This window comes from Malania oleifera, chromosome 9 (assembly GCF_029873635.1).
Source record: "Malania oleifera isolate guangnan ecotype guangnan chromosome 9, ASM2987363v1, whole genome shotgun sequence".
Classification (NCBI taxonomy): domain Eukaryota; kingdom Viridiplantae; phylum Streptophyta; class Magnoliopsida; order Santalales; family Ximeniaceae; genus Malania; species Malania oleifera.
This window is the reverse complement of record NC_080425.1, coordinates 8,337,605-8,401,648: the sequence shown is the minus strand read 5'-3', so window position 1 is coordinate 8,401,648 and position 64,044 is coordinate 8,337,605. Positions and strand designations below refer to the sequence as shown.

General features: G+C 36.9%; 1 protein-coding gene across 2 annotated transcripts; it reads right to left on the bottom strand.

Annotated features, from left to right (window-relative positions):
- Window positions 1–4,878: 4,878 nt before the first annotated feature.
- On the bottom strand, window positions 4,879–61,107 carry LOC131164977 (eyes absent homolog). 2 transcript variants are annotated; one of them, XM_058122553.1, is made up of 6 exons: window positions 60,889–61,107; window positions 48,406–48,681; window positions 48,101–48,268; window positions 25,681–25,774; window positions 12,635–12,829; window positions 4,879–5,724 (listed from the first exon to the last, which is right to left on the bottom strand). In XM_058122553.1, exons 2-6 carry the CDS (start codon window positions 48,661–48,663, stop codon window positions 5,465–5,467), a joined length of 975 nt encoding a protein of 324 aa, XP_057978536.1. In that variant the 5' UTR covers window positions 48,664–48,681; window positions 60,889–61,107; the 3' UTR covers window positions 4,879–5,464. The 2 variants fall into 2 exon arrangements, with proteins under 2 accessions (XP_057978536.1, XP_057978537.1); XM_058122554.1 differs by having other exon boundaries at window positions 12,635–12,802; window positions 60,889–61,080.
- Window positions 61,108–64,044: the final 2,937 nt, after the last annotated feature.

Here is a 64,044-nt window from a genome sequence, read left to right as displayed (position 1 = left end):
TTTTGTCATAACATAAATAATCACGGCCTTACGCCAGATAACATACATAACTGCGGCCTTGTGCCGACTATCAATCACGGTCTTGCGCCAAATATATCATAGATACTCAATTGAGCATATGTATTGTTTATCATATATTCTGAAGCCATAATTTCCTGTATTATCCATGTTATTCCTGAAAATAATAGTAAACATACCTTTTCTGTAAATCTGACTTAGCATAATACAATATACGTGAAATAATATTCATGCCACACAAATTGAATAAAATCATGAATTCTGTTCTGAAATCCAATTTCCTGACATTTTTACACTCAAAACATATTCCTCTGTAACGACAATATTTTCCCAAATATATTTTCCCAACTATACTCACACATAATACATGTTTTCTGAAAATTAATCTGCTATTAAATAATAATAATAATAATAATAATAATAATAATAATAATAATTTTCATGAAAAATTATTGCTTTAGTTTATTCCCTTACTTGACTACTGGAAAGCCCCTAAAATGACTAGTCTTGCACCTGCAAGGTTCCCCACTCAACACCCTGAAAACAACATTGCCTCAAATAAAACTTCAATATTTCTCCAAATGCTACCTTTTCTACAATTGTAGAAATGTCAAATACTCAATAAAAAGTCTTACCCTGAACCTGGGATGGAGTCCAAGTTAGCTCCACCAACAATTTACTTCAGCAAACTTGAAGAGAACTTCCCCAGGAATAGCGTGGCGGCTTCAGATCATTGATCTGGCAAAGAACTGACCCAAAATCTTAGAGAGAAGGAAGGAGAACCGAATAGGAGGGAGGGAGGGAGAGAGAGAGAGAGAGAGAGAGAGAGAAGTTCTTCGCTTGAATTCTGTAGTAAAAACCAAGTTCAAGCTATTTACACACCTGCACTCGTCAACGAGACACATCACCTCATCAACGAGGCCATGAAGGGAGTTCGTCGATGAACACTTATTCCTCGTCGATGAAATTCAGAACTGAAAATAATCTCTTGGTAACTTCTCATCGATGAGATGCGTGTCCATGTCGACAATCCCATCAAGCATGTTCGTCGACAAGACCTTGTTGAATTCCAAATTTACAATTTCCTTTTCTCTCCTCCTCCTATTATTTAATTAATATAATTCACTGGGTCTCTAGAGAGGGAGGGAGCAAAGAAGCAATAGAGAGATCTAAAGTGTTCAAATGAGGGGAGAAAGAAAAAGAAAAGAAAAGAAAAAGGAAAGAAAGAATTTATATATATGTATGTATACACTATTTTTTTTTTTTTAAATGAAGTAGGATACGTGTCACTATATGGATGGTGACACATGGCACCACCTTGTTCGCATAGTTAGGGGCAACGTCGTGTAATCTGGACTGTCCTTTTTTGTGTTTTCTTTAGACGGCTGGATTGCTACCTGTCAACAATTAGCCCCCTCCATTTTTAGGCAATCCTCTTCCACCATATGGCAGTGACATCGTGCTAACATCACCCTACCATGTGTGCCCTTTCTGAATTTCAAAAAAAAAATAAAATAAAATTGAGCCACCCTGTGTAGCCACATGTCAGCCACGAGGGTGTTTTTTTGCCTTCTTCCCCCTTGAATTGAGTCAATCTGGTTTGACTCAAGTCAACTAGAGCCTAATTTGTTGACTTGGTCAAATTGGTTGAATTAGTTTGACCGGATTCACCCTCCCTAAACCACCCCATTTTTTAATTAATAAAATTTTTAAATTTTCATTTTTAAATCACTTTTAATTTAAAAAAAATTTGGAAATGATAGTAAAAAAAATCAAGAAAAATCAGGAAAAATTAAATTTTTTTTAAAAAAAATGTCTAATCCATTTTTAACGCAAGGATCCAAAAAGTAATATTTTGAAAATCCAAAAAATAAAGAAAAATGGAGAAAATCCTTTAAAAATCTTGAAAAAATGCAGAAAATTTCTTAAAAAATAGAAAAAAAATTAGGAAAAAAAATTTTGAGACCATTTTTACTCAGTCTTGATCAATTTCTCATGGTTTCCCTTACGTAGTTTGTTATGATGTGCCCTATTTGCCGCATGAATGCATGTTTCGTCATTGTTTCTATGTGTGCATGTGTCTGCATGATTGAGTGTGTGTGCACACCCCTATGAGGAGGAACGTGATGAATTATGATTATGTAATCTCGATTATAACCTAAGGAGTAAGAAGTATAGTAGAATCCCTTTGAACTTGCACAATTTAAATTTTGTTAGACCCCTCGATTTTACGTACATTACATGTCATGTGGTTTACATGTTTGGAATAAACAATGTTTATGCTTTATTGACTGCACATGTTTTTTAAATTGAAATTTCATAATAAATCTTCCTCTAAACTTGGGGGCTATGTTTTCGCATGCCCTCGAGCAATCGGAGGCGGGTGGCTTTTGTCTTTTGCAAGGCCTCTCAATATTTAAAGGTCGGGTAAAGGAAATGTCTAACTTTGAATAAGTTTAGTGAACAATTAATCCTCATAGGAATCGTTGGGGATTTTCTCTTCACTCGCCTTTGAGGATCTCAAGGTGAGGGTAGTTGCTGTCTTTTGCAAGGCTACCCAATATATTATAGATTGGTAATTGAAATAAAAATGAAGAATCTAAAGTATTGATCGGTTAATTTCAAAGGTGATCCAAGGCTAATCGTGTACCGTCCTTTGGACAGCTGTAAAGGGGTGCTAATACCTTCCTTTTACATAATTGTACTCCTGATTCAACTTGGTAATGCAAACTATAGACTATCGGTTTCTTAGACTTAGGATCCACTTAAGAACCAATGAACTAGTAGCATATTAAATAGGTGTTCTAACCTCACCTAAAACTAAATAGATTAGTGGTGACTCCCTTGCACCATATTTAGACTCATTTCTCATGACATGCATAACCCACTCATATAAATCTCGAGCTCGACATTCGATCGAGGCGATGCTGGAGTTTCATCCCCTCGTATTTCAGAGTTGACCCCTCCGAGACATTGTGACAATTCGAATTTAAGACTTCCAACATGAAAATATTAATCTTTAATTAACCAAGTACTATAGGTTTTTGCTAATCATCAATGTAAAGAAATTGATGGTGTAATTTTAGGTTATACAGAAAATTAGATTTCTAATAACAAGCCTCTAAACTTAACACGCAAAATTTGCAACCATAGTAAAATCGTTTATGATGATTCCTTCTTGGAACCATAAGATATTATTGCTTCCCTCACCAAGCATGCAAATCCATCCACTACTAGATGTGTGATCTTCTTAATTAGTAATCTAACTATAACTTTCTAGAACCATTTGATACCCCTTACACAACATATGCCATATTATATTATTAGTTTTCTTTAAACATGTATGACTTCTATACATTGTTTGCCATATGGATTACAAGGAAATCCTTTATAATTAAGTGTGCATAATTAAGCGAGGAAAGATTAGAGAACATCTTTTTATGTTTTAAATTTTTTGATTTTTTAAATATAATTTTTTAAAAAAAAATTTATTTTCAATAATTATTTGGAAATCTACAATTCAAAAGAAAAATTTTTTTCAACAACCAAACAAATCCTTTATTCTTTACCTTTACTACAAATTTTGAAAAACTAAAAAATAAGAATCTATACAACTCTTTGGAAATTAAAAATAAAGAAAGTTTTTTTTTGCAACTAATCGAATCCTGAAAAGCTCTTATCCTGTAATTGGTAGCTTGAGGTTTACACCTTAATTTAGATTGTTTAGACAAAGTACATTACAAAATTATATTTAAATTTTCTCTAAATTTATGAAACTTGAAATTCATATTTTGAAATTGATGCTGTCAAACCCATGTTATAGAGTCAATCGCGCATCCCTTTGAAGAGAGAGAGAGAGAGAGAGAGAGAGAGCCTTGAACTTGGGGCTTTGAAAATAAAACAACATTGGCAAAGTAAATTGTGCCCATGCATACCAAAAATAAATAAATCATTTTATGCATATCCCATGAAACAACCTTTTCTCTTCTTCTTTTTTTCTTTTTTTTGTGGGTAGGATCGCCCCGACAATGAAGGCTAGTCAGTGCTACATATGAATTCTAGCTTTGGAACTTTACAAGAAGCAAAAATTTTGCATACAGTCAACAAAAATTTTTGCAAAGTATTTTATGAAATAATAGAAGTAGAGAAATGGTGCAGGGAAGTAGAATAAGTGTGTTTTTTGGCTTGGTGTTTATAAAAATCAAACACCTTTTCTCATAGGCTTACAGTATTCTATATCAAAATATTGCTTTAAATTAGCATACTTCTTCTTTTGTAGAGGTAATGTATGAATTTAAATTAATAGTTAGATTTCAAAATTTACTTGTACTGGCTATATAAAATCCTTAAACACCCGTACTGCAATGGATAATCCAGATTAATAAAAAGAAACGCAGCCCAAAATGATGGACTAAGCTCAATGTTGTACAATATAAAATACTAAGCACTCCACCAGTTATATATTCAGTATATGGGAATGAAATTCAATTAGATAAAATCAAATTTCAAGTTTAAGTATTCATTCAACTATATTCCCAAGCTCATTTCAAAGCATGACATAAAGTGATTCAATGCACCCCACAAACCACTACCATGCTGCCACCACCTTAATTATGATGCTCCAATGGGCTATCCACTTCTTTTTCCTAACCTTATCATGTATGACAATCTTTCCATGCCTCTCCTTAATTAGATGATTTTGGAAACCTTGAACTACAGAAGTCCATCCAACTTTAAAAATTTTCAATAGAACACTCTTCTCATTATCATAATTCTCTCTCCCTCTCTCCCATATGATAAGGTGAATGCGTACAAATAAATATTTAAAAGCTTTATCTACCTGCTAAACATCACACTTACTTTTCATCTAATAGTTTGTGTAAATTATATTATAAAGTGTTTATAGTATAATTATACAAAGCAATGAATAAAAGTGAGGTGCTTACAGTTGTCTATCAGCATGGTCAACACCTTACCATTCTCTAGACTTGCACCAACTACAATTACAAATGTGCAGAGGGTGTAGAGATAAAATTCATTTGGCACGTAGGATACAAGTCTATTTGGCAAGTTAGATACAAAATCTTTCTTAAAGAACAAAACAAAAATTAAAAACAAAGAAAGGCAAATAAGAAAAATCTTCATCCATGTACTCTGTACAACTGTAGATGAAATTTATGGCAGTATGATTTCTTCCATGAAAATCAGTTTGAAACTTTGATTGGAGAATTAAAACAATCAGACAAGTTGCATCCAAAGGTGCAAAACCTTCCATCTTGTTGCTTCGCCTCGAGGACCTGACCCATTAATATGTCCAGCTCATTTGAGTAACCTGATTCATGCAACTTGGCGACATACAGGACTGTAGTAGATGCTCCTCTCTGATCATATGTACAAAAGATTTCCAGGGATTTGGCAGCTTACATGTTGTGGCTGGTGTGATGAGTTATCCCTCCTCGACTTCATCATCAGGATTTCCATAAACAACGGAGAAATAGTAACCTAGTGTTCTCACTGTGAGGCCTGGAAACCTGTGACCACCACCTGGTCGTGGATCTATTTTAACAAATGGCCATTTCATGGCTTGTGCAGCTTCGCATTCTTCCCATCCATCCCCGATTACACAAAACTGGGTGTTTGGGCTGTTGAAACGATCCTGGATCTGTAAGAAACACTGGAGCTTCCCCACCTCCCATGAGCTATAGACTGAACAAATGGCAGAAATCATTAATATATATGCATCACAGAAACAATCAATATCTGATGACTGTCTGGCAGCAAAAGCACCAAAAATAAAATTATTCAGGTCTGTTATTCTCATTAAAAAGTTGAATTTTCAGCCTATCTGGGTTTGACCCCAACACAAACAATTGGGATCATCATAGTCCCCAAAACTTGGTTGGCCGATGAGGAAAATGATGTATACATAACATGTTTTATAGTTTTATGTACAGCAAGTAGTTCAAATTTATTTTAAGACAATTGGCTGGCAGGCTGATCATTGTTGCTCCCCGATGAATGAGATAGCTTCAAAGTTGGAGCTCAAACCCACCGGAAAAGATGTCACAACTCACGACCAAGATGGGAGCCCAACCAAAATTTTTTACCTCCAACTCCAACCTGGCACGCGGCCAGTTGTAATGTAGTGGTATAAAAAGAAGGGCAATGCTGTGGTAAATATACAACTAGAAAGAATTCTACTAAAATAGGAGTACAATTAACAGAGGGGCGTGGGGGTGTTACTATAATGTTATTGGCATGCTTATGGGCTCAATGAACATAGACTAGAGATACCATCTGACAAAGGGGTTAAAAAAAAATAAAAAAATAAAAAGGAAAGAGAGGCACTGTTGGGTGAACTATGAATGTATACATACAGCAGCCCAGTCCAATGTCAGTAGCTCAACTTTTGTTAGCAGCTTAGCCTAGAAATGGCCAGGGCATAAACCAGCACCTAAGAAAGCAGGCACCAACTGATATGGGCGACCTCATGGCTAGAGCATGGAAATGCATAAACATACAAGAAACCAAGGCAGCTCGCTGGGAGCAGAACAGACCAAAAAGAGAAGTTGGAGGGAACCTCAAGGAGAATACTAAGAAGAAAATAGGATACATCAGGTCAGCACAATCACGACATGCTCGCCCTCATCCATAGAAGTAGCATTACACTCCACTAAACATGTCAAGCAGCTAAGTTCTTATACAGATCAAGGATAAAGACTACATTTGCTGGCTGGCTCACTTGAGATCATCTTTTCAGGTGAGTGACAGTTCTATCACCTCCACAGAGATCATGGGCATATACAAATGAGTGTGTACTCTTAATGAGACAGAAACTTTAGAGGAGCATCTAGCAGGAGTGAACGCAATTCAGCCAGGCAGAGATGCACAGCAGAAAATCTTGCCACCCAAAAGGAGCAAACAAGATATGCACAAGCAGCTCAACTTCATGGATGCATTCTGGAATACAATCAAATCCAGACGCAACCCACAGGACAAGGTCAACACAGCTTTTGTGACAGAAAGAGGGCATTATTCCTACCAGGCACATGCCCTTTGGCTTTAACGATGTTGGGGCCACCTACTAAAGGCTAGTAAAATTCGATCGAGGGATCAACTTGGCAAAATGATTGATTTGATGATCACAAGGCAATTTTAAAATGAACATTGGAGGTACTTAAAAAGTATCAGCTAAAAATATCAATCCAAGCAAGTGTGCCTTTGGTGTCTCCTCATGTATACTCCTTGTGTTCACGGTGACTAATAGGGATATAGAAGCCAATCCAGAGAAGATTCAAATTCTATTGACAATGAAACCCCAGTCAAAAAAAAAGAGTTTTCAGAGCTCAACAGGATGAGTGGCAGCACTGAAACAATTTGCTGCCAGATCAGCATAAAAGTGTTCAGTATTCTTCAGGGTTCTACAAGGCCCGAAGGAGTTCAGCTAAAGAGGAGGATAAGACGAGAAAGCATTCCAGGAACTAAAGGAGTACCCTTGGCCAACACCACTCTTAACAATGCATCAGCTCATGGTGCCAGGTTTCAGGAACTAGCAGTTCACGCACACACACACAAAATAGGTGGCCTTGCTCACCACTTAATCGAATCCACCAAAGAGATACAGAAGCAAGAAAACCCATCACTCTAAAGATACAGATAATTCACCACTTCAGAGATAGAGTTTAAAAGATAAAGTTTACCACTCACAAAGGAGATACAGAACTGTAGAGAAACAAGGCAAGACCAAAGTCTCCAATTTTCATTCAAAATCACTCTCAACTAATACATGCCTCAGATGTTTCAATGGACTTGGAACGAACCTCCAAGCTTAGGAAAATGATACTCCATGTGTTTCTAGAAAAATATAATTGACTTTGACAAAACAAAGACTCAAAAGAAGAGCTTAACGCGTTTTCTACTTAAGGAATACCAACAGAAACATAAAAAGCTTAGAGGGCAGACTGCACACTAAAATTCAAACTATCGTAACTTCTAGTAGACAACTCCAATTAATGTCTTATTTTTAGTCCATTAAATAGAGCACTTCTTCAACTTTAATTCCATATATGATGTGCATATTTTCAAACCCTAGAACCTTTCCAAAAATGGGCTCCAAACTGGGCCAAAACCTGCTGGTCCACCACTTCAAGAACAGACTTCGTTTGCATGATAAAGTCACCTTTTGAACTTGTTAAGTACACTCCTGAGTCAGCTCATAGAAGACTGATTCATTTACTTGGCCGTATTAGTTTTGAGCTGATGTAGGAAGAAGCTTATGTTCACCCCCGACAGGAAAAGGTGGTGAAGACTAAGAATTGGGGACGAGCTGACCAAGAACAACCCTATAATATTTGAGGACCTTGGAATAAAATGGGTCCATGGGAAAACAAATCATCCCCAAATAAACCATAGAAATAGAGCGTGTGAAGCTGGTGATGAAAAACAAGTAGATTGGGACTTGGGAGCAAGGAGCCTGCCAACAGTCAGAAGCAAAGAAGCCAAATGTGAAACAGCCTTTAAAAGAGAGAGCAGGATAGGCCAGAAAGGGAAGAGAGTAACAGTGCCTAACCAGGGCCATAAGAAAAGAAGGGGGAGAAGAAGATATTTAAGATGGCTGAAAATGGATGAATGCCTAGCTGTGATGTCAAAAAGGAGCCGCGTGCTTTGTGGAAGCGCTTATGGGAAAGGCACTAGACACAGAAGAAGGAAAGAAATGGAGCAAGGGAGAGGCTCTTACATATATAGAGCAACCCAACAGACCCAATTTATTCAAGATCAATGGTGGAGCTGAATCTTGGTAAAACCACCAATCATGGTGTGATACATGTTCTATTACCAAGATTGAAATGAAGTGCTTCAAGAAGCAAAAAGGCACCTTAAAAGAAAACAAATCATTTGTCTGTCACCCTTCCTGAAACTCCTGGATTTCACATAAAAAACTTCCTAAGCCATCCAGATCTCAGCCATGCTGACCTGCCCAGGAAAAAGGGAAAAAGGGAAAAAGGGAAAAAGGGAGGCCTCAAAGTCGAATCGACCTGAGCTAATCAGGTTGGGTAGGCTAAAATGGGCAAGTCGTGAAGGAAATTCACCAACCTATCCAACTAGAGCAAGCTACATTTTTAAGTGGACTGACCAAATTCAGAATGGATAAGCTCCACTGAGCAGACTTAATAGAAGAAAGGCATGACAACTTTGCTAACAGATGTGCCAGAGAGAGAGAGAGAGAGAGAGGTCCAGCAGAGTTGGCCCAGTCTGGGGTACCGGCAGATTTGAGCACTGTAAACTTAGCAATGAATAACCTGGCTTAGTCATACAGACTTAACCTGTGGGATGCACATCATGTTGGGCTTTTGTGGAGCCTAGTTGTGTCTTAATTTGGATGACGACCCGACCTCTGTTTAATTAGAGATTTCTATCCTAAGGCTTAGTCCATGGAGCGAAGGCTTGGGCCGTGATTAGGGTGCAACATTCGGAACGGAACCCTAGGCGCAACATATAAAAAGGGTGCTTTCAAGTGATTAGGGTTTGTGTGGTTGTATCCGCGAGAGAGAGAGAGAGCGAGAGAATTGTATCACCGCACTCTCTGTGCTTTCTTCCTGATAATATTGAAATCCCTGCAACTCCGTGGACGTAGGCAAAATTGCCGAACCACATAAATATTGTCTTGTGCGTGTGATTGAATTTTTCTTTGGCGTTATTCTTTCTCTATTTGTTTCTCACAGGTTTCGGGAATTTGTTCGTATATTCCTAACACATCATACTTGCCCAGTGCTATCCATAGCAGACCCAACCAGCTGGGTATGCAGCAGGGCTGGCCTGGCAAGAAAGCCAAGCCAAGTGCATCAACTTCACGTGGTCTGAGCCCAAGTGGAGACAAGCAGATTTAGGGTAAGAGACGAGCCACTTTGGTTAGCCCTAGGATGAGGAGGGCATTTGTCTTGGCCAACTCAATACTCCAGCAAACAACACCCTTCACCATAGATGTTTCCACCTTAGCTTTGGGAGTGGAGAGTATCTGTTGGGGGGTACTACAAAATTGAGCCTGTATCCAGCAGTCTAGTAGTATGTCAGCAGCTCTACTTTTTTCAGCGGCTTAGCCCAATAATGGCTGGGCAAGCGTGCAACCTGCACAACCCAAATGACAGGGATCCACCCTTGTTCAAGCAACCTGAGCCTACCTTCACCCAGAACCAGAAAAAAACCCATTTCTTGGGCTGCTAGAAACCCTTATGGCATCTTCTTGACATAACCCACTTGCGTCATGAGAGAATCACAATGTAACCAGGTCAACACTGAACCAGCCTCCCTGGGTGCCCTTATCCCCTCAGAAAGAGGTTAAGGTCACACTCTTTCCCTACGACTTCTTCCCAGCACCTTTCTTCCCTGCACCTTGCATCACTGTCATAACCTTAAGCATTTGAAAGGTCACCTAGAGGCAACTCAGAGCCTTCCAAGTCATGTTTTCTTCATGACTTTGTGCAGAAACTGCTTGTTGGTGCCATGATCAAAGTCATACAGCAACAGGTGATATATTCATATGAAATTTTTGTATAATTACATAAATATAAAGATATATAAATCTAGCACATCAACCAAATTTGAAAATAAGTTAGCAAAACAATGATAACAATAAAATCAACCTTCAACATGAAGATTATATAAGTGCAAGCACAAAAACAACTTAAAACACCATAAATTTCCTAGATGAGATGAGCAGCTTCATAAGGAATCCTTCCTAGAGAGTGAACAAGCCCCCTGTACCATTCTCTGAGAGAATGGATAAGGACACCTAGAGAAGCCCTCCCCTTTTAATCTTTTAAGTTTAACAACTCTTTTAGTTAAACTAATATTTTATCATTTTGACAAGAAATAAAAAAGGACAAAAGACACTAATCTCCCTTGAGGTTTGGCAAAAAGACAATGACCTCCCTGGAGGTTTCAAAAATTCCATATTTTGAAACTTCAAGAGAGGTCTGTGGTATTTTTGAAACCTCAAAGGAGGTCTCTGTCTTTTTGCCAAACCTCAAGGGAAGTCTGTGCCATTTTTGAAACCTTAGGGAGGTTTCTATCTTTTTTTCCAAACCCAGGGGAGGTGAGTGTTTTTTGCCCTTAAAAAAGAAAAACAACTGTTTATTTGAAGTTTTGAACAATTTACAAAGTTGCCTCATTAATCTCAAAGTCACATTCCACCAGTTTTCATATCAGGTGTATGTTTCAGCACATACAGACACATGTTATATTGTGCCGAAGGCATTTCCATGTTGCACACAACAGATCACTGAAATAACCTACTGCTCCACAGCTTATGACTGATCCCTCTGGTCTTATAACACGGATCAGTTTAATAGCAACCAGGAGCATGGCTGAACTGGGTCAAGAAAGAAACAGAAAAATGAACCAAGGTCAATCTAGCCAACTTAGAGTGACTTGGCTTGAATTAGCTTCATCAGGCAGGTTAAGTCTCTTTAACCTGGTCAACATAAAAGACAAATATTTTGCGAATAGGAAGACAACTTTTGTTTTTGTAGCTAAGAAGACTTGAACCTTAAACCTCCTCTTGGAATGTTAGTATTGAATAGCTTGACATATATAGTGAGTGGCCCACCTCCTGAGAGCTTAAAGCTTCTCCATGCAGTGGTAACCCGGCAATGCATCAAAGCAAAGGTTGTCAAAGGTCCTGAGTTTAATTATTGTTGCACACATTTATTGTCTATTCGTTAAAAAATTATTATTCCCATTATAAGTGTTATTCACTATTTGTTTACCCATCCACGTGCAAAGTGTCATGGCTTGATATACATTGTTAGCCCACAATCTTTTAGGTTGGATATTTAAGAATAACCATCCCACATTCATATTGACAAACAAGACAATTGGATATTTTCGTACATAGTTATTAAAATTTAATGCATTATGGCAAAACTAACTGAAAAAAATTAAAATTTAAAAAATTTAAAAAAAAAACCAAAAAATATAAAAATAAAAATAAAAAAATTATTAACATGCTTATGCTGATTTTTGAAAATTAAAATTAAACTAACTTTTTTTTTTTAATCAATATTTTTAAATCATATTATTAATTTGAATAAATATCTGTTTTTCATCATTTTATGTAAAATGTTTGTACTTGTAGACATCATATAGTTCTGCCACAGAGCATATGAGGAATTTATACATGTATTCATAAAATATGTATGACATCACTTAAGATTTATAAATATAATAAAATATTGCCTTGCAAGCCCAACCATCGGGTCACTGGGTCAATAGGTAACATGCTCTCCTGACTGGGTTAGGGCTGGTCTGGGTTTTATAAAACATTGGTGATGCAATGTATGTTTTCTTCATAAAGCTCAACAACTTTGGTTATATACTTATATGTTAGAAATGTTCTCTTTTTGCAATCTAACAGTCATGGAAACAAAAGTGCATCGAGCAAACTAATTTAGAAGGTCTCGATTTTTATCCAAATGGATAATAAAGCATGGCATGCATAGACATGAATTGTACACAAGTCGCAAGAGAGTAAATACCCGAGGATCAGAACATTTTCTGAATGTGCAGAAAACAAAAGCACTCTAAACTTAAAATTAAGGAGAAAAAAGGTTGGACAGACCATTTCCATGCGTTATCAAAACATCCAGCCGAAAAAGTAAGCATTTGACAAGGCTAGGTATCAATGATCCAGAAGTCACTAAAACATTAACGTGCTGCACTGTTGCAGCAACATTTTCAGTTGCACCATCAGCAGAGGTAACACAATTATTCGAAACTCTGATCCCACCTGAAATCTCCTCCAAGAAAGTCCGTGCTACATTAAAAAAGGACTAGGATGAATTTCTATGCAAAGCATGAAGTTAAAAAATAATTAGGGACGTGAAGAAAGCTAAAACTACAACTTCATTTCTCACACCATAGTAGAAGTCAAAGTTAATCTTTAGAATAACATGCTGATGCCAAGTGACATATTGAAAGCAAAATGGACTGTTGCTGAAACTATAATGATGAAAGCCAAGGATTTGTCAATGAATAATGATGGTTTGCAACATGTGTATTGCTGTAGAGAAGCAATGTCGTGTTTTAGTACAATATGTTGGGACATGCACCAATATTTTAAATGGATGAAAGAATTCATGAATGGCAACGTTTGATTCCTAACTTACAGAAAGTTCTGGAAGAGCATCGTTCCCCATAAACAAAAAAAAATCAAAATTGTGCAAGAAAATCTCGGGGTCATTCAGTTAAAAACAAATAAAATAACTGTGATCAAAAGTCGTGAAAGTAACAAGGAGCTGAAACTAAACAGCCATGAAGTGAAAGATGAAATTGAACTAACACACCATGAGTCCCATAAGACCCACCAGCATTCTATAGCTATGAAATTATATACACAAGGAGAGAAGATAGAGGGAGGAGAAAGCATGTTCAATAGGTAAAATCAACACATAGCAAAGAATACATCCATGTTATCCAAATGTTCAAGTACCCAACAAAAATATGTATATGAGGAAGATTTATGAGTAGCTCATGTTAGTATGAGTTTTCTTTGACAATTCTTTACTTTAGTAATTCGGTAAGCACAATGATAGGTCTCTCCCTCCATTTGTAATATAAGCCAAGTAAACAACAATGACCACATTACCTTACCAAATCACGCACTAACTCATGCATACTAAAACAGCAATAATACTAATTAACTAAAGTAACTAACTAGTAACGGTCTCCTTTCCGCTCCATAAAACTATTTGGAAGGCCTTGTTTAGCTAGTTGTCCTTAATAGAGTTCACACCAACAATCTGAGGCAGAGTAGCAGACCTTCAAAGGCACTTTCTCCTTATGTGTGTTATTTATGTTTGATAATTCAGAAGCAGCTTCTCATATGTTTTTGCATTACACTTTTGCTTGGAGTATTTGGAATAAGCTTCTTCCTCTTGTAGGAGAAAGTTGGGTTTGTCCAGATTCAATGGAGGATTTGTTGGTCATCTCCCTAGTTTGGGTTAGAAGAAAGGAAGCAAATGCTTTGTGGAGTTGTGCGGTTCTCGCACAGGTTTATGGGTGGAACAAAATGCTCAAATATCTACAGTGAAAAGCTAAATTCTTCTTTTGTTATAGGAGAAGACTCATTACTTAGCCTCGCTTCGGTGTTCTGCATCTGGTTGTTTCACAGGAATGAGGTTTTCTTATATTCATCTGGTTGTTTAGGAGGATTTCTTATTCTCCTTTTTGTATATTCTTTCTATTCTAATGAATTCATCTTCTTTTGTTATTTAACCCAAAAAAGAGGGAAATAAAGTCTTTGAATAATCAATACCATACGTTTTGGTGTATTGTGTACCCCTTCGCAACCAATTAATCTTTAAGCCTTAGGAAGATATTTGATGCTGAAAACCTAACAACCCCTAACCAACTCCTAACCATTAAGGAAGATCCACCAAGTCACATGTTCCTCAATGGTCAAGGCATACACTTCTACAAGGCATCCACTTCTACATCCATTGCATACTTCCACCCAGGTTAGCAAACACTTAAACATGTGATGAAAGGATAAAAAACAGAGGAAAAGGACAAAGCAAAATAAAGCATTCTAATAACAAGGTGAAGAATTGAAACATAATGATAATAAAAAATTACAGACTGCTGCTTAGAACGAGTTTGGGGACCTTTCCGTCATTCATAAACCCTCAATCGTTTTTCTTAGCCAGTAACCAATGAATTGAAGTTGAGGTTTTCTGTAAATGAATAAGGGTGGGAATAAGAGAATAAACACACAAAAGGGGGACCAGAATACTGCTGCCTAGCAATCAAAGCTTGTACAGCTAAGGGTATACAACACAAACCCAACTCCCAAATGCCATGCACCAGTTGAGAGTGTGTTGCCACCGATTTGTGTGCTACAGCAACACTCAAATGGGCATGCAACACCCCATGAGATAGTTTTGCATAGTCATCTTTTTCACAATAAGTTTTTTGCAAGCATTGGGAGATTTTCTATGATTTAATCCCTAAATTACCCTCAAACATTACTAGGCCCATTTTTCAAGATTTTCCTCTCGAGGCATCTGTTGGCCTTACAAGGCATAAAATCTTATTTTGATGATAACAAATCAGAGGAACTTAACATATTTGGTTAAGTGATGATATTTTAGGACTCCAGCATGTGAATACAAGGTCAAGTGCACACAAGGATTATTGAAAGTTCATACTCCAAAGAAAGAAGATCTCATAAAGCTTATATTATTAAAGCATGGATTCAAAGATGATTTGATGAAGCTTAAAGTGAATTGAAGTTGGAAGTCAAGATAGACTCAAGAGATGGAAAAGCATGAAGACTTGAGTACTTAGAATGTATAAGTCTTAAGAAGTCTCATGTAAATACTTCAAGCGATTTCAATATAGATATATGAAACTCTTAGGTTAATTTCTTGGACCTAGATACCTTTTAAAATACTTGAAAAATATTTTTATAAAAGGTTAAAATTATTTTTGGAATAACAAGCACCAAAACAAGATCTTTCAAATTCTGTTCTTTTTTCTACATCTGCATTGATGAGCACTTTTCTCTATCAAAAACTCCTTATCTTAAAAAGTGTTCAGCATGAAAGTTGTGGGATTTTCTCTTAGCTTTCTGTTGATACCAAGAACGTCTAATTTCGAGTTGTATAGAAAAATTTATGACCAAAATACTAAAAGATGGCCGAAGCTGTCAGGTGCTTGACAATGTTGACCCAGGCAACTGACATGTAGATAAAATGATTTTTGAAAAAACCCGAGAGGACCCAAGTGACTGACTCTTCATACCCAGACAACTAACTCTTCGAAAATTCAAATTTTAAAAATAACGGAAACTTTCCAAAAGTGATTTCTTGGCCACCAAACTTTGTGAAAACTTGGAGAATACTTCAAGCAACTTGGGCAACACAAAAATATGCTTTTTAACTCTGTAAATACATACTAAACCTAAGGATTTTATACACCAACAATTAAGAAATCAGCTATTGTTCAAATTCTTCCACATTCAAAGAATTCTTGCTAAGCATACTTTGCTGAAAGCTATTGCTACGAATTTGCTGAATTAAAGCTTGAGGTTCATGTGCTTAAACTGAGATTTTTCAAATATAAAGAACCCCGGTGATATATTCTTAAGCTTCATCTATTTATATTGATTAATTGCTGAAGTATATTGTGCTATAACTTGTACTAATCTGCTCTTGAAGATAGTGTCTTTGTACACCAAATTTATTTCTTGTTTTTCTAGACAGTTCAGGATTGTTGAATCGTTGTATCGAGCGTGGGGTATCGCTTTGATAGGAGGCTCCACCCTAGTTGAAGGAGGGATTGTGAAAGGCTGCTCCTGCCCGCAAAGGAGTGTGTAAGGTTGCTCCTACCCATAAAGGAGTGGTATAGTGGGATTCTTAGGTGTGTTACCTAAGGCGAGGACGTAGGCGGGTATAACCGAACCTCGTAAAACTCGTGGTGTCACTCTCTTCCCTACTCTCATTTAATTTTCTGCTCATATAAACTGCATGGTTGGATTTTAATTTTTGCTCATATAAACTACGTTGATTGGATATTAAATAAGCTGAAAATTAATTTGACTTTGGGATTGCGGAAACCAAAAGGGAGAACGTTGGTTGATCAATACTTACTGCGGAAACCATAAGGGAATACATTGATTGATTAACACCCAAAACTCATTAATTGAAAGTTTATTTAAATTTTGACTTTTGGAAGAGCGTTGGAAATTTCAATTGTGTTTCATATTGAGAAATCAAATCTATTAATACAGGGCTTTTATCAGCTACATTCTTAAACTCTACTTTGAGTTACTCAATTGCTAAATCTTGGAAGCATTGCTGAATTCATTCTATATTGTGAATCTTGTTTTGGGAATCTTGGTTGGTTGAACTAAATTGCTGAAAGAAGTATTCAAGTTAGAACTCTCATTCATAAAGGTTTATAACTAAATTAATTTTCCGCTGAACTTGTGATTGTAAACCAACTTTGTATGTGTATTTTCTGAAACCAAAAAGAATTAAGAAAGAATTAATTAAAGAGGGTATAAAGAAATTTTAAATTTCCAATTCACCCCCACCCCCCCTCTTGGGAATACACCTTCCTTTTCAGCATCTAATCTAAACTTGCGCCCAAATGAAATTTTTTTTTCTTTTCCTCTACATTTACTGTAAACACTATGAGTGAGGATTGTGCTATTGTAAAGGACTTGTGTTTTTGAGTATTAGTTATTACCCTTCAATGAGAGGAAAAGGGTTCACCCTTTGTTGTAATAGGATAGTGAGTTAGTGACCCAATCAAGGCCACTAAGGATGTGAACCCTTGGTGATTAGGGACAGGTGATCCTGAGGGAAGTAATTTCAAGTAGATCATGTGCAGGACTATTGGGTCATGAATTCGTGCAGATGGTGGTAGGCAAAGCGCTTTTTTGTGACCATGCTTGTTAGAATAGTAGAATCTAGAATGCTCAAAAGGAAATCTTAAGGAGTGACATGGATCTCTCTTTCCTTATCTCTTTACTTCATTTGCTGCATGTGTGTATGTGAATCTGTGGTCTGCTTAAATTATCAGCTTCTGCACATCACTTTGATTGCTAACCAAGTTAGAATTCAAGACACTAAATCCAAACCAACATCCCCATTCCTGATCTTCCTTTGGGTGCCTATCCAAACCAACAGGTTTGAAAGCCTAAGGGCCTCTCTTTTAAATAAGCCTCAATGGGGTCTCAACAAGGAGAGAAATTATGCTGTTAGGTGCATGACTCCTATCTACCTAATTGTCTCATTTCATCTATTGAAATTGATGTCATGTTGCAATTCGTCCTCTATTTATAAATGAAATCTCATTAGAGCAGTAAAATGAATGACACTCAAAAGGAGTAAAAATAAAAATAAAGAAAAGAGAAACGGAAATCTATCCATGCTCTCTAAAGCTTCACTCATGGACCGCTGCTTTGATCAATTACACCTAAACACCAAAATGCAACAAGAAGACAATGTGTCTGTTAAGTGCATGATTCCTATCTACTTAATTTCTTATTTCATCTATTGAAATTGATATCATGTTGCAATTCGTCCTCTATTTATAAATGAAACTCTTGTTAGAGCAGTAAAATGAAAGTGCTCAAAAGGAATAAATAATGAAAGGAAAGAAAGAGACACAAAACTCAATCCATACTCTCTAATGTTTCACTCATGGACCACTTCTTTGATCAATTATGCCTGAACACCAAAATGCAACAAGAAAACAAGGTGTCTAACCAAGAGCCTTCACACCTCGAACCCGTGAAAGATTATTAAAAGCCTTTTGTTGCCAATCATATAGTTGTGATTTTATTATTATTGAGAAACAATTTCACTACAACTGCCAGCTTAATTTTTGTTAGCAGAGTCATTATGTAAATAATGACTATGCCTGTTTCGTGTATTCCAGCATGAATTTCCATAGGAAAAACAGATACACCAGAAAAATCCTTTGAATGCAAGTTTTTTTTAGCAAAAATACAAAATAAAAACAATCAAAGTGAAAAAGAATGATCACAAGACATGGTTTTTGTTAAGATTTGATTGAAATGAATGATCTCACTTGAAGATAGGTCTCTTCCTCCATTTATAATACAAAATAAACACATTTTAATGACAATAATACCCTTACTAAGTCTCACTAATTAACATACTAACACATTCCATAATAATAATACTAAAAGACATACAACCTCTAACACTCCCCCTCAAGCTGGAGCATATATGTCATATGCTCCTAGCTTGTTACAAATGAATTTAACACGAGCACCCCCCAATGCTTTGGTAAACAAATCAGCAAGCTGCATGTCCAACTTCACATATGCGATTGTAATGAGCTTCTGCACAAGTTTCTCCTGAACAAAGTGGCAATCAACTTCAATGTGTTTCGTCTGCTCATGAAAGACTGGGTTGGAGGCAATATGAAGAGCAGTTTGATTATCACACATCAACTTCATAGGCTGAGAATGCGAAAAACCCAATTCTTCCAACATGTTCTTTAACTAGACAAGTTCACAAGCAGTGTGAGCCATAGCTTTATATTCTGATTCAGTACTTTGACATTGCCACCACAATTTGTTTCTTACTCTTCCAAGAAACCAAATTACCACCAACCAAGACACAGTACCCGGTGGTGCATCTTCAATCGGAAGGCGATCCAACCCAATCTACATTTGTATATCCATGCATATAAGTGTGACCATGATCACGATATAAAAGACCTCTCCCACGTGAACCTTTGAGATATCTCAAGATGCGAATTACTGCGCCCAAATGACTTGTCCTTGAAGAATCTAGAAATTGACTCACAACACTTGTTACAAAAGATATATCCAGCCGGGCAACAGTGAGATAATTCAACTTTTCAACAAGTCTTTGGTATTGTCTAGGATTAGGTAGCAAATCACCCATACCCAACATTAACTTGTTGTTAGGGTCCATGGATGTATCAACCATTTTAGATCCCAACAAGCCAATTTCATATTCATCCAACAGATCAAGAACATACTTCCTCAGTGACACAACAGTTCCGATACGAGATCTAGATACTTCTATACCCTAGAAGTATTTCAACAGTCCCAAATCTTGGGTTTAAAACTTAGTCTGTAGAAAAATTTTGAGACTTTGAATACCTTTATCATCATCACCTATAATAACAATATCATCAGCATAAACAATAAGGATCCTACCAAAACACAAAATGATCCAAAGAACACCATCGAAGACCAAACTCAAGTACTACAGCACTGAAACGACCAAACCATGCTCTGGGAAACTGTTTTAAACCATATAAGCCTTCTTCAACCGACACACTAAGCCTGACTCCCCCTGAGCAACAAACCCAGGTGGTCGCTCCATATAAACCTCCTCCTCAAGGTCACCATGCAAGAAGGCATTTTTCACACCTAGCTGATGCAAAGGCCAGTGACAAGTAGTAGCCAAGGAGATGAACAGACGTACTAAAGTAAGTTTGGCAACTAGAGAAAAAATTATAAGAATAATCCAAATCATACACCTAGGTGTATCTCTTAGCAACAAGATAGGCCTTTAAACGAGCGACAAAACCATCAGGGTAGACTTTCACAGTGTAAACGCAGAGACAATCAACCATAAACTTGTCAAGATGAAGAGGTATCAAGTCCCAAGTACCATTGTCATGTAAAGCATTCATCTCTTCAACCATAGCATCCCTCCACCCATAATGGGCTAATGCTTCCGAAACAAATTTAGGAAGTGTAGAAAATGACAGAGCAATAGCAAAACAATAATAGGAGGATAAGAAACATAATTGGAAATGAGGTGTTGAGTGCATGTGTGTTTACCTTTCCCAACAACAATAGAAGGATCAACATCATGGGAAGTATGATCATCAAACGAGGAAACCAAAGGCGTGGTAGTAGAAGCTAAAGGGGACTCTCTACCTTGGAGCCACCGTTGTGAATACACCTACAAATTAGGGTGATCAAGATGATGACAAGAACTCGAACTACATGGAGACTCGGTTGGTTGGGCAAGGACAGCAACATAGAATTTGGAAGATTAGACAAAGGAAGAGACTCATTGAGCTCAAAAGCACTCAATGACTAGGTGTAGTAAGGTGTAGACTCAAAGAAGGTGGCATCAACAGAAACAAAGAAGCGATGCAACATAGGACTATAACAATGATATCCCTTTTAAGTATATGAGTAGCCCAAAAAGACACATTTTATAGTATGAGGATTCAACTTATCCACCCTAGGAGTTAGTTGATGAACAAAGGACACACCCAAATATACAAGGAGGAAGATAAATAAAGGTGAATTAGGAAAGAGAATGGAGCAGGGAATTTTACCACTGAGAACAAAGGATGGCATTTTGTTGATCAAATAACAAGCAATAAGTACAACATCACTCCAAAACACTTTAGTTACATGCATTTGATAAAGTAAGGTGCAAGTGATTTCATGAAGATGTCTATTTTTCTGCTCTGCAACCCCATTTTGTTTAGGAGTGTGGGTACAGGATGATTGATTAACAATACCAAATTGAGTCATATAAGTAGTGAATTGTGCACTAAAAAACTCTTTAGCATTATCACTTCGAAGTATTCGAACTAGAAAACCAAATTTAAGTCTTTATTTCATAACAAAAGGCACAAAATACATGAAATAACTCAGAATGATCTTTATTAAATATAACCAAGTCATTCTTGAACGATCATCCACAAAGGTTACAAAGTACTGGAAAGCCAACTTGGACACGACCCTACTAGGACCCCAGACATCTGAATGAATAAACATAAAAGGGCTTGCAACCCATTTATTGCGAAAGAAACACGATGGTGCTTTCCCAACTAACAAGATGGACAACCGAGACTAGACATAGAACTCAAACTAGGCACAAGACATTTTAGCTTTTCCAATGAAGGATGACCCAAGCGACAATGAATTTGGAAAGGTGTGGCAGCAGCAGTTTAGGCGGTAGAAGGAGATAGCGGCTCAAAGTGATAGAGTCCACTAGCTTCACGCCCTCCGCCAATCGTCCTCCTTGTCTTCAAATCCCAAATAACCACAAAATCAGGGAAGAATGTCACTGAACAATTCATGGATTTAGTAATTTTGCTAACAAACTTAAGATTGAAAGGAAATTTTGGAATATATAAAACCGAAAGAAGAGAAATAGAAGAAGTGGGACTTACAGTCCCAATTCCCTTAACTGCAATAGAGGGTTCATCAAAAAAAGTAACACAAGGTAAATTTGCAGGATATTCACGAGTAGAGAAAAAGCTAGGTATACTTGTGATATGATCAGTGGCAGCAGAGTCAATAACCCGTGGATGAGGGCAAGAGGTACTAGATGACAGGAATACTGTGTGATTACCTGTTTGGGCAAGAGATGCAAAGGGAAGTGAAGCTTGTTGTGACGCTTGATACTGCTAGAACTTGGAATACTCTCCCTCTAACATAGATACAATACGTTGCCCCCAACTCGGCCCCAAAGGTGAAAGTCGGTGGTGGCTGCATTGGCTGCCCCCAAAGGTGTGAAGTTAGTGGTGGCTACATTGGCAACACGTGAAGATCCCAACACTGCTCAATACTATATGATTATTCCGTCCACAATGAGTGCACTTGCAAGAAGTACCTATGCCTTGTCCGTCTTTACCACTACGACCACCCAAACTACCGCAATAACTTTTGTGGTTGTTTGATAGAGAACTAGAATCACCCTGTGAAGCAAATGTTGTCCTCTCAGAGCCAGATGCAAGAACAGGAGAATGTGTGCTAAGGGAAGCACGAAGAACACAAGAATAAGCATCAGCAAATGATGGCTGCTCAGCCCTACTGAGCATCTAGGATCAAACTGCCTCAAACTCAGGTCTCAAGCCTGCTAGAACACGAAGAGCTTCCATATGCTCCCTCTGCTTCTGCATCTCATAAACGTCAGCAGTTATAGGTTGCACGATGTTAAGCTCCTCATGAATACGCTTCATCTCTCCAAAATAATCTGCTCCTATCTCCTTGTGGTAACTAAAAGTACTCCTAGGATAAATCATACATACGTGTAATGTTACTAGAGTATATAAGTTTAACATAATCCCAAATCTCATTGCACATTTGCACATATCTAGATACATACACATCCATGCAATCTGTGGCTCCATCGAATTCCATAAAAGGGAAACAATCAAGGCATCTTCTTGAACCCACACGTATTTTCTCTTCTCATCAAAAGAATCAGATTGGAGTAAGTGGTCAAATTTCCCTAGTCCTACTAAATGAATCCAAACAGATTTAGACCATTGAACATAGTTCTTTCCAACTTTTGAGTCGTTAATTGTGGCAGCGACGTAGGAAACAAATTTTTGGGATTCATAGATTCCATCCCAACACTCAAAAATCAGCAACCTCACCAAAAACAAGAAGAACAATCAAAACTAATCAAGGCAATCACAAACTATGTGAAGTAGTGACACAATGGCAGAAGAGGTGAACAACTCACCAACGGATATAGCACTGCCACAGCACTCACAAATCAGCAGCCATGCCAAAAACAAGAAGAAAAATCAATAATCGGGACAATCACAAACTATGTGAAGCACCGACACAACCACAAATTAGGTGAACAACTCACCAATGAATATAGCACTGCCACAGCCCCACAACTGAACATACGAATGCTGCCATGGCTCCAAAAAAACTCTCAAAGAAGCCTTCACAAACCCTGAACAAAAATTAACGGAATACCGCGAGTGCATGGTCGAAAAAGGTTGAATTTTTTAGCAAAAAAACTGGCCTAACAGCTTAATATCGTCTAAAGAAGGAATCAGAGCATGGCAGAGGACAAAAAAAAAAAAAAAGTGGACGGAACTTCACTCATGCACCAGCCAAGCGCCAGCACATGGGGTCGGCTCTATCAACATTTGGCCGGCGTGTGGGGTCAGCCCTGCCGACATTTGGCCAGTGCGTGGGAGCGCGTGGGGGTCCTCTGGCTATGGCTTTTTGTGGTATAGGGTTTAGGCAGGATCACGCTCTGATACCAAGTTTAGATTTGATTAAAATGAATGACCACAGTTGAAGATAAGTCTCTTCCTAATACAAATTAAATACATTCTACTAACAATAATACCCTAACTAACTCTCACTAATTAACATACTAACACGCTCAATAATAATAATAATACTAAAAGACATATACAACCTCTAACAATTTTAAATTGCAATCACAGGTAACACCACGTAACGGTCGCAGATGTCACCAGACGCAGAGAAGCGGAGTTACGCAACAGGAAGAGGTCGTAGTGGCCATGAATTTTTTCATGCATGCACAACCATGACAAAATTGAAGAATAAGCATGGAATCTTTTAAAACATGATTTTCAATGAATTTTGACCACTTTTATTCAATGAACAACACTTTTTAATATGCAACATGATATTTATATTAACTTTAGTGCACTGTTCACAGGAAAAGTCATTTTTTTTATACTTTCCACTACTTTAATGATTAAAAAATTTAGAAATGTAATTGAAAATGAAAACCAATTAATTAGAAACATAAAATGAGTCAATATACAATTATACATATATATATGAAATTCACCAGTATCAGTATGTGAAATATTTACATTTAATAGTTCCATATAATTTTATCATTTTCTAGAAATTTAATTTTGAAATTTTACTATTCAAAATACAATAAGTCGATAACTAAGCAAGCATAAGCATTTGGGACATTAGGGGTTAGGCAATTTAGGCCCATTAAGCAATTTAAGACTAAATAGATAGTAGTTTCATTGTATTTAACACTTAATAGTTAATACTTAATAGTTACATATTCTACTGTATTTTCTAAAAATTTTAATTTTTAAATTCTAATATTCAAAATATCAATAAATAAGCATACCAACTTTGGGACATAATTTTAATTTCTAAATGCTAATATTCAAATATCAATAACTAAGCATAGCAATTTCGGCCATTAGGGATTAGGCAATTTAGGCCCATTAAGCAAATTAATTAGTTAACCTACAAGTGTAGCACATTAGCAATTAAAAGTATAAGTACTAAGTAATAAGTGGAAATAGTTAAAGTTACAACATTGCATAAGCTTAAGCTATAAGTAGCAAATTAATTAATTAAGCACTTAAGCTATAAGCATTGTTTAAGCTTAAGTCATAAGTAGCAAATTAATTGGTTAAGCTAATAAGCTGCCTAACTTGCTTTAGCGCCCACAAAAATAAAATAAATAAAAGAAGTGGGGTGGAATAAATTGTACATGCTGGAAGTAGGCAAACCCACAAACAGGAAATCAAGACTCAGGAACTCATGAACACAAAGCATCTCCATTCCTGAACCCTCTTCAAAGCTGAAAGCCTCAAATCCTCTTCGGATTTACCCAAATCCCAAGTTTCTAGCTTGATTTCTTACTCAAATCTACCCAAATCACTTCCAAACAGCAACAAATTTCTTCCCAAATGGATAAAATGTCAAACAAAAGGGAAGGGGATGCAGTACTTCATAAAGTGATTTCAATCACAAATTTCTGTTTTGGCAGCCACAGATCACTGGATCTGGACGACCATGGTGAGAGGGAGAATTGCAGCAAAACTCAGAAAAATCAGGAGCAAATGAGGTGTTTTTCAGTACATAGGCCTTTCAGCAGGGAACGATGGTGTAACAGGGTGTAACGGCCTGTAAAAGAAGTGAAATGCACATTACAGCCAGTTATGGAAGCATAACAGCCATTATGGCCATGATTTTTTTCCTCACTACTATAGCGGTCCGTATCAATATCAGGGCCTTGAAAGTCCATTACATAATGGCTGTTACACTACGTAACAGCCGTTATTTAAAACCATATCACAAAAGGAAATTGAAAAAAGCTTTCAAAGAAGCAAGACACAAAACAAAAACCAAGTTAGTACAGTGAGCATGCCTAAGCCACCAATATTTTAATTACATTATCTTCTATAACATAGATAATACAACCACAATGCATAAAAATTGGCACACCTTGATGAGTCAATTTTGTTCATTTTTCCATTCTTATGTAACAAACATCTGTAGGAAGACAGGGGGAAAGGCTCACTTCCAGAATGCATCACTGACAAGTGACTCAACACAGCCTTTTATCAAATAACTTAGCATACCTGAAGAAAGCCATCTATCTGTATAACTATCAGTCATATCATACAAATCATCCAAAAGTTTAACCGACTCCTGATCAAGAATACCAGGCAAGCCCTGCAGGAATAGAGAGAATCGATCCACAGCATCAGACTCCATAATTATGAACATTCAATGCGGCTTTTATAGAAACATAAATTAATTTTGGAAAACAATCAAAGAAGAAAATGCAGATCTACGCAACTACACACACACACACACACAATGTTCTTATTCAAACCAACTTGAATGGATCTACTTCTAGTGTTGTTTGAATTTTAACCTGAAATAAAAATTAAAGGCCCTTTAAAGCCCTGGCTAACCATGTGTTTTTAAAATTCCATGATCATTTTCAAACTCACTACACTTCAGAGGTATGAAACATTGAAAATTAAACTGAAAACTCAGCATAAGAAATAAAAACTATATACTTAGTGACAAGCAAGCCAACAATCAATACCAACAGATAAAGTATTGAGTTAAATATAAGAAATGTAAAGGATGAGAGCACTAAATGGCCACAAAGGAGACACCAATGATTATTAGGTGGAAGTTCTGGACTTATTATGAAGTTTAGAGGATTTAAGACCAGAAAAATCTCCAACAAGTGAAATCAAGCTCTCGGATCCATTTTGGAAAGACCCTTGGCTAGGTAATGCATCCTTATCCACTTCATTCCCTCATTTTTTAGACTAAGCTCCGAGTAAAATTGAGCTATATGCCTATATCTTTCTTCATTAAGGATTTGAGTAGCCCATCGGTTTCCTGGAATCTCCATCTTCAGAGACCTCTTAATGAAAGGGATCTAGGAAAATTCTCAAATACCAAAGAAATTTGGTGGTGAGATCAAGATGCCCAAAAAACTGTATAGACAAAAATAATTTGGTATAAAACATGGGAAAAATGTAGAAGCATGGAAAACTTTGAAAAGTATAAAGAGACAACAAAAGATGCAAAAAAAAGATCGTTAGTGAAGCTAAACATTGATCATTTAACAATTTGTATGCTAGATTAGATACAAAAGAAGGGGCAAGAGGCATATTTAAACTTGCTAGAGCTAGAGAAAGAAAGAGTAAGGACTTAGGTAATGTAAACTGTATAAAAAGTGAGGATGATATTGTCTTGGACCCTTGGTTAAAGAAGAAGACATGAAATATGGCGAAGTTACTTTAGTAAGCTATTTAATGAAAACCAAGTAGAAGGCTTAAACTTAGAATTGACAAATGAGGAAACGACTAAAAATATGTGATTTATTGCAATACTAGAGTTAACAAAGTTAAGTTCGCACTCAAAAAGATGAAAAATGGAAAAACTATAGGACCATATTACATCCCAATTGGAGCTTGGAGAACGAAATTATATAATTAACTAATTTATTTAACACAATTATAAAAACTAAGAAAATGTCAAAAGAATGGAGGAAAAACACTTTAATACCTATATATAAAAATAAAGAAGACATTCAAAATTGTAATAACTATCGTAGAATTAAACTTACGAGTCATATAATGAAACTATGGAAAAGGGTAGTTTGTTGGCCTAACAAGGCTTAATCTCGTTTTGATCATGACAAACCAAGGCATCTAATTGTGCTATTAAGCGTGTATACAGGTTTTACAGTATAAAAGCACAATGAAATATGCAAATTGGAAAGCCATGAAGCACACAAGTAAATGAAAGATGGCTATTGACATGAAGCTTGGAAGACTAAGCTTAAGGACATGAAAACCTAGATAGGTTGTTATGTGTATTGTACAATAGGAATTCATGTAAGTACATCTCATGTTGGTTTTTGTTATGAAGCTCTTAGGATATTTATTTGGACCCTAGATATCTTTTAAAGTCTTGGAAAATATTTTTTACAAAGTCCAAATATTATTTCAAAATATTAAAATCATTTTTGGAATAAAATATCTACAGGAATTTGAATTTCAGGATGTTTGGGCGCCTGAGGCATCATGCTCAGCCGACTAAATGTAGAAGTCTGAACAAACTAGTCTAGCATCAGAGAGTTCGGTAAATCTAAAGCAATTTGAATTTCAGGATGTTCAGGCGCCTGAGGCATCATGCTCAATCGACTGAATGCAGAACTCTGAACAAACTAGTCCGGCATCAGAGAGTTCCGATGACCGAACCTCAAGTTCAGTCAACCAAATGGCTACTGCCATTGTTAAAGTTCCAGACACAGTTGGTTTGGGCGATCGAACTTAGAGTTCAATAGACCGAATGGCTATTGCCAATTTGGAAATCCTGATTTTAATTGGTTCGGGCGACTAAACATATGATTCAGTCGACCGAAGTGCTGCGATAAGTTTCGCAAACGGCAGAAAATCTTCATGATTCTCATATATTAAGTTACCAAAACACATACAACGGCCATGGTTTTAAATAATGGCCGCGACCGTTACGTAACGGTTTTTTGGGTTACCGATACCGTTACATACCGCGAAATCGGTGGGAAGAAAAATCACGACTGTAGCGGCCGTTATGGACCGCGACCGTTACGTAAAGGCCACTACAGCCGTTACATAACCACTATAGGACTGTTACACCAAAAAATTATTTTATTTTTTATTTTTTCTTCTCACTTTTTCCCTCTCTTTCATATATCATTCTCAATATACCAAGTGGCAAGAGGGTGAAAAGATTATAATGAGGATGACAATGATACAAAATTTACTATTTCTTTAAATACTCACCATAGATGTATTCATTAACAATTTGAAAATACTAACTTGTTAGGAAAATATTTTATTTTGACAATATTAGTAATGTGATATTTATGCTCTATATTTTTTAACCTCAACCTTCTTTCTTTTCTAGCTATTTTATATTTGTATTATTCGTATGTCTTATGTGTCTAATAGATTAATGGAGTGTATAATGTATTTTGTTTTATTAATTAATTTAGCACACATAAGAATTTATCACAGAGAAGAACAATGAGAAGTATAAATACACACACACACACATAATTTTTCTATCAATGGTGGTTGAAAACATATGTAAACTTGTTGCCCTTACCAAATAACTTAGTTACTCGAACTAAAGGATCCAAAATACACTAAAACTCTTTCTAAGAAGGGCTAAAAGCTTAAAACATGCAAGTACGCTAATATGCACAAGGGTGTGCGTGTTTCAAAAAAATTCACGGCCGTTACACCCGCTTCCCGTTATGTAACATCCGCTACTCCAGCTTCCTGTTTCACCCGTTACCGTTACATTACGCTACTCACTACCACGATTTAAAACCATGACAATGGCTATTATTCAAACCTACAATCCTACATATAAATAGCTAACCCTAAACGTGTTTTAAACACTGAATACACCGATTATACAATAGAACATAGAGATTGATTGTGTTCAGCTCCGCACACTGCTGAAAGTTTTCTGAGTTTGTTCTCTTCAAACTTATAGCTTTTCAAAACCAGAAAACCTAGTCATACTCTTTGAGCTTCGTATCAATATCATTCTGAGAGTGCATTAGTTTTGATTGTGTACAGCTACTCTATTCAGAGAGCTTCTTTTTGTACAAACCCTCCTCTTACAACTGCTGTGTATTCTAACGGTTCTAGTATTGAATTGTTGAACAAGCGAAAGGGTGTTTTCTCTTGAGAGGTAACTCCACCTAAGTAAAGGAGAGAATCGACTCTGCCTAGTGAAGGAGTGGGGTACTCCGCCCAAGCAAAGGAGAGAGGTAACTCCACCTACGTAAAGGAGAGAGTTGACTCCGCCTATTGAAGGAGGGTTTGTAAAAGGTATCTCCGCCTACTAAAGAGAGAGGCTTCTCAACCTATTGAAGGAGGCATAGTGAATCCTCATAGCGGGTTGCTTGAGGCAAGGACATAGACATGGTTGCCAAACCTTGTAAAAAATCTGGTGTCACTCTCTACCTTACCTATTCATCTTTCTAAGCATATTTATTTTGATTTGTATCTGTTGTGAATATTTTTATTGATTGAAATCTGTAGTACTTAAGCATATCATATTGATTTAATCTGCTGGGAATTTAATTGTGTTAGTTTATCACTTATTCAAGTTATAGTATAAACTATTTTGTGGCTGAGAATATTTTTATTAATATTGATCTGCTGTAAGTATTGTCAATATTGTGTACTTTGGTTTCATATTGAAATCTTAGCTTAGACTCATTAGCATTTAAGGAGATATAAATTGATAAAATTATCTGTTGAGAAGACTGCTGTTGTTAAGAAGTTAGAGCACTTGTAAAATCAGATTAAAAATTAATTAAGCTTCCTCATAAAGTTTTTAAAATACCCAATTCACACCCCTCTTGGGATCACACCTCGACTTTCATAGTTGAACAAAGATTAAGGCTAGAAACGAAGGACTAAGAAAATCAATTTCGTTTTATGCCTGGGAGATGCACTACGAAAGTTATATATTTGTTAAGAAGATTAATAGAAAAGTTTAGGGAAAAGAAGAGAGACTTGCATATGGCAATTATTGACTTAGAGAAAACGCATCATAGGGTACCTAGGGAAGTTCTATGGGGTGTTTTAGAAAAGAAAAAAAATTGTATGTAGTAAGTATGTTGATCTCGTTAAAGATATGTATGATGGAGTAATGACTAGTGTTAGGGCTATAGATGAAGAGACTAGAAAATTTCCAATTACAATAGGTGTATATCAAGGATCTGCTTTGAGCCCTTATCTTTTTGCTTTAGTAATGGATGAACTGACTCGGATTATCCAAAATGAGGTTCCATGGCGTATGTTGTTTGCAAATAATATTGTCTTGATTGATGAGACTACGGGTGGAGTGGAATCCAAGTTAAAATTAAAGAAGAATCTTTAAAATCTAGAGGCTTTAGGATAAGTAAAAATAAGATAAAATATATGAAATGTAATTTAATAGTAGGAGGAATATTGGAGACAAAATTTAAACTTGATGATGAAAAAATCAATAGCACTAGTAGAATTCGATAACTTGGATCTATTATGCAAGAAGAAGGAGAAATTGAAGACAATGTAATACAAAGAGTTAAAGCTGAAGAAGAAATTGAAGAAGATGCAATACATAAGATAAGGGAGGGACGACACAAATGGTTTGGGCACTTGCAACATAGACCACATAGTGCACTAGTGAGGAAGAGTGAATTTGTTACTATAAGAGGCAGTAGAAGGAGTAGGTGTAGACCTAAAGTAACTTGGAATGAGATAGTAAGGATTTAATAGCCCTGAATTTGTTCTTGTTGCCAACCCCACCTAATGGGACTTAAGGCTTGGTTTTGTTGTTGTTGTTTTTAATGATAGGGAGTTGGTGAAGCTGACTTATTTGTTATCTCTATTGAATGCGAGTAATCCTTTTCGGGGTGGAACGTTCATTCTTAGTATTTGGATCAGTCGGGAGTGTTTTCTTGCAATTTTTTTTTTTTTTTTTGAATTTTTGACTCACTCCAATGCTTCTTTCCCACTCTATCATTTCATTTAGAAGGCTAAGGCTCCAAAAATTAAGGCTCTCACTTTGTTGGTTGGGCTCAATAAAATTAATACTGATAACTTGCTGCAAATTGGGAGACCTTTGAAAGCTCTTTCTCCCAATGCATGTTGCTCTGTTACCAAATTTCTGAGACAGCTTCCCATCTGCTTTTGCACAACGAATTTTCTTGGAGGACTTGGAATATGCTTTTCGGTATTTCTGGAGAGAGCTGGGTTTTTCCTTCTTCAGTTGGTGAAATGTTGCTATTTCTTTCAAAGCCTTTGATAGGAGAAAGGATAAAACAGTCCTATGGAAGTGCAGAATACTTGCAGTTTTATGGAGCTTATGATTGGAGCATCATGCAAGGATATTCAATGGGAAGAAATTAAATTGGCGCTGGTTGGGTATAAAATTCAATATGTGGCGTCATTGTGGTGCACTGGTTTTGGTTTTTTCAGACGAATTAGTTTCCATGAGTTACATCGAGATTGGAAGAACATTTTGGAATGCTGGTCTTTTGTTTCTTGGTATTTTTTAGCTGTTTTTTTTCTGGATTGTTCCAGGCATTATTCTGGAGATGTCTTTTTCTCCCTCGTGTAAATTCTCTTCCTACTAATAAATATTCTTTTGCTATCAAAAAAAAAATATCGCCATAAACATGACTGAAAAAAACAATAAATATTGCACTGGGAGTCAAATGCCCCAATGTACCATTGCACATACTCTTGGAAGAACAAGCATCCTAAAGACAAACTGGTAACAAAATTATAAAACCCATTTGTTGGCAAACTTGATGCACTAGATTAAGTATATTTAAAGTTAAATTTTGCTAAGCTTATGACAGGGTGAATTGGCTTTTTTGGATGGAGTTCTAGATGAGAAGGATTTTGGATCAAGATGAAGAGGTATAGCTGCCATCTTTTTTCCATGTCCTTTTCAGTAATTGTCAATGGAGCACGCAGGACTTGCTGTTGAACTTCTAGGGGGATGAAGCATGGGGATTCATTATCTCCTTTTTCTCTTTGTTGAAGTATTGAGTTAAATGGAAGACCTAATCATAACGATAGGTATCTCCCTCTATTTATAATATATATCAAGTATATACCAATGACCATAATACCCTTACTAACTCACGCTTACCAACATAACACCAGCACATACTAATAATGCTAAATGACCAAATTACCCATTAACACTCCCCCTCGAGCTGGAGTATAAATATCATATGCTCCTAGCTTGTTACAAATGAATTTAACACAAGCACCCCTCAAGGCCTTAGTGAATAAATCAGCAAGCTGCAACCAGACTACAAATGAGTGGTAGTGATAATTTTCTGCTGAATAAAGCGGCAATCAACTTCAATGTGTTTTGTCCGCTTAGGAAAGATTAGGTTGGAGGCAATATGAATAGCAACTTGATTATCACACATCAACTCCATAGATTGAGAATGTAGAAAACCCAATCCTTCCAATATATTCTTCAACCAAACAGGTTTATATATAGTGTGAGTCATTGCCCTATACTCTAACTCAGCACTTGACCTAACCACAAGTTGTTTCTAACTCAGCCCGGCTGTGAATCTTTTGTTGGAAGGTGACCCGACCAAATCTAAAACAATCTGGATTTGTATATCCCTAAATATAAGTGTGACCTTGGTCTTGATATAAGAGACCTCTCTAGGTGCACCTTTGAGATATATCAAGATACAATTTACTGCATCCCAACAACTTGTTCTCAAAGAATCAAGAAACTAACTCACAACACTTGTTGCGAAAGATACATATAGTCGAGTGCTTGTGAGATAATTTAACTTCCAACTAGCCTCTAGTACTATCCTAGATCGGGCAACAAATCCCCCATATCTACACTTGATCTTAGCCAAAAGGCCTAGTGTTAGGGAGTGACAATGTAATGGGGAAAAAGGGGAGAGAGATACTACTATAATTGTATTCTCCAGGGATTTAAAATGAATATATGATTATTTGTGTTATTGTTTGTATGGTTATTCTCTTGTAGTTGAATAATACAAGTAGTCCTTTTCAATGTGGTGTTTTGTTGCCTTGGATTGTGATGTCTCTGATTATTATAGTCTTATTCGGTGTATAAGAATATATTGCTCGTGTGATATCCTATTGTTCCTTGTTTTTCTTGAGCATTGAGACTCACTTGGTGCTCGTGCTTGCAAGCTTGAACGTGTGAGATTTGGCTGACTTGTCGAGGGAGAGCTCTCAACGAGTGCCACACGGCCCTTACTGGAGTCCCATTTTGGGGGTCCGTGACAATTGGTATCAGAGCACAGTGTGTGCGAGCACCATGAGTGGTAATATGAGAAACAAGTCAGGAAAAGTGGAGCGCATTGAGGCGCTTGAGACAAAACTTGTAACCCTAGAGACAACGTGCGATGAACTCCAAGGATTGGTGACAACATTGATAAAGGAGAAAGACATGCCAACAGAGCTTGAGGCCGCTGAAGAAAACCCCAGAAAAAATCTCTATGGGGTATCAAAATTTGGAGAGAGACTTGAGGAACTTAAAAAATTCATTCCACGTGTGAAATCCCTGGAGAAAAGGTCAAGAGAGCTTGGGGCCTTCCAGAAGAGTATCGAGCAGTTAGAAGCCTTTGAGAGTAGGCTGGAACATATCAAGGGCATATTGCCATCTCTTTCGTCCCAACGGGGAGAGCCAATAGAGCTTGAGGCCTCCTTATGGGAGCTAACGGATAATTTTAATTTCCTTGCAGAAGATGTTAAGGAGTCTATTACTGCTTTGAAGGAAGATTTGAAAGAGATGGGCAATGTACAAAGTGCTGTGGACCAGGTTCAAAGGGATTTACAAGAGATGACGGTGAAAGTGAATGTAGTGGCACAGAAAGCTCGAAGGCCGGTTGCAGATCCAAGTGAGGGTTTTTGATTGAAGGTACTAGAACCTAAAAGTTTTGGAGGTACGCGAGGTGCAAAAGAGCTGGATAATTTCTTCTTTGATATGGAGCACTACTTCACGTGCTCACGAGTGGATCCAGAAGTGGATCGGGTAAATATGGCAACGGTATACCTGGTCGAGGATGCAAAATTGTGGTGGAGAACTAAATGGAATGATATTCAGCACAATATATGTGTCATTAACACTTGGGAGGGGTTGAAATAGGCGTTGAAGACCCAATTCTATCCAGAAAATGTGGAGTACATAGCAAAGTGCAAAGTAATAGAATTGCAACAAACTGGCTCAATAAGGAGTTATGTACGGGAATACCAAACCTTGATGTTGGACATCATAGACATGACCGAATCGGATAGACTGATTCATTTTCTTCGAGGTCTGAAGACATGGTCAAGGAATGAACTGCGTCGACAAGGTGTCGGTGATCTCTCTTTTGCCCTTGCTACTGCTGAACGGTTGGATGATTTTTCAGACAATTCTAGGAAGCGAAATTTCCCTACATCCGCCAATAATGATTCCAGACCCAATAAAATGTATAAGCCCACAAATGAAGGAAGGGATAAGGAGACAAATAGTTCTTGGAAAGATAAAAGAACGCCCATGAATAGGGAGTGGAGGGGCGGATGAACGGGGGGTGGAGAGCGTCAACCGGTCTCTTGTTTTCTTTGCATGGGACTACATCGAGTGGCGGAGTGCCCTGAACGAAAGGCTTTGAATGCTTTAAAGGCCCTTCAAGGGGAAACCGAAACCCCGACAGCAACCCCAGAAGAACAACAGAATATGGTGAGAGCATTGAGATTTTTGGAGGCATTAGAGCGTCAAGTAGTTACCAACAAGTCTCAGGAGAAGGGCTTAATGTATGTTGATATACTTGTGAATGGAAGGAAAATCAAGGCCATGATTGATACAGGGGCCACCTATAATTTCATTGCTGATTCAGAAGCCTAACGGTTAGAATTACAAGTAGATAAGGATGTGGGGAAGTTAAAAGCAGTGAATTCTCAAGCGTTAACCACGGTGGGAGTGGCACCTAAAGTGGCATGCCAAATGGGGTCATGGTCTGGAACAGCTGATTTCACCGTGGCACCCCTCAATGACTTTGACGTGGTATTGGGGATGGATTTTTTTAAAGTGACACGCTCAATGCCGATCCCAGTTGCAGATTGTCTTGTGATAAAGGGAAGTATACCTTGTGCGGTCCCCGCAGCCTACAACAATTTCTATGAGGGGAAGTTGCTTTCAGCCCTCCAATTTAAGAAGGGAGTAAAAAGGGGAGAACCTTCTTTCGTGGTTCTACCGGTAGTCTCAGAAGATGAAGAGATGGGGAAATATCCAGTTGAAATTAAGGAAGTTTTAGAAGAGTTCAAGGAGGTAATCCCGAAACAGCTACCTAGGGTTTTACCACCTCGACGACAGATTGACAACGAAATTGAGCTTTTTCCGGGGGTAAAGCCGCCAGCACGTGCCCCTTATCGAATGGCGCCGCCTGAGTTAATTGAACTTAGAAGGCAACTGAATGATTTAATTGCAGTACGGTTCATCCATCCTTCAAAAGCACCTTTTGGGGCCCCAGTGTTATTCCAGAAGAAACAAGATGGTAGTTTGCGCTTGTGTGTAGATTATCGTGCTCTTAATAAGGTGACAGTTCGCAACAAGTATCCCATTCCACTGATTGCCGATATTTTTTACCAGTTAAGTACAGCTAAATATTTCACTAAACTGGACTTGAGATCGGGATATCATCAAGTGCGCATTGTAAAGGGAGATGAACCGAAGACCACTTGTGTCACCCGGTATGGAGCATTTGAATTCCTTGTCATGCCTTTTGGGCTAACAAATGCACCTGCTACCTTTGTTCTCTAATGAATTAGGTTTTTCGGAACTACCTTGATCAATTTGTGGTTGTTTACCTTGATGACATAATGGTTTTCAACGCATCCTTAGAAGAACATAAAGATCACCTTCGGAAGGTTTTTCAAAAATCCAAAGAAAATCAGTTATATGTAAAAGGGGAAAAGTGTGCTTTTGCTCAAAAGCGTATTAAATTCTTGGGGCATATCATTGAGGAAGGCTAGATACAGATGGATTCGGCTAAAGTACAAACCATCAATGAATGGCGAGCACCTACACCAGTTAGAGAACTGCGATCTTTCTTGGGCCTAGCCAACTACTATCGAAAGTTTATAGAGGAGTACTCCAGAAGAGTTGTGTCGTTAACAAATTTATTGAGGAAGGGGGTACCATGGGCGTGGACAGAAGAGTGCCAATCAGCATTTGTTGAATTAAAGGGAAAGATTGTAGGAGATCCTGTGCTAATCCTTCCTGATGTGACAAAACCATTATAAGTACAAGCAAATGCCTATGACTTTGCATCAGGGGGAGTTCTTTTGCAGGAATGGCATCCAGTTGCTTTTGAAAGTAAAAAATTAACGAGTGCCGAACGGAACTATACAGCATAGGAAAAAAAGCTTCTCGCGGTGGTACACTGTCTTCGAGTGTGGAGGCACTATCTCTTGGGGTCCAAATTTGTGGTAAAAACCGATAATGTGGCAGTTACTCACTTCTTGTCACAACCTAGACTAACTTCAAAACAAGCCCATTGGCAGGAGAAGCTAACTGAATTTAATTTTGATTTTAAATACAAAGTGGGAAAGACAAATGAAGTGGCCGATGCTTTAAGTAGAAAAACCGAATTGGTAGCATTGAAACTCATCAGTCTTTATCAACTAGTAGGGTGGCGTTACCTTTGAAGAATCTTATCAAGGAACATTTAAGTACAGACCAACAGGTGCAGTCACTGAGCAAACTAATAGAAGAAGGGAAGACACGACAATTTTGGGTAGAAGATGGACTGATAATGACTAAAGGCAGGAGAGTATGTGCCCAAAGCTGGAAACTTGAGGAAAACCTTACTAAAAGAGTGCCATGATACATTGTGGGTTGGTCATCTGGGATGGCAAAGAACTCATACATTGATTACACAAGGGTACTATTGGTCGAATATGCAAGACGATGTGATGAGTTGTACCAAAACTTGTTTGATCTGTCAACAAGACAAGGTATAAAGAAAGAAGACCTCAGGTTTATTGGAGCCATTGCTAGTTCTTGTCAGGCCATGGGAGAGTGTCTCTTTGGACTACATTTTCTCGTTGCCAAAAGTAGAGGACTATGACACAATTTTGGTGGTGATTGACCGGTTCTCAAAGTATGCAACTTTCGTACCAGTCTCGAAGCCATGTTCAGTAGAGAAGACAGCTCAGTTATTCTTCAAGCATGTGGTGAAATATTGGGGTGTTCCAGAAAGCCTAATCAGTGATAGGGATGTGAGATTCAGGGGGGGATTTTGGGGTGAACTCTTTCGCTTGATGGGTTCAAACTTTAATTTGTCCACCAGCTATCACCCATAGACAGATGGTCAAACCGAACATTTTAATGGGATGCTGGAAGAATACTTGCGACATTTTGTTAACTCCAATCAGAAGAATTGGGTTACTTTACTGGACACGGCACAATTCTGTTTTAACTCTATGAAATCTTCTGCGACTAATAAAAGCCCTTTTGAGATTGTGACAGGTCAACAACCGACTCTCCCGCACACTCTGGATGGTCCATACAAAGGAAATTGCCCGAAAGCATACCAATTCACAAAAAATTGGTTGCAAAACATCGAAGTCACCCGAGCTCGGTTAGAAAAAGCATTGAAGCGCATGAAGAAATGGGCTGACAAAGGGAGACGACCACAACAATTTGAAGCTGGAGATCTGGTTCTTGTAAAAGTACCGCCAAAGACATTTCGCTTTCTTCACGGCAAGGATAAAAGGTTGTTACGCCGTTACGAAGGTCCAATCAGAGTGATCGAGAAGGTGGGACATGCATCTTATCAGCTTGAACAACCCGAGTGGATGAAAAGCCACAGACGTCCAGTCCATCCCATGTTTCATGTAAGCAATTTAAAGTCATTCCACACAGATGAAGTAAATCCGCACCGACAAAAGATAAGGAGATCAACAATTTCCAAAAAGCAGCCTGTAAACAAAGATGTCCAGGAGATCATTGCAGATAGAGTCGTCAATGCAGAAGGTCGTCAATAACAACAATTTCTAGTTCAGTGGCTAGGGCTGGGGGAAGAAGAGAATAGTTGGGAAAAGGCAGAAAACCTTCAGCATGCCATACAAAATATTGAAGATTTCAAAAATTCGAAGACAACAACATCAACTTCAACATCAGAAGAGTGAGAAGGTCTTCTACAACACATCAACCAGGACATCGATAAAATGAGTGGGGGAGGATGTTAGGAAGTGACAATGTAATGGGGAAAAAGGGGAGAGAGATATTGCTATAATTGTATTCTCCAGGGATTTAGAATGCATATATTATTATCTGTGTTATCATTTGTATGGTTATTTTCTTGTAGTTGAATAATACAAGTAGTCCTTTTCATTGTGGTGTTTTGTTGCCTTGGATTGTGATGTCTCTGATTGTTATAGTCTTATTTGGTGTATAAGAATATATTGCTCATGTGATATCCTATTGTTCCTTGTTTTTCTTGAGTATTGAGACTCACCTGGTGCTCGTGCTTACAGGCTTGAACGTGTGAGATTTGGCTGACTTGCCGAGGGAGAGCTCTCAACGAGTGCCACACGGCCCTTACTTGAGTCCCATTTTGGGGGTCCGTGACACCTAGCACTAACTTACTGCTAGGATCCATGGGTGTATCAACAAGTTTGGATCCAAACAATGCAGTCTCATCCAAAAGATCAAGATCATAGTTCCTTTATGACAAAACGGTTTCTATACCAAATCTAGATGCTTTTAACCTAAGAAGTATTGCAGTCCCAAATCTATGATTTGAAACTTCATCCATAGAAAATGCTTTAGGCCCTAGATACCTTGATCATCATCACCAATAATCACAATATCATCAACATACATAGTAAGCAGAATTCTACAAAATGGAGTATGATGAAAGAATATAGAGTGATTTCTTGCACACCATCAGGAGGCCAAACTCAAGTACTATAGCAATGAATAAACCAAACCATGCTCTCGGAGAATGTTTTAAAACATATAATGATAGACACTGATACACTAAGTCTAACTCCCGTTGAAAAACAAACTAGACAGTTGCTCCATGTAGACCTCCTCCTAAAGTTTAGCACATAGGAAGGCAAATTTACATCTAACTAAAGCAAAGGCAAATGACAAGTGGTGGCTAAGGAGATAACAGACAACAAGTTTGGCAACCGAGGAGAATGTGTCTGAATAATCCCAAACCTACACCTAACTATATCCCTTAGCAGCAAGCCTTCAAAAGAGCCATAAAACCATCAAGATTGATTTTCACTATATACCCAGCAACAACCAACCACAGATTGAAGAGATACCAATTCCCAAGTATCATTTTCCTATAATACATAAATCTCTTCAACCATTGCAATCCTTTATCCAAAATGGGCAAAGGCTTCACAAATAGATTCAAGAAAGCAACGGAAGATAGAGTACTAACAAAATAATAACAGGAAAGTGACAGTAAATTATAGTAAACAAAGTTGGAGATGGAATGTTGTTTACATGTGTGTTTACCTTTCTAGACAACAATGGGGGGATCAACATTGTGGGAAATGGGGATTCGTTGGCTATCTATTTTACAAATTTTGCAAGGAGTAAAGATGCTTCCACATTGCAAAGGAGTGTAACTTTTGTAGTTTTATGGGGGTTTTGATTGGAAAGGAATGTTTGCATTTCCCCTAAAAAGAGAATGTTTTTTATTATGCTTTTGGATAGAATTCAATATTTTAGCTTCATGGCAGGTTTTTGAAGCAAGATGTTTCGAAAGGTTTTCATTTTCTAATCTGTAATTTGAATGGCTGGCCGTGATGTTTTGATTTTTTTTTCCCTTTCTCCTTTTATCTTTTTAAGGAGGATTTCTTATTCTCCTTGTTGTACTTCTTCTTAATAAAATCTTCTTTTTTAATCCAAAAAAAAAACATCATGGGAAATGGGATCATCAAACAAGGAAACCAAAGAATTAGCAATTGAAGCTAGAGGGGACTCTCTTCCGTCGAGCCATCGTCATGAATACACCTACAAATTAGGATGATTGAGGCAACAAGGAGTCAAACTACATGGAGAGACAAGTGGTTGACTAGGCAGAGATAATAAACTAAGAATATTGGGTGGAGAAATAGACTCATTGTGGGTAGAAACACTCAAGGACTGAATAGTATGGTATAGACTAAAATACGTAGGATTATAACAACACATCCCCACATGAGTAGCCCAGAAAAACACAATTTCAAGGATCCAACTTATCCACCCCAAGGGTTGATTGATGAACAAAGGACACACACCTATATATACAAGGAGGTAAAGAGAACAAAGAAGTATTTTGAAAGAGAACAAAGTAAGGAATTTTAGCACCAAGAAAAAAGGATGGCATTCTGTTAATAAGATAGCAAGCATGAGCATGTCGTCACTCTAAAACACTTCAAGGACATGCATGTAAGCAGAATTCTATATGAATAATTCTTCAATTCACATATGTACATCCCAATCTTTTATAATACAATCAACTAATCTAAATAAGGAAATAATCTCCCTACAGAATAAAATACAATAAAATAAAAATCTCCTACGTTTATCCACCTTCCTAATTTATTCATTATTCACAAAGATACTTGGGATTTTAACACTCCCCCTCAAGTTGGATCATAGATATTTATCATCTCCAACTTGCTAATGAGATCATAAAAATTCTGTCGTCCCAACCCTTTAGTGAATATATCTGCAGTTTGTTCCTTGGTAGGTACATAAGTCATACAGATAGTTTCTTCTTCAATTTTTTCTTTGATAAAGTGTCTGTCCACTTCCATATGCTTAGTCCTATCATGTTGAACTGGATTCAGAGAGATACTGATGGCTGCCTTGTTGTCACAATAGAGTTTGATAGGAAATTCCACCGGGACTTGTAGTTCCTCCAAGAGTTTCTATAACCACAGTCCTTCACATTTTCCTTGAGCAACTGCCCTAAACTCAGCTTCAGCACTACTACGAGCCACTACATTATGTTTTTTGCTTCTCCAAGTTACCATATTTCCGCAGACGAATGTGCAATAACCTGTGGTGGACCTTCTATCTTCCACTGATCCAGCCCAATCTGCATATGTAAAGATCTCTACTTGCTTGTTTTCACATTTCTTGAAGAAGAGTCCTTTGCCCAGGGAGCCCTTGAGATGTCGAAGAATCTTGTACACAGCATCTAAGTGGGCTTCTTTTGGTGAATGCATATGTTAGCTTACTACACTGACTGCAAATGCAATATCTAGTCTACTATGTGATAGGTAGATTAGCTTACCAACCAATCTCTGATACCTCTGCTTTTCAACTGGTATCCCACAGTTTTCAACCCTCTTTATTGCTTCAATCGAGGTTTCACTGGGTTTGCATCCAAGCATGCCAGTTTCAATTGTGAGATCAATAACATACTTTCACTGAGAAACACTAATTCCCTTTTTCGTTCTAGCAACTTCCACGCCCAAAAAGTACCGCATTTGTCCCAAGTTTTTAACTTCAAATTCAGTAGATAGAACCCTCTTCAATCTTTCCATCTCTACTGTATCATCACCAGTTAGGATTATATCATCAACATATATTATTAGAATTGTTCTCTTGCCCTTTTCAGACTGTTGGAAGAACAGGGTGTGATCTGATTGCCGTTATCAATATCCTTGGCTCTTTATTACTTTTGCAAACTGTCAAACCATGCTCTAGGAGATTGTTTAAGTCCATACAGGGACTTCTTGAGTTTACACACTCTGTTTTCTTCACCTTTCCTGCTAAATCCTGACAGTATAGTCATGTAAACTTCTTCTTCTAACTCACCATTTAGAATGCATTCTTAATGTCAAGTTATTGTAGTGGCCAATCTAAGTTGGCTACTAAGGATAGGAGGACCCGAACTATATTCAAGTTTGCCACTGGTGCAAATGTCTCCGTATAGTCAATGCCATAAGTCTGTGTAAAACCTTTTGCAACAAATCTAGCTTTATATCGTTCAACTGTCCCATCAAATTTATGTTTCACTGTGAAGACCCATTTACAACCAACTAACTTCTTCCCTTTCGGTAAATTCATTAACTCCCAAGTTCCATTTTTTTCTAGAGCCCACATTTCCCCCATGACCGCCTCCCTCCATTTAGGTATTTCCAGGGCTTCCTGAATGTTCTTTGGAATTCTCATCCTGTCAAGATTAAAGACAAAAGCACAATATCCTGTAGACAAACTTTTATAAGACATGTATTTAGACCAGGGATATTGAGTTCATGACCTGGTTTGTTTTCTTATTGCAATAGGTAAATTGATGTCTTCAGGTATAGAATTATCAGACGGGAGCTCTATTACCGGATCAGGATTGGGTGTGGACTCATGGTTATTCGAAGCCATCACCGGTTCCAACGCTCTTGGTGCCTCAAGTATGAGATTCTCCCTGTTCTTTGTGTTCGGCTTTCTTAAGTAAACAAGTACATCTACGTTGTTTTGTTTTCCTATATCTCCCCCTGAGATTAAGCGTTCTTTTGTGTTCAGCAAGTCAAGAAGTGAAGCACTAGAAGACTCAATAGATAGGTCAGGGAATGAAGCAATGGGAGGCTCAATAGATGGTACAGGTTCAGATGGTACATATTCAGTAGTAAAGAAGTCAACGAGTCGATCTTCACTCCATTTCTCCCCTTGAAGAGAGGTCTTGGGGAAATAAGGAGTGGTTTCAAAGGATGTGACATCCAGGCTAACAAACGTCCTCTTTGAGACAGGATCATAGCTTTTGTATCCTTTCTAAGTAGGGGAGTGACTGATGAAAACACATTTAACAGCACGAGGATCCAATTTATCCCGATGGTGAGCATGAACATGAATAAATGCAGTGCAACCAAAGATTTTTAGCTGAAGACTGGAGGGCAGGCGAGAGATAGGAAAAAATTCCTGGAATTTCTGGAGAGGAGTGGCAAAGAAAGTACTCGACTCAGCATTCAATTAATGAGATGGGTAGCTGTTAAGATGGCATCTCCCCAAAAATAGTTTTTCATGTTTGTAGTGAACATCAAAGCCCGAGCTACTTCAAGTATATGTCTGTTTTTTCGTTCGGCAACCCCATTTTGTTGAGGGGTGTCTACACAAGAACTCTAATAAATAATCTCATTTTCTTGAGGATAAGTTCCCAAATTTTCATTAAAAGATTCCGTACCATTATTAGTACGTAAAATTTGAATTTGAGTCTGGAATTGTGTTTGAACCATGGAATAAAAATTGACAAAAATGGAGCGGAATTCTGTTTTATCTTTCAACAAGTAAACCCAATAAAGACGAGTATGGTCATCAATAAAAATAACAAACCATTTTGAATGGGTGCGATTGGGGGATCTTGAGGGTCCCCACAAATCACTGTGAATCATAGTAAACGGGCAGGATGGTTTGCATATGGATAATGGGAAAGAGGCATGCCGGTGTTTTGCAAGCTCACACACTTCACATTGAAACTTATAAGACTTTTTATTTGAACATATAGATAGAAACAAACGTTTTAAATATTGAAAATTTGGGTGACCCATCCTAGAATGCCATAACAAAAGTTCATTCTCTCTAGAGATAGATACAAAATCACAAATTGCAATATTATATTGTTTACTCAAGCTTGCCTCCTCAAAGTAGTAGAGTCCTTCATATGCTTTAGCAGTGCCAATCATCTTGCCCGATGACAGGTCCTGAAAAACACAATGAGATGAAACAAATTTAGCAAAGCAATTGGAGTCTTTCGTTAACTGGCTGATAGATAACAAATTGCAAGATAACTTGGGAACATGGAGGACAGATTTTAAAGTTACAAAGTCAGATATGCGAATACGTCCTTTACTGGCTACTGGTGAGAGAGAACCATCTGCAATTTTGACTCTCAAATTTCCAGCATATGGTGAATAGGATGAAAACAATTGATAAGAACCAGTCATATGATCAGATGCACCCGAGTCAATTATCCATGGTGATTTGTAACAGGGTATTTAAGGCTGACAAATAATTACCTCGGTGAACCAGAGAACCTGTGGAAGACTGACCCGATATTTGAATTAAGGAAATCATTTTATACAGCCGATCCAACTGTTTAGGGCTGAACGCACTACTTGAAATATTATTGGTTTTTTCACCTTGTGGTTTTTCAGTTGAACAATCAGTAGTAGCCTGATACCCACAATTTTTTTGATATTGTCTCGGCTTCCAATCTACAGGTTTTCCATGAATCTCCCAGCAGGTGTCTTTTGAATGTCTTGACTTTCAACAGTGTTCGCACCAAATTTTTCCTTTTTGTGGCCTTTGTCCAGAACCAGAGCCGAGCCCGCAAGATGTTTTGACATTAGGGCCAAAACTTCAGGCCCCATGTCTTTTTGGGTTAGGGCTGAAATTTCAAGTGCGTTGTGCGTCTTCAACATCACCTTGCGGCGACTCTCCTCACGCCGCACCTCTGCGAAGACCTCCTGAGTCGAAGGTAGGGGACGCCGGCCAAGGATCCTCTCTCGTACATCATCCAAGTTGCGATTGAGACCTACCAAAAACTCGAACACCCTCTCATTCTCGAGGCGTCACTTGTACCATATGTTGTCGCCGGAGCACTCCCACTCTTCATCAACGCTGAGGTCAAGCTCCTGCCAGAGGGTGGTCATCTCCATGAAGTACTCAGTGACCTCTATTTCTCCTTGCCGCAGCTGCCACAGTCGGGTCTTAATCTCAAAGATTTGGGAGTAACTTTCGGCATCAGAGTATGTCCCGCAAACTGCGTCCCAGACGTCCTTTGCCATTGGAAGGAACAAGTATATCTTACCGATTGAGGGCTTCATCGAATTTATGAGCCACGCCATCACCATGGAATTCTCGGCTTTCCATTTTTGCAGAGCTGCAATGTCGGTTGTGGCGGGCTTCTTCCGTTCGCCGGTAAGGTATCCAAACCTCCCTTTTCCTTCAATCACTAGTTTAATGGAATGAGCCCATTCACGGAAATTTTTTCCGTTCAATTTATCCACTGAGAGTGGAAAGGCCGTGTTGTCTAGCCCCTGCGAACTCACTGTTGAGATGATGTTAGAGTTGCCGTCGAGAGTTTTAGAGTAACTTGACCCTCTGCTGTTGATGGCGTCGTCTGCCATAGTTAGCTAAAGTCTAGAAACCCTAGCTCTGATACCATGTAAGCAAAATTCTATATGAATAATTCTTCAATTCACATATGTACATCCCAATCTTTTATAATACAATCAACTAATCTAAATAAGGAAATAATCTCCCTACAGAATAAAATACAATAAAATAAAATCTCCTACGTTTACCCACCTTCCTAATTTATTCATTATTCACAAAGATACTCGGGATTTTAACAATGCATATGATGAAGTAAGGTATGAGAAACGTCAAGTTTATGTCTATTTTTCCTCTCTACAACCCCATTTTGTTGTGGAGTGTGGGCACAAGAGGATGAATGATGAACAATACCAAATTAAGTCATATAAGTACTGAATTTGGTGTTGTAAGTACTCTCTAGCATTATCACTTCATAGTATCCAAATAGAAAAACCAAATTGAGTATTTATTTCATAACAAAAGACACAAAAGATGAAAATATGATAACTCAAAACAATTTTTATTATAAAGCCAAGTCATCCTCATAATCATAAAAATAAGTTACTAGAAACCCAACTTGGACACAACTTGACTAGGACCCCAAACATCATAATGGAGACAACTTCTCTTCGCAGATATAAAGGACCAATCCCCATCTTGGCTGAACCAAAGAAAGCCTCTTACAAGGTTGATCCTCCAACTTCTATAAAGGTGCATCTTGTGTTTCATGTCAGCTGCCTCAAGCCATTCAATGCCAACACTGAAGACCACAAACATAAAACATCATAATGGACTAACACAAAAAGGCTTGTTGCCCCACTTATTGACTCAAAAAATCAATGGAGGATGACCTAGGCTACAATGGATTTGGAGTGGTGTAACAACAAAAATGCAGGCAATAGAAGGAGATAGTGGCTCAAAGTGGTAAAGTCCACCAGCATCACGTCCTCCGCCAATTGTATTCCTCATCTTCAATCCTGAATGACCACAAAATCAAGAAAGAATGTTATTGAACAATTAATGGATTTGGTAATTTTGCTAACTAATAGAAGATCTAAAGGGAACTTAGGAATACAAAACCAAAGGAAGAGAAGTAAAGAATGTGGGAATTTTTGTCCCTATTCTCCGAACTGTAGTACATAACATGAGGTAAGTTTTCAAAATAGTGGAGAGTAGAGAAGAAGTTATACAATCAATAGCAGCTAAATCCATAACTCAAGGTAAAGGGCGAGAAATACTAGATGACAGCAAGCTTTAGGGTCATCTAAACAAGAGATGCAATGGGAAAGAAGCTTGTTGGGATGCTTGATATTGCTAGAATTTGGAATACTCTTCCTCTAACATAGATACAATAAGTTGCTCCCTACTTGAGCCCAAAAGTGTGGAATCTATGGTGGCTACATTGGCGATGCAAGGTGGTTTACTATGAAGATCCCAACATTGCTCAACAGTATGACCTCCACATCCACAATGAGTGCACATGCAAGGTGGGCCTCTACCTCATCCATCTCTTCAACCACAACCACTTGAACCACCTCAAGAACTTTTGCGACTACTTTGTTGAAAACTAGAATCACCTTGTGTAACCAAAGCAGTCCTCCCAAAGTCAAGGGTTGAAACACTAGATGCAAGGGTTCTAGAACATTATGATCACTAGATTGGTCCAACCGATCAGGTTGAAAGGTCAAATCGGTTCAAACCAATGATTATATATAAACACATGTATAACATTATGATCACTAATTGGTCCAACCGATCATATTGAAAGGTCAAACTGTGGTTAAACCAGTGATTATATATAAACACATGCATATTTAGTAGTAGTAGTAGGAGGAGGAGGAGGAGGAGGATTTAATTCAATTTAATTTTATTTAGGAGCATAAGATTTTGATGCATAAATATTAAATAAGAGCAATGGAAGGTTTGATTTGATTAATAATTTTTTATCATAAAAATAATTTAGAATTCTTTACTTGATTTTATATATATTTGTTTGTTTTAATGCTAACACAAGAAAAAGCGACTATAGTGTTTTGGGTCTTAAGGCTCCTTTCCATGTAGATGAGGACTGGATTCAAGTTTCCCCCCTACAAATTTGACATATTAAGCTATTTATCAAAACTAAAAAGTGCTTTGTGAGTGGGTCAACCCAATCAGTTCACTAGGTTTGACTGAGTTAAGCTAACTCACGGAGTCTAGTTGAGTTCAGTCTAATTCTCTGAATTGTTGGGTTCATGTCATTACCCCAACCGATTCCAATCCAACCAAGTCGAATTAGAAAGTCCAATCTAGATTTTAAAACTATGTTGGGCAAAGGACGACAACTCTGCACTACCATGCATTCCACCAATATTGAACATAAACTTTGCAAAAGCAAACTTCAATACACAACTCCCAAAACAAACCAAACCCTTTCACAATTTAAATCAAATTTCAAAGAAGAGAATCCCATATAGACAATTGGTTCCTGCTTAGCTAAAAATTTAGGGACATATCAAAACATAACCCAACTTAGGGACATATCGAAACATTACATACTAAAAATTTAGCTCGCATAACCAAAGCACAAACAGCAATATATCTGTCTCATAGAAAGTAATAAATGAATAATATAAAAGAGAGTAGATGGGGCCCACTTGACAAATTTATGAACCTTAATCCTTTAATATGCTAAACATGCTACAAAGAATGAACAAAACCATAGATTTCGTGATGGTACCACTAAAGTACCAAACATAAGCAGTAAGCCTAATACTAAATAAAAGAATGATAAATGATTGAAATTTTATTGGAGTATCACTATTGCCAACGACACAGTATTTGTGTTAACAATGCAAAATCTCATGCTATGCAAGTATTAGTTGTCAAAACCTGCTTGTACTTATATGCTATTGCCCGGTGCCTGTATGCTAGTTTTCTTTTGTCAGAATCATCGGACAGAGTACTGAAGCCATCCTGGTTGAAATCATAATCAGAAAGATCCATGCCATCATCATATTCAACGAAGGCATCAAGTGAAGGCCTATTGTAGTTTTCGATCTGCAGAAAGTGCCAAATCAAAGTCAAGTAGTCAAAAAAATGTAATTTGCAGTTGTAATATTTTTTATGCTGATGCATATATTTAATTGGTCATAAACTCCAAGGATTATACATTTAAGTAAAAGTTTCAAAATTACTTGTTCATAAAAGAAATAGTCGTCACACACTTGAAGAATGTGTTTCTCCCACATCTTTCCAACTTCTACACCTTTTTGGACGTCCTTCACACCATTGAAAGCTTCAGCATATGTTCCATTCAACAAAGACTTGAGCAATACAAGAGTTTCGTCCATGTCCCAAATATACACATTCATTTTCCTATCAATCGATTTTTTAGCAGAAACCTCTGTCTTTTGAACAGAAACTGTTGAATTGCCACCTATTAGATCATCCATTTTGAAATGATAGGCAGCCTGGAACATACAAAATCCATTTGTTAAAAAAAGTAGACACAAGACTGAACATATTGACTTAAAAAATAAGAACTTGGACATAAATATTCATCAAAGATCAAACAAAAGGTTGCCTCATTTGCTTCACTTACTTTTCTAGCCTAGATGTCAGCAGCACACCAAGAATATATCATATGTTTTGCAGATAAGGAAATGAACTTCTATCTTGTGAACATAAATCATTAAATCACCTTTTTCTGGAACAAAGTTCATTAAGATAGAAAAATATACAAAAAGGATAAGAGATCCTTAAAAAGCCAACAAGAAAGTAAAAGAAGCTAACACAAAAACAACAATAAACCAAGCCATAAGTCCAACTAGGTGGGGTCAGCTGCATGAATCCTTTTTTGCCAAATTTACACAATCATGGGAAATTTCCTCCAACAATTTAAGGGCTATTAAATCCTCACTACTATCTCATTCCACGTATTTTAGGTCTACCCCTACCCCTTGCCACTAGCTCATTCCTCCGTGCAATATTTGACCTACATTGATCCCCAAACCATTTAAGCCACCCCTCCCTCATTTTATCTTCTATAGGTGCTATATGTAACGGTCTTGGGCCCAACTCCATTAAGGTATTATCTGCTTTGGCTCACCAACCTCATGAATTTGTCCTATAAAAGGCGCCTCACATAGCCAGAAACCAAACCAACCTTATAAGCCCAATATTTCCCTAATATACATCTAATATAAGACCATGACATTCTCCCCTATCTAATCTCTAACATCCTCGTTAGACTCTCCCCTATCTAATCTTTAACATCCTCGTTAGACTACCTTTAGTAGAGTCTCACATGATAGTACCCCCTTATGTGAATCTAATACCAAATGTAATAGTCTCGGACCCAACTCCAGTGAGGTATTGTCCACTTTGACCCACTGGCCTCACAAATTTGTCCTATAAAAGGCGCTTCACATAGTTAGAACCCAAACCAGCCTTAAAAGCCCAAAAATTCCCTAGTATACATCCGATAAGAAACCATGATACTATGTCTAACTTACCACGAATATGTTCATTCCTAAATTTATCTTTTAATGTTATACCACTCATCCAGCTTAGCATTCTCATTTCGAAAACTTTTACTTTTTTGAATAAGTTCTTCCTTAATTTCCTAACATTTTGAACTATTTAATATAGCTGGGCTTATAGTCCTACAACCTGCTCTAACTCTATGTACTACATCATCTTCAATTTCTCTTTCAACTTGCATAAATAGATCCAAGATATCGAAATCTACTAGTGCACTAAATTTCTTGACCATCAAGGTTAATCTTTTCTCAAATATTCTTTCAACCACTGAAATTACTTTTCCTACATTCTGTCTTATTTCTATTTATACTAAAACCTCTATATTCTAGAGCTTCTCTCAATTAAGTCTAGCTTCAATTCAATTGCACCCCTAGTTTCATAGATCAAGATAATATCATTTACAAACAATATACATTGCATAACCTCATTTTGGATACTCCTATTAAGTCCATCCATTAATAGTGCAAAAAGATAAGGGCTCAAAGCAGATCCTTGATGTACACCTATTATGATTAGGAATTCTCTAGACTCTCCACCTATGTCCTAATGCCAGTTCATATCCTTAATGACCTTAATTCATTTGTTGCATACTCCATTTTTTCCTAAAACACACCATAAAACTTCCTTAAATACGGTAAATACCCCATTATAGGCTTCCTCTAAGTCAACAAAAATCATACTGTAGAGACCCAAACCCGAGATAAGCTAGGTTCGTCGATGAAGGAGTTACGTTCGTCGACGAAATCCTTCAAAGCCTCATCAACGAAATTCAAAGCTTCATTGACGAGCAAATACCGAGTGGGTCAGAGAAATATCCGGAACTTGGGCACGACGACGAAGGGATGGCTTCGTCAACGAGCTGTGTGGTGGATTCGTCGACAAAGACGCCGCCTCGTTGACGAGTTGGGCTTGGTCAAAGGCCCTATAAATACCCATTTTGGTTGCTTAGAAACTAAGTTTCTCTCCCAAAAGCTCTCTCTCTCTCTCTCTAACCTGCGGTTTTCTCTCTCTCTCAAAGATTCTTGGCCGTTCGTCATCCGTTTCCAAAAACGGAGGGTACTGCATGGATCAGAAGAGGAAACTCTACAATTTTAGTGGATCGGATTGTAGTTTCGAAGATTTTCGGGTTTTCCCAAAAATCGAGGTAAGGATCTGATTTCAATTTCGATTGAATATTTGGATAGTAGTCGAAATTATAGTAAGATTATATTCTGTGATTTTTAGGTTTTGAGGGTCCCGGGTTGTCGATTTGGACCGTGTTCTTATGAAATTTCGTTTCAAGTTTAAGGTAAGGGGAATTTGATTACAACAGTTATTTTGAAAAACTAAACCGCTAAAAAGTTAGTTTATACTTATATGCATGATTTAACTGCTTATTTGCGGAATTCTACCGAGTAGAAATGTCGGTTTTACGATTATACGGTTTTTGGAGTATGATCTCCAAATTTTACAAATATCACTTATTTGCATTTATATTGTAATAGGAGATGCTTGAATCTTTTACTTTTCCTTTCAAATGACGTGTAATGGATTTATATCATTTAGCGGATTTTTTTTGGACTAAACTCGTGTGATATATGTTGAAATGGAAATGTATGAATTTTCTATATTATTGATATAGATTATGGGAACGGAGTTCCAATTTGTTATATTGAGTATGTTGAAATGGAAATGTATGAATTTTCTATACTATTGATATAGATTATGGGAACGGAGTTCCAATTTGTTATACTGATAATGTGGAAAAAAAAAACAAAGGCCGGTGATACACCAAACTGTATCAGTAAACAAAAAGAGGTAAACTAAGTGGATAGGCATCGGTTTGAACCCAATGTGATTATCTGAAATTGTGAAAATATTGGAATTGCACAGGTTACTATATTTTGCTATAAATTGTATACATGATACAAGTACCACAACTTGTGACCAAAAAAAGTTGAAAGAAACTTCAGTAAAAGAAGTTGAAAGAAACTTCAGTAAAAAGGGTTGAAAGATACTCCAGTTCGGGGGTTGAAATAAACTCCTAGGGCTAGGTACCGATGCTGGCAGTACAGTGTAAACCATACATGAGAAATTAGTATTGGTACGTTAGATGGTCGACCTGCGAGGAGTTAGTAAGCTGCTGGTAAAAATAAACCAGGGGGCAGTCGGATCATAAAAGACGCTCGGCTTTGTCTGCACGAACAGGACACTATTAGAGGCAATTTGTGCACAACCCGTGCCACAGGGTAATCAGGCAAATTGTCATACCAAGCTGGAGGTGTTCTAATAATCATATGCATAATTTAAATATTTGATGTGCAGATAAATGTTATATGTTACAGTATTATAAACAAATTTTTCAAACGTATGAGTTTGTATGGAAATAGGCATATATGCAGTCACACACTGTTGTAACACTTTCTTTCTTACTGAGAGGTGTCTCACCCTATTATACAACCTTTGTTTTCAGGTCCATTAGTACGTCAGTCCTAATAGCTAAAGGAACTAGGGAAATTGTATTTTGGTTTAGCTTACGTAGGCATTCGAATCATGTATTATACTTAGATGAAGGTCCTTTCTGGAGGATCGTAACAACAGGATTTATCCTATGTCTGGATTTGTGTACTTGTGGATGTATTAGTAAGCTCTGGTATAAGTCTAGTAGAAATCTCAATGAATGTTTATGTTTTTCCGCGACCATTACATTATAATTATGTATGGTTTACCCCCGTAGGTCCCTGTTTAGGGCGGGTTGTCTATGTATCTTGAACAGGTACAGGTATTTTGGTATGAGTGAGTGACACCTGGGTCCATATAAAGGGCTGGGTCGTTACACATATGCATGTCCCTCTTTTTTCCTCAAACTTTTCTATTAATCTTCTAAAAAATATATAACTTATGTAGTCGATCTCTAGGCATAAAACCAAATTGATTTTTTGAGATCCTCATTTCTAATCTTAGTCTTTGTTCAATTACCCTTTCCTACAGTTTCATTTTATGACTCATAAGTCTAATTCCATGATAGTTATTAGAATTTTGAATCTCTCCTTTGTTTTTATATATAGGTATTGAAGTGCTTTTCCTCCATTTGTTCGTCATTTTCTTAGTTTTTGCAATTGTGTAAAAAAAAATTGATAATAAAAGAAGGTATATTAGATTGAGAAAGAGAAGTTACAACCTAAAGGGACAAGAGGTCTGCCTAAAAAAATAAAAAAACAGAAACAAAACAAAAATAATAATAAAGATGAAATTAAAAAAACAAATAAATAAATAAAATAAATAAATAACCAAAAAGTGCTCCTAACAAGGTAAACCCTTTTTCAGTGCCTTTCCATCATAATTAACTGAGCACTTTAATTTGCAAGCTCCCTCTGACCCTTCTTCGCTTTGTACTTACCCCCATCAAAGTGTGCTTCAATTCCACCAGCATCACGCATTTTTAAGTCCAATTTATCCATTATATCTTGAGCTTCTAAGTCCTTCGTAGAAATCACCTCCACTAGTATAGGAAAAATTACATCATTGCACTGCAGTTTATAATCCAACCCATCGTTCTCAAAAATAGGAACCCCCTCCAGTCCTTCCATCCAGGCAGGATGTAGTGATGTACACATGATAGATCCCCGAGAACATCATACGAATCAAAAACATAATCATATTGTTCCCGAATCTCATCCAACAGCAAACACCCCCAAAGTCTAACTCACTAATGTCATCACTATTGTTATCTAAAAAATTTCCCCATTTCTTAGGCCACCTTTACTTTTCTAACTCCATCACTTGCTATATCATTCATCTTAGCAAGTGTATCTTCCATAATGCTCAAATCTCCTTCAGAAGCTCTCCTAATAATCCTTGGCTTTATCTCACTAGAATGCTTTCTTTCTTCTTCATATAATTCCTTCATTTCCGCACTCATCATTGCAGCCTTTCAATGAGCATACACCTTAGGACCATTAGATTTTTCAAAATTAAATCCTGAAACACCAAATTTCCTACCCAATTCGGCTACTTTTTTTTATTAAACCTGTCAACACCAGCCTCTAATCCCTCTGCAAAATCATAATCAACAGCCAATCTGACACTTCTATTATTATCATCACTTTCTTCACAAACGGATTTCAAAACAAAATCAAAATCATCTTGATTACACTTTGAATGTTGATCCATTCTATGATTATTTTGGAGAGCTTGAGAAAGATTTTGTATTTCATTAACATCTTGGCGAATACCCACCTCTCTCATATGTAAATTTTGGCTAGGAAAATGGGCTTGTTTGGAAACAGGGTTGTGCAAGGGAAGGGCCTAAACACCCATACCCTTGCCCTGAGCCTTTTAGATACAAGGCCTATCTATGAAAGTCCCTATTTATAAGAGACTTATTTTGAATCTTGTCAAAACACTAACCTGCTCTATTAAATGGCCCTACTTTGTTAAACAAGAAGCCCCACCTTTCTCACAAACTTGGCCCAAATCCATGAGTACTAGATGACCAAGCCCAGACTTCATACTCTCATCGTCCACTTTCACAGCCCTATCACCTCTGCAAGACTAGTAGCATCCACCGAAAACCTAGTTCCCTGCACCTTATGGACATTCACCTCTGATCAAGTGGCATTGTAATCTGGTAACGACACCCTTAATTCCTTCAATCGCAGATCAACACCGCAACTAAGACACGATTTTTCTGATTGTGGACTACTTGAGCAATCTTCGCCTATCATTCCTTCCATCACCACCTTACTCCACGATCTAGGTACTAAAGTGCTTGCAACACCTAAAAAAGGGCAGCCTGGTGCACAAAGCTCCTACCTATGCATGCAGCAAGGAAGGGGCAAACCACGATGGGTCTATAGTACACAGCCTTACCTTGTATTTTAGCAAGAGACTGTTTCCACACCTTGAACCTATGACCAGCAACAACTTTACCGTTGCACCTAGGCTCCTTCCCTAAAGTAGCTTGCGACACTTGCTCCTTCAAAATTGTGCCGAATTTCCTTCACAAATTTGCAGAACTCATTCGCCAAGCTTCGCCACCTAATTCCTTTTAAACCTTCAGGAGTGAAAACCAAAAAATTCTTACCTTTCCCCCTCAACCCTAATTCCAAAAAATTCCCCACCCTTGTTCACCTAATTGCCATATAGCAATGGAAGCTTGTGAACGCTTCTAAAGCCCCTTTCCAATTGGACAAAAGTATATAGACCATCAGTGAGCCAGGAAACTGCCTCCTTCGTGAATTTGACTCACCTATTTGGACAAATGTTATTCTCAAGCACACAAGGAAAGGGGTCTCCCCCTCCTTATACAATCTCAGATCGAAGGATTTTCTTTCAATCTGCACTGAGCACTTTAACATTGCCTCCTACTGACACAGCCATGTTCGTGTTCACACAAGTGTGAGAGAGTGGTTACACGAGAGAAAAAGAGACTCATCCTTCGAAAGCTTAAATAGGATTAAAGCCTTCCACAAAGCAACGTCCGGCAATGGAGATTGCACTAATGCAATGTCCTCCGATGGCTAGGGTTCAAACACTGCAATGTCCGGCGATGGCTCGTTCTGAAAGGGAGACACCAAATAATTTTGTTATCACCTAGGCATTTCCAAACCTCAATTTATATGTCATCTGGTTCGAAAGCTTTTCCATTTTGCATTTTTTTTAATACAATCTTAACTTCATTAACTCTAATTTTGCAAATCAATCTCAAATTTTCAGCCTTTTCCTCATTTTTCAATTCTCAGTTTAAGCATTCTACTTAGTTTTCATTTAGTAGCTTGTTAAATTAAATTCCCTACCCTTCTTTTATGCCTTCTTTTTTTTTTTAAAGACACTATCATCCTCCTTTTTTACACATTTTACACTGTCTAAGTCCTTGCCCTCTTTCTCTAGCTCTAATGAGTTTAAATATGTCTCTTTCCCCTTCTTTTGCTTCACTAACAAGACCTCTTTTGTATCTTTTCTTGTTTTTTTATACTTTTCAAAGTTTTCCACGTTCTATATTTTTGTCATGCTTTATTCCAAATTCTTTGTCTTCACAACTTCTTAAACATCATGATCCCACAACCAACTTTCTTTTCTAATCTAGAATCTTTCTTTGGATTCACCTAAAATGTCTTTTGCTATTTTTTAATAGAGCTAGCTATCCTACTCCAAAGAGTGTTCACGTCTACACTATCTCCTATTGTCCAGTCACCATCTTTGATCATTTTATCTTTAAATTTTATTATATTCTCCCTTTTGGTTCTAGCATCTTGTTCTCTTGCATTTATTTATATTACTCTATCTCTTCCATTTTTTAATACATATACAAGCACTAAAACTCTATATTTTTTCCATTAACTTTCACCTACAATAACTTTATAATCCTTACATCATAAACACTCTACCCATCTAACTACGAAAAATTCTGACTTCTATTTTGTCCACTCTTAGAGGTTATTAAGCACTCTTCTCTCTTCTTAAAGCATGTATTCATCATAATAAAATCATATGATATGGCAAAGTCTAAGATTGTATCACCACCACTCAATTTTATCTCCATATCCATGTTATCCATATATCCTCTCATAGCCTTTATTGTCTTTTCAAATGTGTCCACTCAAATCAACTCCTATGAAGATTTTCTAAGTCCCTGATATCCCTTGTATAATACCATCTATACCTTCCCAAGATTGTCTTTTAAGGCTTTTTGCTAAGCCTATTTGAGAAGCATATCTTTTGACCTAAGACCATCTTGATTTTTATGACTCCATACCCTACTCTTTTAACATCTACAACACTACCTTTTAGATCCTTGTTTATAATGCTTCCTATCCCATTTTTATATTTTTATTTTCAATTGTGTCAAAATTTAAATCTTGATTTTTCAGTCTCCAGCTTTCTCCTCAACCCACTTAGTTTCTTAAATATAATTTATGTTAATTTTTCTTAAAATCATTGTGTCAACCGTCATCTTCTCCATGCTTTTACCCATAAGCGTCCCTATATTACAAGTTTCTAATCTAATCCTATACTCCTAAACTAACTTCTTTACCCACCCACGACAAGGATGATGCAATAACCCTTGCATATTCAACATTGTATCCAAGTGCTAACACAGTGAGTTGCTTCAAGGCAATGACCTAGCCAACCCTTGCCCCTTTTCCACTATATCTAGGTGGTAAATGTGCAATTATAGGTACCTGGAATGTGATGCGCCTTGCGTTGTGGTATGGATACAGATATAAGGCACGCTACTTAATAGGTACGCAATTCTTGAGGGGGTAGGCTTAGTCGATATACGCCATTTCAGGCTTGAACCACTTTTTTGGATCCTAGTATGCTTTAATTATTTACTTATTATGAATATCTTTCATATCTAAGTAATATACATACATACATACATACATATATATATATATTTACAATTTCTTTTTTTTTTTTACAAAATCTCAATGTGAGAAATATAAGTACATCACTATTATTCTTAAATTAAGAATAATTAACTAATAAATTAACTCATTTATTTTAACATAAACTAGTGTTATTATTTTTAGCTACTAAATAAATAGATTTGTTGGACTCTTTAAATAAAAAAAATGAACATGAACTTTAAAAATTATTAATTTCCAGCTGCACAACTTTCAAGTACAGATGTTTGGGATTCTTCTACTAGCAATCTTCTCATTGTGGTAGTCCTTGTGACAGTTTTGTGGCATCAATTTCATATCTATTCTAGGGCTCTACCTTCAAGGATCAAGCAAAACTCGATTTTCAATTTTTCTTACAATTTGTTTTAAATTTTCTGAATATTTTCACATGCTTTTTAAATGAAAAATGTTAACTAATTTGGGTCACCACTTTTGGCAAATTTGGATCCCAATCCCCATTAATCCAAGACATTATCAACCCCCAAACTAGGGCATTCGACATGGATCGTGGGCCACCCACAAAGGGGGCGTGACCCAAATTACTATGATGAGTGCAATGCATCACTCATAGGGAATGCCCCAGTGAAATTGGTAAGCATTCATATTATAGAGAATAGAGATCTAACAAGTTTTATGTTGGTTGTCAGCTACGTAAAGCAATCCTACCCCTTTACCCAAGCTTGGGACACGTGAAAAGATTTAGGACATTGAGTGCGTCACTGGCAAAGTTAATCTAATACACAAAAAACAAAACAAAAAAAAAAAACCAAAAACCAAAAACTAAATTCAATCCAATAAAGCCAACCAATCACATTCGATGTCAAGGGAAAAAAAGTCATATTGCCAATATACCCTGCAGGCTGCAGCAAACACTCACGTGGGAGAGGGAAAAAAATCCAGTAGAAATCAAATCTACAGATGAACCTCAATCATGGAAAATACAGGCACTCCTCTCCAGCCAAAGAATCCGTATAACTTCAAATACTGCGCATTGCCACAATATCCTTACCTTCTTATGCCTTCCAAAGTTTATAAAATCAATCAACAAATATGCTTCCAAAGAATGAGGAGTGAGGACAAGCCCAAAACTCTCCCACTTAACCAACCAGTTTGTTCCATAAACACCAACCCATGGAGCAATCAAGAAATAAATGAGTGCAATTGTCATTACTAGCATATCATATAAAACACATATCAGGAGAGAGTGAGAGAGAGAGAGAAAGAAGCACATGGTCTTTGAATCTGCAACGTGTTGCAGCCTAGAGCACACTTAATTTTATAAATATATATATATATATATATAAGACTTGACTTATTGTCTTAAAAAAAATACAAACCTTGTAGTTAAGAACACCCTAGGGCTATGCATAGATGCAACAAATTGAAAGAAAAATAGAAGAAAACAAGAACACAATGATTTTCATGGTTTAACAATGTGCCTAGATCCATGGAGCCTTTCCAAAATCTCCAGTATACAAACTGCAATGATGTCCTCAAAAAGCTAGGAGTGTTGTGCTACCGCTATCCAAGTTATTCCATGTCTCCCCATTTCCACCCTACAGCCTCTAACATCAACTAAATCACTCTTTTCTTTCCATTATGTTTTATAGAAAAAAGAAAGACATTATTAGAATAAAAAAGAATGCAAAATAAGAAGGATAGGAAATCCTTCAACAGTACAGAAAATTCTTAAATTAAAGGAAGCACAATCAAGCTAAAAGAGCTCACTAGCCCTCGTGTACATCCAAAAACGCATCCACTTAAAATACCCGACTATAAAGTCCCATAGAGATGCCAGACGCTATATTCTATCTCAAATAAAATAAATTTAATATGCGCATTTCATTCCAACAAGATCCCCAACAAAACAGCAACCACCACATAACTCCACCCAACACACCTACATCCTTACTCCTCCCAAAACCTCTAAAATAGACAACCAAAAGATCTTCCACAGTCAAACAAACGCAATCTTCTCCAAATTCTAAACATACCAAGCTCCATAAGCCCCAAGAAAAACTGAATCACTCTTCCTCACCAAAATAAACTACGCCATCTAAACTCATCTGTTGCCTACAACTAAACAGTTTCAAAACTTTATCCCTTTAACCAAAAATAAACACCACCTAATTAACCCAAAACGTGAAAGCCAAATAAGAACAACATTTTATCTTCAAATAAAAACAATAATCTTACACCAAGTTCGGTTTGCATAAGAAATGGAACTGAGATAGGAACGGAATCAACATGCAATACCCATATTAAAAATACACAGGAATAATTTTTAGAATATAATTAAAGAACAAGTATAATTCCAGGAATACCCCTTATAAATTAAATTACAAAATACTAGTTATGGCATGCGCTAACTGATATGTGTGTGCTCCACAAACCATTGATTGATGATTTTATTTAAATTGAAACTTGTAGGAAAAGGACATTTTAGGGAGGATGAGGGAAAATTTGCTGGTTGAGAACTACCTGTCTTCCCTTAAATAATTGTACATTTAATGTTAGCCATTATCTAATATAAATAAATTTTATTTAAAAAAAAAAAAAAAAAGTTTCTGCACAGGTCACCGTGGCCAGTGATCATGTCAATCATCACCAGCTAGAGCGACCTGCAACTGGGTTGCTGGCCAATTGAGAGAGAGGGATTTAAGAGATTTGAAAGAAAAATTTGCTCTCTGGTTCGCCACGTCCAGGATACAAAGGATGGGGAAGATAACAAAAAATTTAAGAACAATAATATGATGTACTCTTTGTCTCCCCTTGGCACAATTATTTGTGTCCACCACTGCAGACTCCCATCAAAACCACATTTCCTAGTGCACCAGTGCAGCGTTGGCGTCCCACACTTTCCCTTGTGTTAAAGTTTGATATACATTGTTGGCCTACAACCTAACAGCTTAAACTTTTAGGTGAAGTAGTAATCTAACATGATATCAGAGCTCTGGTTACCAGGAGGTCCTGAGTTCTAATCTTGTCGCCCGTCTTTATTCTGTGGCATTATTTATCATTTGTTTATCTCCACGGACTATCGGGCTGCACGTGCGGAGAGTGTTAAAATTTGATATACATTGTTGGCCCACAACCTAACAGCTTAAGCTTTTAGGTGAAGTGGTAATCCAACACCTTGATCAAACAATGAACCCCAGCACTAACTGCACCAACTAAAGAAAATGCTGAACTCAAGTAGTTGGGGTTTAGGCTCTGTTCAGTCGAGTACAGTTTGGTGCAGCCTACCCAGAAAGAAAACTGGATAGTCAGAAAGACAAAAGGATTACAACAGTCAACCAACAAAACAAAATGAGGAGGTTGCATTGATATTCTGGGTGTGATCCACACAACCCAGAAGAAGGATTCGTGAGAAGAAGAAAAAAAACAAATGTATACAATTAAAAGTAATAAAGAAGAGGAATTTTAATTTGCTTCGTCCGATCCGCCTGCGACTAGAAGTGGAACTACAACCAAATTGACTACGCATGAAGGTCTAATCCTATTACTTCTCCATGACAGACAGATTTCGAAGTGCATAACACATCAATCAAGTGCTAGAACCCTTCTGTATTATCCATATATTCTCAGTCTCCATAACTATTAGCAAATCAATTAACGAAAACCCAATCAACAGAAAACATAAAACAATAGAGCAAATGGGGTGGAGAAATGGAAATTGAGCAATATAGAAAAGGTAAGAAATCTGAGAAATATTAAGCAATTCTCAACAAATCCCAATTTTACCTAGAATTAAAAGATTCCAAAATTCAAGACGGCGAAATGGGTCGGCAGAGAGCAGTGAAGAAGTCTACGGCGACGCAGAGCTTCACTGCAACAGCGACCAACTTTCTGGCTATACACCAGGAAGATGATAATGGACAGCTAAACGACGTCGCCTCGCTTCGCTTTGTAGATGGAAGAATCCTGCTTGGTGTCTGTCCGCGCACGGGACTGCTGGCGCGGAATATTTTTTCAGAATTAATTTTATAATATAGGAAAAATGTAAAATAATAGGTTACTTAATTTTAAAAAAATAATAATTTCAATAAATATTCTTTTATTTTTAAAAAAATATCTTTCACGTTACAAGGTTTGATTTATTTATTAGATTTACAAATCAAAAATACCTTATTAATTTAACTAAATAATTTAATTTCAAATTTCTTTCATATTTTAAACTCTGTCGGGTTTTTTCTCTTCTCTAACACATCTATTAATTGCAACACTTTCCTCCCCAAGGAAATAAATTTGTATAAATGCTTATGCCTATGTCTAACGTAAATTAGACATATATAACTATTTAACCAATTTTATAATAATTTGCTAAATAGAATTTGAGATTTTCATGTTAGGTATCCCGAATTCAAATCTTGGGAGAGATGGGTTACATTTTATTTGTGCAACTGTCTTTATGCTACTTGTGTACCACTCACAAAGAAAATGCATGGCACAAAGAGAAATGATTGCGTGTAAACGATATCTTACTAAAGAAGGTTTAGCCGTCTTGTCTAAATAATATAGTTATTCGACAACTAATTGACAATGCAGTTAAAAGAGTTTGACTAAATGAAGGTACCGGAACGTTGACTTGATCTTCATCCATAACAAAAAACATTTCTTCAACATCGTATCTTAAGAAAGAAGCTAATGAAATAGTGACAAGTTAATAATAACAAAATAATTCCTAGTTATTATGGCATTGAGCACGCTCACATTTGGCAATGGACATACCAATCTTCAAAGTCATATCCAAACACGCCATATGAAGATAAGAAGAGAGCGATAGCCCATCATATAAGTATACTGAAATTCATTTATACTATCCAAATTAAGATAAGAAAGAGTTTGATAACTATGAAGAAGATTTCATATGTTAGATCTTCCTAAATAGTGCAAATAGCCTTCCAACAATGATATAAAGACTCTTGGTCATTTTTCAGTAGCAATTTGTGAGTGGCCACTACTTGTTATTTTTAAATGCATATATACAGTCTTATGATGTAATTGTCGCTATTTAATTATCTTTAACGGCAATTTTATTGAATCACTGCAAGTAATCGCTACTAAAAGCTTCTTTTTAGGTTTGTCACTCACATATCCCCTTATTTTAGTTTTCTCTCCCAAAAAACAAAACCTCCGCCCCATCCAATCCTTCTCGATCACTATTTTCCTCTCTCTCATAATAGCATTGTTAATTGAACCTCTCTTCTCTATCTCTCGCTTTCTCTATTTCTCTTAAACAAGCAACTCTTCACAAATGCATCTCCATTCTCACAAAGAATCATGTAACAATTCCACAACTCTCTCTCTCAATTTGTAACAACCCAGAAATAATATGTGTGTAAGTGTAAAAAAAAATTATTATTCATATTATATTAAATTAGTTAATAAAATAAACAAATAAAATGAATAGTATTATAATGAAAAAAAAGTAACTAACCAGAATAAAGATATATATATATATATATATATATATATATATATATATAAGTGTAAAAGGATCCTGAAGCTTCTTTAGGATCCATTTTTTTTTTCCACAACACAGAGAGCCCCTCATATGGTCGTACGGCCTCTCTCTCTCTCTCTCTCCCCTCATGCTCTCCCACTCTCTCCTCAATTTCTTCCAAATCTTTGGTCGAATCGACGATCAGACACCACCACGAGGTCCCAGTTTCGATTCTAAGCAAGTTAATCAGAGCAAAATTTTTATTTGGAGATCCTAAACACCACCCTAAGGCTAAGGTGAGGAGTACAAACTATATATGTTGTTTTAAAAAATTTAACCGATTAAATTGTAGTATTTAATTATTAAACTATATGATTGGATTATATTAGATTTTTGGAAATATTCCTAAGATTAAATTAAACTGCAGGATTAGATTATATTAGATTTTTGGAAATATTTTTTAAATTAAATTAAACTAATTATATTAGATTTTTGGAAATGTTCATGAGATTTAATTAAACTGTAGGATTGAATTATATTAGATTTTTGGGAATATTTTGGAGTTAAATTAAACTGCAAGGATTTGATCAAATAAGTGTTTTAAATATGTTAGGAATAAAATTTAAATATGGAAAGTGGATCATACCCGCGTTTTCTTTAGAATTTATCGGTTAACGGGAGCGTATGAGCCTAAGAATGTTGGGATAGTAATTTATTCTGAGGTTGAGTTATGCGAACGCCGCATGTACTACTTTAGGATCCCTGCGGACATTTCTCCAGGAATCAGGTAAGGGGAATAAATTACGCCAGGACTTTTTAGAAATTAATTGATTAATTTAAAGTACGATATGAATATATATTATATGTAATTTTCTAGCTTATCAGGCATATGAAAATAATGGCTTTGAATTATTATATGTTTTTCTGGACAAGTATTATGTTATGAAATATTATTGAAAATCTATGTGGCATAAGGAATGGTTTTGATTATTGAAAAATAAATATGTGAAAATATTATATGATGAAATGTGATTTATATTGAGATATGATTTATACAGAAATGACGATATGATATATATCTATATACATGTTTTACACGGATATGATGATATAAGTATATACAGATATGTTTTAGACAAATATGATGAAACGAGATTTATACAGACATGTTTTTATTAGATATGATGATATGTGATATATACAGATACGATAGTTTTATGCTAACGGATATGATGAACAGTCATGAGTTACAAACAAGATGTGTTACATACACGTGGATACTCATGAGCTTGAACATGTTTATGAGAAATGAGAGCTTTTAGAAATATATTATTATGTATATTGAGTTATGGAAATGAGAACCCGGTTAATTAATGATATGAGAATACGGTACCGTTGTTAGAGATTTAGTTAGTGCAACCACACTACTCGGGGAGTGTGTTGGTAATGGAAGT

Excerpts from the sequence above, each read along its gene's own strand:
- LOC131164977 (XM_058122553.1), bottom strand. The coding sequence starts at position 48,663 with ATGGATGATCTAATAGGTGGCAATTCAACAGTTTCTGTTCAAAAGACA. Across the intron at positions 48,269-48,405 it reads ACTATTTCTTTTATGAACAA|ATCGAAAACTACAATAGGCC; the intron begins GTAATTTTGAAA and ends CACTTTCTGCAG. Across the intron at positions 25,775-48,100 it reads TAGCATATAAGTACAAGCAG|GGCTTGCCTGGTATTCTTGA; the intron begins GTTTTGACAACT and ends CTATTCCTGCAG.